General features: G+C 32.7%; 9 protein-coding genes across 9 annotated transcripts; 4 read left to right on the top strand and 5 right to left on the bottom strand.

Annotated features, from left to right (window-relative positions):
* Window positions 1-3504: 3504 nt before the first annotated feature.
* Window positions 3505-5493, bottom strand: LOC105617361 (very-long-chain 3-oxoacyl-CoA reductase). Its single transcript, XM_012198922.1, has 3 exons — window positions 5119-5493; window positions 3905-4248; window positions 3505-3760 (listed from the first exon to the last, which is right to left on the bottom strand). The coding sequence occupies exons 1-3, from the start codon at window positions 5491-5493 to the stop codon at window positions 3505-3507; spliced, it is 975 nt and encodes a 324-aa protein (XP_012054312.1).
* Window positions 5494-12154: 6661 nt separating this feature from the next.
* LOC105617243 (lethal(2)neighbour of Tid protein) lies at window positions 12155-13465 on the bottom strand. Its single transcript, XM_012198809.1, has one exon. It carries the CDS (start codon window positions 13463-13465, stop codon window positions 12155-12157), a length of 1311 nt encoding a protein of 436 aa, XP_012054199.1.
* A 1362-nt stretch (window positions 13466-14827) lies between these two features.
* LOC105617242 (mesencephalic astrocyte-derived neurotrophic factor homolog) lies at window positions 14828-15609 on the top strand. Its single transcript, XM_012198808.1, has 4 exons — window positions 14828-14912; window positions 14998-15122; window positions 15208-15349; window positions 15431-15609. The coding sequence occupies exons 1-4, from the start codon at window positions 14828-14830 to the stop codon at window positions 15607-15609; spliced, it is 531 nt and encodes a 176-aa protein (XP_012054198.1).
* Window positions 15610-16675: 1066 nt separating this feature from the next.
* LOC105617240 (sushi, von Willebrand factor type A, EGF and pentraxin domain-containing protein 1-like) lies at window positions 16676-31052 on the bottom strand. Its single transcript, XM_012198806.1, has 32 exons — window positions 30774-31052; window positions 29707-29994; window positions 29175-29430; window positions 28607-28792; window positions 27895-28059; window positions 27567-27749; window positions 27093-27308; window positions 26814-27014; window positions 26468-26716; window positions 25913-26164; window positions 25533-25742; window positions 25346-25440; window positions 24907-25231; window positions 24631-24843; window positions 24129-24290; window positions 23758-24054; window positions 23427-23569; window positions 23114-23213; window positions 22634-22847; window positions 22403-22560; window positions 22197-22285; window positions 22026-22135; window positions 21523-21695; window positions 21228-21442; window positions 19921-20128; window positions 19630-19803; window positions 19295-19386; window positions 19063-19199; window positions 17916-18804; window positions 17333-17504; window positions 16924-17112; window positions 16676-16854 (listed from the first exon to the last, which is right to left on the bottom strand). The coding sequence occupies exons 1-32, from the start codon at window positions 31050-31052 to the stop codon at window positions 16676-16678; spliced, it is 6819 nt and encodes a 2272-aa protein (XP_012054196.1).
* Window positions 31053-33064: 2012 nt separating this feature from the next.
* LOC105617241 lies at window positions 33065-38167 on the top strand. The gene is given in 9 exon segments (XM_012198807.1): window positions 33065-33119; window positions 33122-33177; window positions 33180-33436; window positions 33567-33845; window positions 35565-35676; window positions 35902-36514; window positions 37129-37316; window positions 37537-37767; window positions 37901-38167. Coding segments are annotated over 9 exon segments (2058 nt in total).
* Window positions 38168-39878: 1711 nt separating this feature from the next.
* On the bottom strand, window positions 39879-43090 carry LOC105617239 (protein SHQ1 homolog). Its single transcript, XM_012198805.1, has 9 exons — window positions 42948-43090; window positions 42393-42580; window positions 42120-42286; window positions 41453-41857; window positions 41252-41375; window positions 41017-41180; window positions 40610-40761; window positions 40492-40536; window positions 39879-39999 (listed from the first exon to the last, which is right to left on the bottom strand). The coding sequence occupies exons 1-9, from the start codon at window positions 43088-43090 to the stop codon at window positions 39879-39881; spliced, it is 1509 nt and encodes a 502-aa protein (XP_012054195.1).
* A 1502-nt stretch (window positions 43091-44592) lies between these two features.
* LOC105617238 (serine/threonine-protein phosphatase PGAM5, mitochondrial) lies at window positions 44593-54811 on the top strand. Its single transcript, XM_012198803.1, has 5 exons — window positions 44593-44759; window positions 53185-53363; window positions 54135-54349; window positions 54437-54567; window positions 54661-54811. Exons 1-5 carry the CDS (start codon window positions 44593-44595, stop codon window positions 54809-54811), a joined length of 843 nt encoding a protein of 280 aa, XP_012054193.1.
* Window positions 54812-55412: 601 nt separating this feature from the next.
* Window positions 55413-56986, bottom strand: LOC105617237 (nuclear speckle splicing regulatory protein 1). The gene is made up of 2 exons (XM_012198802.1): window positions 56973-56986; window positions 55413-56553 (listed from the first exon to the last, which is right to left on the bottom strand). Exons 1-2 carry the CDS (start codon window positions 56984-56986, stop codon window positions 55413-55415), a joined length of 1155 nt encoding a protein of 384 aa, XP_012054192.1.
* A 520-nt stretch (window positions 56987-57506) lies between these two features.
* Window positions 57507-66263, top strand: LOC105617236 (carboxypeptidase D-like). Its single transcript, XM_012198801.1, has 15 exons — window positions 57507-57968; window positions 58034-58278; window positions 58382-58537; window positions 58689-58864; window positions 58942-59089; window positions 59191-59285; window positions 61258-61757; window positions 62221-62697; window positions 62791-63065; window positions 63371-63545; window positions 63615-63994; window positions 64076-64217; window positions 64304-65789; window positions 65871-66044; window positions 66139-66263. Exons 1-15 carry the CDS (start codon window positions 57507-57509, stop codon window positions 66261-66263), a joined length of 5016 nt encoding a protein of 1671 aa, XP_012054191.1.
* Window positions 66264-68256: the final 1993 nt, after the last annotated feature.

Below are 68256 nucleotides of genomic sequence, written 5' to 3'. Positions count from 1 at the left end.
GATTCGTATAACTTCGTATAATGTATGCTATACGAAGTTATTACGATACACTGAGTGCAAATAAACCAAATGGAAAATCGAACGAGTCCTCAGAGGATGCTGGACCACTTTAATTTCACTTGTGATTGGCAGTAATAACTTTCTCTCTTTTTCTTTTGTGGAAAAGTAAATAGAATTGAAAAAAGTAAGTAATAAGATAAGATATCGCGTAACGCGCGTAAAATGGTATCAAGAAAGAGTTGATTAATCATTCGAAAAGAATTTCTTTTCTCTTGAACAGAAGCAAGGATGAATAAACTTTGTTAGTCTAATCGGTGATAATCATAATTAACTTTAATGTATCAAATTAAATTTAATATCTATTATTTTATTGTTAATAGATAAAATTAATTTTTTTGTTGTTTAATTATAGAATTAGAAATTTTGCTGTTAAATTAATAACTGATTAATCGAAATTCGGTTGAATTTTACTCTAATGGCTATTTCTATCAATATAGATTAATTTTAATCTCGATGTAACTTATTTTTATCTTTTTCTAAGTTTTAAAAATTAAAAAAACATAATGGACACATAACACATAACACAATTTATGCCCACAATTTATTTCAGCTCAATAAACGAGATTAAAATGGATTAAAATTTTTTTAATGTGTACTTCAAATCCATGAAAATGGATTAGATCCGAGCTGATACTAATTTAATATTCGAAAAAAAAACATTCATTTATTTAAGGATTGCAAATTTTATTCCTAAGACATTTATAATAATTATCTGATATTAATTACTTCAAATTGGTATTAAAAAACGCACCTTAGGAATTGTAACTTGGAACCTTTGGATTATAATATGAATCTTCTACGTTACTCGTTACATCTTCAATAAACATGTTATTCATTCTCTATTTCAACCAGCTAAACCAGTGCACGAAATTATATAGATATGTATAATAAAAATATCATCATTTAATAGATATAATAAAATATAAACAATTTACATTAGAATGAGACAACATTGGATAAATGTCGAATAAGCTAATCTCGCTCGGCCGATGTCGCGCGCCATGATCAGTAATATTCAGGCTGTATTCGACTTGGTTTGCAAGTGAACACTTACAGTTCACATCGATCATTCATTTTTACTTCTAATTAAAAAGAACATAGCTCAATTATTTTTACAACTTTTTTAAACTTAGTTGGATTAAAACAAAAAATTTTCTACTTATAATTTTATAATAATTTAAGTAGCATTTATGGTTCATTTTTAAATAAAAATGTTTTTTTATTCAATTAAATTGAAAAACTGCATTTCATATTTAGAATATTGAATTGAGCAATATTCACGATGCACACAAAATATATTATTTTTTTATTGAAAAACATAGAAATATACTCCATGTCATTCCTATAAATAAATAAAAATGCATTCAGGATTGAAAATAATTTATTAATTATTTTAACATTCATGTCTGTATTTTTGAAAATCTAAATCCATTTTAATCCATTTCAATTTATTCTCGTTTGCTAGGAGTAGATTAACTTTCTAATCTCGGTTTAATTTACTTACTTTTTTTCTAATGTTTGTTCCTACTAAAATGTAGTTTAATTTCATTCATTTTAATCTCAGTTTAACTGTTCATCTTTTTCTGATTTTTAGGATGAAGGATAAGTTAAACCGAGTTTAGAACCAAACTACATTTTATGATAAAAATGAATATACGAAGAGAGATTCGATAAAAAAAATATTATTACTTGAAACAATTTCGTTAAAACATATAGAGCGATTTATCTACTTTTCGGCGAAAACATCCGTTCAAAAAAACATCCGTTTTACTTACTCGTGTTTCTCTATGCTTGTTGTCTTTTCTGCAACATAAGTTTCGAGTCGAATAAAAGAAAAAATAAAGGAAATAATTAATCAAATGGAATGCAAAGTGCGACCAAAAAAAAAATTACTACCGCGACGCGATGGAGCTAAGTCGTAGATATACTATTATTATACACAGATAATTACATGATGATTACGAGAAAACTTCAAAGAGAATAATATGAGCTTTTAGTGCAAAGTATGGAATCGATAATTCGTTTTATTTGCTATCTGTTACGTGACAATTGAGTTTTCTGAAACAAATTCAAAAAATAGCAGGCCTTTAAACGCTCGATTATTTTTTATCTTAGCCGGTCGATGGTTTATTGTTATAATAAGTTGTATAATAAGTTGTAAGATTTAGGAGAAATTTGGCACAATAGATTTAAAGAAAAATTTTTTAAGAGATTAGAGAAATTTTTAATAGAAAAGATTTAGGAAAGGCATTCGGAATTTATAATTATTGAACGATTTGATCATATTCTTGCCGCAATTTTGTTTGTTGAAAGTTTTTGCATATATCTTTCTATATATCTTTCTCCTGTAATGTTTTTTGCAATATTGCAGCATGCAAGAGCGCAACATTGCTATGAAAGAGTTTTGTGTACTCGAATCATGTTTTCTAAAATTTCACGCATTATTTTAATATAAATTAAAAACCTATTATTAGTTATGTGTAACTATTTTATTCGCAATCACTGAAAATATATAGGTACAAAATATATTGAGGTGTTTTTTTCTAGACTTTAAAAACTAATATAATCTATAAGAAGTTTAAAGCAATGATTTCATTATCATTAATCAATGATAATGAAAGCTTACATAAAAGATGAGTTTTTTATTCCAAAAATTTGTTATTCTCTCGAGCCCTTTTATCTCTGTTATTCCTTTTTTTCCACTTTTAATAGACTCACTCAACATATTATTTTCAACATTTACTTTATTGAGAAAGAATTAGCTATATTATATTTTAATCCAAACAGTGAAAAATATTCCAATATTTTCGGATCGCTATTTTTTATCTTTTTTTCTCTCATCGCCAGAATACATGGTAGCATTTCCCGTTAGGAAGGAAGATGTAATAAAAAATTTTATGTAATAAAAAATTTTATTTAAATGAATTGATATTATAAAAAAAATGGATGTATTAGAAAAAAGAATAGATTTTTCCAATTTAAAATGAGATAACAATCATATTTCTAAATGTACTTGATGCATAGATATGCATATTTCTCTGTCCGATTTATGCCATTCAAAAAAGTCATTTTCATGAATCTTGTTCCCTTCATTATGAATTTGCCTTGTCGTAGACAACAAGAAAAAAGAATTGCAAACCTATCTATTTTGGAGAGAGAAATCTTTGAGAAACAGATACTTATATTATAGATTCGGATGTAAAGAAATAACGATCAAAAGATTTAACTAAATACGAAGTAGTAACAAAAAGCAATTCGAGGACAACTGACGAAATACGCTAAAAAATGGAACATAGAAAAACGTAAGCAAATAAACATTATTATCCTACATCCTTAACCGTGATTGATCGAGCGATTGCTTAATGCTTATTGCAACGTTTTTCTATGTGCCACTAGTGCTCTATTCATTAACGAGAAAACGATATTACAAAACGGGCGAGACAACTAGAAATTGTTTCCCTCCGCGGCTTCCTGCACTATTGTGGATTTCGTTTTCTTATAAAGGGCTCGTCTCCTTAAATTAAGCATTGTTTTCGCCACTAGCCACACCGCGCCCGTCTCACACGTGTAACGCAACGCGTTCATGAAACCGACGATCAAAGAATGTGGTGGATATCCGGTCGTGCGCGATTCGATGCCGACTGTTCTCAATGATGCTTTGACGAACGTCTCTGGACTAGGTGCCATCCACGATGGTTTCCTACAGAAAAGATATGAAGTGACGACAATTGACACAGAAAATTTTAAATTCTGTGATTATTGAAAAATAAAATAGAATTAAAATTATTTCACTTCTCGAGTTTGGAACCGCGCGAGTTCATTATGTCAAGTAAGAGATTCTTACTTGATCTTGGACATCTTCGTGGCAACCGGACCGGGTAGAATACATTGAACGGTGACGCCTCTCGGCGCAGCTTCCGTAGCCAAATCTGCGCTGAGTTTATCGATGTACGCTTTACTAGCGGCATAAACGGATAGATATGGACTGGGTATAGCCGCGGACGTCGAACTCACATTGATGAGTACTCCTTTCCCTCGCTCCAGCATACCGGGTAAAATTGCTCTTGCGACCCCGGTTACTCCAGCCACATTCAATTGCAATATTCTCGCGAGAACTTCCTCTGACACATTCGTGAACATTTCAGGATGATCGTAACTTGCGCCAGCATTGTTCACAAGAACACCGACCTATTGGAAAATATTTCCTAATTATTGGGTTGGCAAGGAAATAATTGCGTTTTTTTAGCTCAAAGTTGTATATACAACTGTATATCTTCGTTAATAATGAATGAAATTTAAATTTTAAAAAAGGATTTTAAAGCTTGAAATCTCTACTTTTAAAAGCTTACATTTTTTAAGTTTATATATTTTAAGTTTGATAATTTTTAAATACCAAAAATTACGATCTGAAAAAGATGGAAAATTTTCTTTTCACTTTGTGGGTTTGTGCCCAAAACAAATTTGAGAAAATTTTCGACTACCTATTATGAAAATGATACTTTCCCTACAAAATCATTTTTTTTAATATTCCTATGATTTTTGGTTACTGTGTTGGTTACTTATTGCGAATTAAATAAAAGGATCATTTTGACTTTAATTGTTAAAGTTTGTCGTAATTTCGCAATTTAAAAAAGAGATTCTTAAAACTGAAACTATCAAAATATATTTATATTGGTTAGTAAGAAAGTAATATTGCGATTTTTACTTGATAAATAGACCTTTAAAACGTACAATTACTTTCTTGCCAACCTAATATTTCGTCTCTCTCTCTCTCTCTCTCTCTCTCTCTCCCCCTCCCCCCTCTCTCACATTAAAAAAAGTATCTCTTAAATTTTTAAGGAAAAGAAATTTAAAAAATTTTTTTATACACATTAATTTGTGCTTTTTATTTATTGATTTATTGATTTTTTGATTTATTTATTAAAATCTAAATTAATTTGTTTTACATTTTTTTGCATATTTTTTTTAAAGAAAAGCGATCTCTTTGTTCATACATCTCTGTGAAATATTCCTAACAATTTGTTCGAGATTTACAATGAATCACATTTGATTTATTACCTCCAAGTCCTGCGTTGCTTTGCCAATTTCCGCGTAAACTATCTGACCTTCGGTTAAATCAGCTTCCACAACACGAGTTTCCACGCAATATTTCTGCTCGATCTCAGTAGCAACATCCTTCAACTTGGACAAGGATCGTGAGACCAAGACGATATCCATACCTTCTTCGGCAAGTGCCTTAGCGAATGCCTTCCCAAGACCATCTGTTGCACCAGTTACCACCGCCCATTTCCCCTGTGTTCGAAAATGTATTCCAAATCCGAAAGTCGGGGCGATCAGTTTCTTCCACGTTAAAATTCCGATCTTAACGAGGATCCTCAAACTGATCAGTGCTATTATTAATAGAAATATCTTCTCCCACCAGATTAGCGCCATTCTAAAATGTAAGCAATACTATATGTATGTTATGTAGATGATTCAATCTTCTTATACAGTACTGAAGCTAGCAGTAATATTATAACGTTTGAAATACATGTTACTGCGATACTGCTTAAATTGCAATGTTGCTGTAATATTGCTAGACTGCTGAAATAATTTATGCTGTATGAGTTGCTTATATTTAATTTATTTCGCGGTTGAGCAATCAAACGCGAATCACGATCTGACAAGGTCTTTGCCTCTCAAGATAAATGATTTTAAAAAATCTTATTAAATTTTAAATTACTTCATCTGAATTATACTAATAATTATATTAATAATATTATATTAATAAACTAAATTTGAATTTAACAAACTATTGTCTGGCGTGACTGTTGTAACAAGAAGTTGATTGTTGTATAGCAAGAAGTCTGTTCTCAGTCATTACCAATTTGGCTTCCATGACCTCGTGTCATATCAGTCAGTCATTGTATTGCTAACTTCATTCGCCACCATTCGCGTTTATATCTTGTTTTATACCTTGAATTTATACCTTGAAAAATGTTATTTATATAATATTCACCTAATTAATCTTCAGACTTGGTTAATTTCCAATATATTTATAATACATTATTTTAAAATCTGAGGGGTATTATTATTATTTTTTTTTTTATTTATATATATATTACACATTATCTTAAATCTGAGGCACATTAATCTTTGATTATATTTTTCTGCTTAGATTTCATTCTTACATAATATATTTCCTGTCAGGCGATAGAGATAAGTTCTTATATAAATGATATTCCAGTCTTAAAAAAATGTGAGTCGTGAAAAAATACATCAATTACGTGATCAATTATTCTTCTATAAATATCGATTATTTATACAAATCGTTTATACAAAACGAGTGTTTAGTGTTTTTTCTTTTTCATTTATTACGTTTCTATTTTTCTAAATGTATGCTTATCTTTCACGTACATATCATACTTATCATATAAACATGTTTTGCGCGCAGATGCTTTTGAAATACAGAATGATAAGTATTTCGTTTTCACATACGCAATGAAAACATTAACATACCATATTTATTCATCGTATAATCATTGATAATTCAATCAGTATTCGTTGCGATCGTCAAAGAAAAAAAAATCAAAGCTTTGCATGCGGAGCAAAGTCCTGTTGTCGTATTATAGATTTCATATCACATGCACAGTGATAATATTTAATATGTTTTGTTAGATAATATGTGTTTTAAAAGAAAAAAATTTGCCTTTTATATTTTCAAGTTTGACAGAGAACTATAAATACATCAGTATATTTTTAACATAAACCTTAGAAAATAGAAATTCAGTACTATCCAATTTAATAATAAAAGATAATGATTAATTATTCATTTTAAATACTAAAAGCACTAAACAACAATACTTTTAATACTCAAAATAAACCGTTGCAACAGATGTAATAAAGTAATACAGCAAAATATCAGAATTTGAAAAATTTAAGTTATTTGATTTGCTCTGTACTGAAAATCTCGTCGACTTTGATCTTGGTCTTTGATCTTGGTCAACTGATTCATATATAAAGGAAAATAAGATTCTTGAGTATTTCAGAAAACAGAATGGAAATAGTTAATATCCATTTCAATATAAATTAACCTCAGTTTAATTTCCTTTTTAACCTTTTCTAATTCTTAGAACTAAAAAAAAAAGAGTAAATTAAACTAAAATTAATCAATGTAAATTAACTTTAATCTCGATTTAATTTAATCTTTATTCTTTCCTAATTTTAGAACTAGAAAAAGATAAATAGTAAATTAAACCAAGATAAATCAATGTAGATTAACTTTAATCTCAATTTCATTTACTTTTTATCTTTTTTCTAATTTTTAGAATTAAAAAAATAAAAAGTAAATTAAATCAAGATTAAACTTAATTAAAAAGAAACGGAAATATAAACTGTTTTCGAGAAATTTATCAAATAGATAATCAGACAGATGAACGAAAAATTGAAATTATAAAGTAGGTATATAGTGTGCTACATTATGCTACTTATTAAATAGTTAATTAACATCTTTCAATATCAATGTTGTACAAAAAAATTCAATACATTAATCAAAAGTCTTTGAATGATATATTTTATCATTTCTATATATAGCTAATTTTATTTCGCCTGACACGACCAAAAAAAAAGTAATTAATTCTGACCGGACAGATCGTAAACTGCATAGAATTTCATCGCGATACATACAGCTTTCTCCGACGTTTCATACTTAAATGCGCGAGGCGATACCACGATACTTTCTCACTTTCTCACCTGAACTTGACCTTTACCAGCAACTGACTCTTCTTCCAGATCTCCCAATCATCCGACGACGAATGACGAACTCCGTTCTTCACGAGGGATGCGACAGCTATATTCTCGTCTCAAGAGAATGAATGTCAACAAATGTGCGCGCGACTGTTTGAAAATGACGATCGTATTTAATCACGTCTTATATGCATGCAGCAATATTTCGAATGAAAGGAACGAAGGACAAGGTTGATTTAGTGAGCACGATGCTGAGAGCGAATCAGATTGATTAAAGACGAAAATCAAGGTTACATTCACTAGAAAGACAACGACCTCAAGTCCTTGTACTACCTTGATAACTGCCGGCGTTATACTGCGTTCTGCCGCTTGCGAAAGCGCGGTCGCGATCAATGCTTTGCTCGGAATTAGGGGACTATCAGCGACGCTTCCGCGCGCGCGCGTACGTACGTACGCATTGATACGCACTACGCATGCAATGTCAGGGCTGAGGAAGAGCTGACCAGTACTTATCACCAGTATTCCCCACTTCAATGAGATGTCTCGTCCCCACGACGAAAAAATAGCGGTATCCTTGTTCATGTGGCCGAACAAAAGGTTCGCCGTCTAAACGAAAACGGCGGTGGGGCGGCCGAGAGAATTGACGATTCTCTCTTTGACACACTTCGCCGCAAAACTCGCGACCTCCTTCTGTAAACCTTCTTCACACGATTTCTTTGATCGTCCGTGCGATATATCGACGACTATGATACACTCCCGTTTTTTAAAAAAAAAGAATATTATATTTAGAAAAACTGCGTGTTGTTTGAATAAGTCATTTCTCGTGCAATGAAATAATTTTATGTACGTATATCAAAAAGCGATACTCACGTTCCTGATGAAATAATTGATTGGAATTTTCTATTGAATTTAATAAATATTAAAAACAAATGTTTGCCCTTGAATTTAAATTTACAATTCTCGGACTTGCAATTTTTTGCAAGTTCCTTTTACCGCACATTTATAATGTTAATTCTAAGTTTGTTTTTTCAGCTGAATTTTTTGTTCATTTTTCCGCCTATTATTTTCATATTTTGAATAAAAAAAAAACAAACTAATTTCCTGATGCATGCTTTCATAATTATACATGATTCGATTGCTATGTACAATATACAGTCACGAAACTAATTGTCCGGAAACAGATATTGCAAGTTTATTTATATATATAGTTACTATCCTCAATCATTTTGGAATCGTGTTCTCTGGATAGATGAATGAAAGATTAAATTTGAATCTGGAAAGAAAAAAGTTTACTATAAAGTCAGAGAAGCTTTTAAAATCCGAAATCTAATTCCTATTATAAAATATGGTGGTGGAAAATCTCTCTTTTGGGGATCTTCTGGAGTAAAAAAATTTGAATTTATCTATGATACAATGAATCAACATACGTAGAAATTTTAAAGCGTAATTTTTAAAAGAGAGTCCGCTCGTATAGCCGGAATCAAATGAAATTTTATCATGCAGCTAGATAACCCCAAGCATGAGTATTTTTTTACATTTTTCCAAACTTATTTTTTTTTCTAAAACAAACAATGAAAAAATTATGCCTTTAATTATATTTTGTGTTTTCACACATTACTATTATTTTTATTACACTAAAAAGTTTTACAAAAAAGAAGGATGCATGAACATGTATGGACATATTTCATATATAATTATACATGTTTATGAATATTTATGCATATTCATGCATGAAAAATTTGTTATCGGTAAGAGTTTTCATTTCTAAAAATATTATTCTTTAAAAATTATATTATTTGGTGATACTGTACCGAAAAATAAACTTGCAATATCTATGTCCGGACAATTAGTTTCGTGTCGACTGTATATTAAATAACAAATTTGCATTAATTATCTCGCATGTGAAAATTTAATTCTTAGTGCATACAATGACTTTCCAGACTTTATTACACACGATGGGTCGTTCGTGTCTCCAGTTAATTTTCATTGCTTTTACAAGTACCTATATTAAAATTATTAAATTATTAAATAATTTTTACATATATTTTAATTTAATCGTCGTATAATAATTTAATCGTCTTTATAAAATATATGTAAGGTTGCGTATTAAAAAAATTGTACATAAATGTTATAATTTATAATTAATTACTTGGTGCTGCTAATTTCAAAGACAAGAAATGCATAGGACACGAATAACCCATATAATCATCATAATAAAGATTTATATCAGTAGAACTTGTTCGTAGATAATAATTGTGTAAGCACTATAAATATTACATATTATCCATTGATCATCGCTCTATTTTCGTTTTTTTTTACATTTCCTGTATAATATACATTGATTTATACAGCATTATTATAGCAATTATCGTTCATTACATTAAAACTCATTACGAAATAAATACTCGCTGCAATTATAAATTAAAATAAACGTAAAGGTTAAATGAAATTTTAGATAGATGTAGAAATATCTAGATATCTAATTAACACGCTTATTAACATAATTTTGTATCAAACTTCAGACTGTCATTTACACAATTACTACAATGCTTTATATTTTACAAATGAATATTGATATTAATCTGCGAAGATTACCTCGGATATAATTATATTTTTTATGTTTGTGAGTAAATAAGTAATTTTTAAGTATTATGCACAAATAAGGAGTTACCTTACAAATATGCAGTTTTTTATTGTGCAAATATAGAAATAAACTATAAATATAGAAATAACAAATTTATTTCGATATAATTCGGTCAAGCTATAATTTATCACGTAAATATGGTCGTCCTTTCAAATTGACCAAAATTGTCTTCACACTCATTTTAAAAAGGAAATGCTTTAGGTATTTCTACGCTGAAAAAAAAAGATTGGCTGCTAGCAATTTAAATGCAGCATAGCATTTTTAATTGATTTTGCAGTAGCAAATTAAAAATGTTATGCCATATTCGGCCAATCTTTTCTTTCAATATATGGATAAGTATAGAAATGTATGGATTTAACATAATTTATTCAAATTCAATATCCGTTCAATATACAAAATGTATATTATATAGACTTCTATAAAGACTGCCAACTTCGCTTCCATCTTTGAAAACAGCGCTAGACAGCGACATATTTGAGTTCTCTCATTCACACATGTATAAATTACGTGAGTAAATTCACATGATACTCACAAACATGCGGAGGCGTTACCGCCTTTGGCGCTCTACACTGGAATTTTGTTTTTGTGTTCTATCACAAGGATTATTAAGTCTCTGAAGCACCAATCTCCCACCAATGGCAACGAACCAATAACTAAAAAAAAAGCAATTTCTACCAATTTGCAGAACACAGGAATATGAATACAATAAATTTCATATTTTCTTTTGTAATAATCTATTTGACGCTTAATGCAACATACTATTATATTTTCTGGCTTTAATAGTTTTTGAAAAATTCTTCAATTGTTATGTAATCAGGACTGATTACGTAATTAAAAAACCTATTCGCCAATTCTTTTTTAATATCATAGCTAAATCGCATCTGTGAATTTCTCAGAAAATTCTTTATTATTTTTAATTTTTAAAAAGATATCTGTGCACAGTTACCACAGATATTGGACAGTTAATAAGATCGCTATTGCTAAATTTGAAGATTTCTAGAAAACCACTTTTAATTAATTCATTTAAAATATCAAGATAGAGTTTTATATTTATAAGAGTAGCGCTGCTTAAAATTTTATGCTCTACGCTGGAGCGTATCTGCTTAATGCCTTGTAACGCTTCCGCAAACAGGATACATACATATGCATGAGAACAAGGACACAATCAGATTCTCTCTATCGAGTCAGCAGTGAGCATTGAGTTAGCAGTATATTTATATAAGTGATTGTATATATACATATATATTCATATTTGTAGATACAGACTAGAATATTATGTACTAGAATATTAAATTATTAAATTACAGATACATAATATTGAAACGATGGACATTGTAATCGGATGGAAAGATACACGAAGAATATTCAACTTTATATATTAAGATGGAATCACATGATGCTCGATTTCTTGAATGATAGCATATAGTCATGCCTGTTTTGATATATGCTAGAATTCGTTCATGCGTTGAACGTTGCATGCGCATATACTTGATTTTTATATTTATTATGGGTTACTAGCTTATTTTTCCTTGCATGCACCAATCAAAAGAAATAATTGCTAATTTCATAGTTATCTGTCAAACGTCAAACTATATGCATCAAAGCAAGCATAGCAACATGCATGTGTGCATGCATGCGTGCATGCTTATCATTCAAGAATCGAACACTGTGTGATTCCATCTTTACATATAATTAAGATAGAAATGCGTCATACATGTGCGGCCTTCATTTCTCTTTTGCGTTATTCGATCTATTTTTTAGGATGCCATATAACAAAATTATATGACATAAATGCAACGCCGCGCTGCTGAACACCGTGCTCGGATACGTGTTCCAGCACAATTCTATTACACCTAAAATGGTCAATTTAAAGATAGTCTTATAGTCAGTGCACCACGCGATGTATGGTAATGTATGATAGTACCATATATAGAATTGATAATGCAACGATCTGCTAAACATAATGCCGATAAAATTCGCAACAAAAAGTGGATAGACAAATAACTGACTTACAGTAGACATATCTACTTTTTCTTTCTTACGAAGTTGAGGCTTCAGTTCCTTTCCAATGTGTTTTAACTTTACATACGACTTCATGTAGCTGATCCAAATGGGCGCGCAATACAGCAGCGTTAATACATGCAGAAGTAACAGAGAAACATGCAAATATGGATGTACAAATACCTCTTCTGGTAAGAACCTCCAATTTACAGTCCATCTGAATTCAAAAACTCTACCCAAATTGAAAGCGCCCTTTATATAAGCAATTGGATTCTCTAGCAAGAACGGAAGACCAAGAATCAGCTGTATCAATGCACAAATAGACAAATGTATCAATGTTTTGAACATTCTTAGTGCGCATAGATAAATAACAAGAAGCGCTGGAGCAAACAGCAATATGTTCATCTTGATGGACACAGCAAGACTATATAACACGCTACCCAAGTACCAGCGATTGTCCAAGAATGAATTGATAGATGCATATAACAGCACCATTGCTACTGGATCATTGAAGAGTCTCAAAACAAATATCGAGTGTATTCTATAGGAAGTACAGCACATCAAGATGAGAACGTAAGGCGGCACTTTCTTGGTCCGTGCGTAAATCCGGAAGACTAGCATCAGCGTGATCACGTACAGTGCCGCAAAGATGTACTGTGCTATCCTTACGTTGGTGCCATGAGAAGTTATATAATAGAGGCTGGAAAAGATGTAGACAAAGCCGGCAGGGTAAACCAGTGATCCAGTATCACCTCGCAGTTTCGAGTAGTCCAACGTGCCGTTCAGGAAACCTTCAACTTCTTGCATATAGGCCTTCCAATCGATTTCAGTGTATGGCACTGTCTGGATGACTATTGCATTCAAGACGATTTCCAGAATAATGAACAGTTTCACCGTCAATGACAATTTTTTCGGATCGGTGAGAAAAGAGACGAGTTGTCGCCATTCCACATAATTCTCTAGCCAGCCCTTGTTGCTCCTCCTCGAAGATCTACCAGCATTGAGGTTAGATCTCGTCTCCCTGCGTGGCGCCATTCCGTCTGCAATGCGTATCTATCGTCATTTATTCTGTTTTTTTTTAATTATACTTATAAACAGACTCGCGCAGATTTCCAATAGTGAATATTACCTCGGTCTCTTTTCCTCAAGAGATTAACCGGATTTACGATATCGGTTCATCCGTGTGACAATAAATAACCAGCTCATCGGAGCGATAATCCATCACTTTTCGTCATCGGATACCCATGGATGCCGCGGAAAAGATACTTCTCTTTCGTTTTTTATGTATCGAGTGACAAATCTGTGTTTTCCTTGGTATAAATGTCCACAGAACTTTATTGGAGTAAACATGGCGATCGCAAGGTAAATAGAACCGGCTGGCTTTTCGAGCTGAACTTTCCAAATTATTCGCCCTTTCTTTCTATCTAACCGATCCGATCAAATAGCTGTTTCAGTCGAGTGCAGAAAATGCGGGAGTGCAGCAATATATAGCAAGAATCATGGTGTATTTACACCATGGCAAAATATAAATCCCCTCTCACTCACATCGCACGGCGCGCGCGAATTGCGATGACGTCACGACCAATCGACACGCGGACGGCAGTGACGTCACGACCAATCGGCATGCGCCAGCTGGGATTCCGGGTTTTTGACAGAATCCAACGTGTCGCGAATAGTCGCGAAGCTCGGAGGTGAACGGCGGCGGTGGACGTATCGCAAGATATTTTGAGGAGTCGAAAGTGTGAATTAAAGTCACCACGCGCGCCCATCTACCGAACGACGGAGGCCTCGCATCGGAAATACGCTAATTTTCAATCCGATCGCAACGGTACGTAGTACGCGCCCGCGCGAAATAACCTTAAATTTAGTCGTCGAAGACACTTACGTGTCAACATTTGACATCTCGCGTTTTTTTCCGTCGATATTCTCGCAACTCTCTTTGTCCTTTTGTCACAAAATCTAGGAATCTCGTGAAATTGAAAGCTTGGAATGTTTCCTTTAGCGTCTTCGAGGACGCTCGAGAATAACAGGGATGTTGTGATTTTGTGAATTAGAATATTTGTAATTAAATTCCGATTAATTTGAGTTAATAATGAAAATTTATAATGTGGCGAGAGATCGCTTTAATCGACTTTCTCTTGTCTTTTTTGTGACAGATAAACATATTTAAAATATGTTATCGAAATTTTAGGTTTTTTTAACTACTTACATGGCTTATCTTGCCTCTTTTTCTTTTCACATTGAAGAAAAAAAGAGAAAAAATAAATAATGCAGGAAATTCATCTAAAAAGACCTTTTGATTTACACGATCATATGATAACACTTGTATAAATATTTATTTACATTTTATTGATTAAAAAAAAATTTTTAATTAACAGAACTCGATAAAACAGAAAGATGAATGCGTCGATGTCGTTAATACTTTCTGTATTCCTCGGAATTGTGTGTACTGTTACAGCATTAAAAGAAGGTGACTGTGAAGGTGAGAATCTCTCTGACATTTGCCTTATATATAAAATTTATACATCCCTTTTTATGACTTTTACATTCTTTATCTGATTTTATAGTATGTGTTGCTGTTGTGGACAAATTTAGTCAGACACTAACGGCAGATATTAAAAGTAACCCTAAGAAGATTGAAGAAAAGTTTCGAGAATTCTGTAAAGGCACTAAATCAAAAGAAAATAGATTTGTGAGTATGAGCCTGTGAACAAAATAAATACAGATTCCCTTAATCAATTGTTTAAAATAATCGCAATTGTTTTATGTGCTTCCAGTGTTATTATTTAGGTGGATTAGAAGAATCTGCCACTGGTATCTTGGGTGAGCTGAGTAAACCACTATCATGGTCTATGCCTGCAGACAAGATATGTGAGAAATTAAAGAAGAGGGATGCTCAAATATGCGATTTGAGATTCGGTATGTATAACATTTGTACACTCTTATCGTTCTTGTTGCAAAGTCGAATATTTTGTTAGTGTTACGCTATTTTTGTTTCAGAGAAACAAATTGACCTCAATACGGTAAATCTGAAAAAATTGAAGGTACGTGATTTAAAGAAGATTTTGAATGATTGGGAAGAGACGTGTGATGGATGTATAGAGAAGACGGACTTTATCAAGCGGATTGAGGAGCTCAAACCCAAGTACTTTAGCAGCAGTTCGAAGACGGAGCTTTGAAGGATTATCCTTAATTTAGACAAGCAATTAAGTTAGGATGGCTAAAAGTTCTGTTTCTTCTATGGAGGAATTGTTTACAGCATTTAGGATATGTATTATCCGTGTCAATATACGATTCGCGTATAGCTATGTTCTGAAAAAGTTTGTCTTTAATGACAGTCTTACGAAGACATTTAATTTCCATTAAATGGAGTAGAGTTTAAATGAGAATTAGCATGAGACAAACGATAATGGGCAAATTTTGTTATGCAACATTTTTATATCTCAATAATTTCGAAGGACATATGTTAGTAATCTGATTTTTCCTTAAAGTTAGCCATGCTAATGGATCTTTTTTTATCGAAGGTGCTCCATTTTTATGACATCATTAGATATAAATTAATATACGTCATTTATATACGAGAAATTATTTTCACACAGTATTTATCTTTATTGCTCTTCCTCAGGTAGTATAGTAATATGCAAATACGTGTTTGTACGAACAATACTTCGTACCAAAACATAAATACGGTGTCGAACGATGTGTAAAAGATACTTTAGCCACAACACCGTTATACATTCTTACAAAATTAGATTTTCTTTTTCGTTATCCGTTATGAAATACGAACAAAATGTACAACTAAACTTATGAAATATTTCTCATGGCCAGTATGAACTGTCTTATTTGAACGTGCAGACTTAACAATGCCAATTTTTGAGATAAGAATTATTTGTATCGATATACACCAACTTTTCCAGTAAAAAGAAATAAAAAAAGAGATAAAAGTATATAATATGTACTCGAAGTACAATATCCTAAAATTAAAGATTACGATAAATCGCGCATAAATAATTATAGATAAGGTATTGTCGCATATCCAAATGTACTACTCCGAAAATTCCAAAACTGAATTATTTATTTCATGATAAGACTGCGTAATTACGTTTTCTATATTACATTCATGAGTCTTGATACAAGAAGTCAAACAAATAAAAAAAAAGCATGTGTGTTGTTACAAAGATGGAGATTCTTCTCTCTTTCTTTCTCTACGAGGCATTGTACTAAATCCTTCTTAGCCATTTTGAATTACACGTTCCTATTTCCGTCACATTTTGGCAACTCGTTCCACTTCCCATTGGCTTGACACGTAATCATCCCTTTTTTCTCACCATCGAGACATATATATGTCAATTGATCTTGAAACAAGTACGAACGACCGTAGAGCGCGATTCCGTGTTGGATCTGTGGTTTGCCACACGATATTTCTGACAAAATAACAATGTGATTTAGATGTCTCCTAATGACAAGTTTGCAATTTTTTTACATATACATACTAGAGCATCTGCCATTCAATCTGGACCATTTCCCGCTTCCTAAACATCTTAGATTTGCCTGCCCGAATACACGATAGCCCGGAACACACTGATAAGAGATCATATTGCCGAAAGTGTAATTCTGAGTTTCGTCTACGTCACTTTTCAGTATAGCGTTAGCGAGAATCGGCGGTTTTCCGCATGCCACAGCTAGAAATGTTCAACATATGAATTTAGAAATGTCTAATCCCTGCTTCCATCAATGTAAATTAAATTTTACTTCGATTCGATTTCTCTTCATTTTTTTCTAATTCTTAGAAGCAGAAAAAAATGAAGAGAGTTAGTTGAACTGAGACTTGAAAGTTGAATTGTTATTGATGAAAATAGACATTAGAGACATTGTAGATGACTTAAAAAGAAAAAAACATACGTTTACAGGAAGGCAAAGCGGACCACCTGGCATCCGATAAACAAATAGATTGCTCGGCACCCTCAAGAATGTATCCATGACGACATTTAAAAATGACGACGCTATTGATCGTCCTGCGATTGTTAACGTTGTCAGTGTTGTTACCATTATCGATGTATCCGTATTCCGGTATCTGAAATTAATTGAAATTTTATCCTGGAAATATGCGAAGCTTGAAAATATTGTACGAAAAGATAGATCGTAATCCCAAATAACATTTATGTTGTATGAAATATCTAAAAGATGTTTTTTAGATGTTTTATGTCTAAAAGATATCTAAACGTTTTTTTAGACATCTTATATAACATAAATGTTATCTGGAATGTATTTCCTTGTATTATTATTTTTAACTTAGAACATTTGTGCCCGTTTCTTCCAATGTAGATTAATTTAAATCTCAGTTTAATTTATTTTTTATCCTTTTCTAAGAGTTAGAAAAAATAAAGAGTAAGTTAATCTACATTCGTAGAAATGGATATTAGTTAATTTTTTATTCTTTCCTGTCGATACTGATGTTATTTATTGATATTTTCAGAAAACTTACTTGCGGAGGTGCACACGATCTATTGCAGATGTCTGTCGAATCATTCAGTAGCTGTTCGAGGATAGATTCTTTCATCAACAAATTTGAAACTTCCCATTTTGCGATCGTATTGCACATCCATGTTATATTTGAAATTGTCTCGTTAGCGATTAATTTGTGGAAGTTCATCTGTGCGCCATTTCGACACGTTAAAACTATTCGTCCTTTATAACTATTTCTTTCGACGAAAATGTCGAAATCTTTGTATTGGTGCGTAACATTTTTTTTGTACCGTTTCTCGTCTAATTCGAATAATATCACATCTGTGTTGCTGTTCTCTAAGGCGGTTTCGTTTCCCAGTTTCTTGAAAAATTTAAAAATTGGATGTTCCTCGATCGAACAATTACGCGGCTTGCAAGAAGTGAAAGTCGAGGACCATCTCTCCTCCTCGGTACACATTCTGACTTGATCCCCGACTAGTTCATATCCTAGATCACAGACAATAAGGATTTCTGCACCGGAAATGAACGTTTCCGGAGAAATCTCGTTCTCACTCTCATTACTTCTTCGATCAGGTTTCCATGTAGCGTCTTCTTCCATCGGAATTTCAACCGTGATATTATCCCGTTTCTTGAGGAACATTCTCGCGTCTGCCACGCGATCTGGCCAGGGACACGTGCGCGGAACACAGTCAGGAATAAAGCCTGTCCAGGTGCCGTTTGCGGAACATTGCAGCTTGAATTCTGTCAGAGTATGATTATTGCGAAACTTGTAGCCGCGATGGCAGGAGAATCCAATGATGTCGTTATAATGATATGTTCTTTCGGAGGAGTTGTCGATGATGTTACGTTCGGGATCGCGAACGGAAGTTTGATCAGAATTCGAAGGGATGATGTAGCCATGCTCTATTCTACATTCAGAATGTGACGATTCTCAAATATTGGTTAAAAGAAACTACCATATTTTTAGGCAAAGTCATAATTTTTTAAATAAAACAATATCTTTAAGCAAAAGGTTATTTTCTAAATTCTTAGAATCTCCCTTTAAATAAAAATTGAGCCAATTTTGAAAAAGAGTGACTCAATTTTCAATTTTTAAGAATGAGATTTTATTCTTTGGAGTGATAATTCATTTAAAATGTTTTAGAGAATATGTTTCAAGGACGCACTGTTTTGGCAAGGGACATCCATAGGGCGTGCAAGACGGTCTCTTGTGATCCCAAATACCAATGTCTAGGCAGGTCAAGTATCTCTCTCCTATTAAACGGTATCCAGGATTACACTTGAACTCTAACTGCTGGCCAGCCTGAAATAATTGAACAATTCAAAATGTAGGATTTCAACGTCGTAATGTTCTTCTTCTTCTTTCTTGATTCTTTTGTGAATGACAAAAACGCATACTTGTAATATCGTGACATCATCTCTTTCATTTTCTTCTAATATATACTCGATGTCACCGTTTTCTGGAGCGAGTAGATTCTTGCACGTCATTCCTGTTGAAAGATGTAAATTTAGTTGTTAAAGTCATTGAACTCATTTTTATTAGCCCTGCTGTTCTGTTCAAATGTTATTCGATCGTCAAAATTAAAGCTCTGAAAATGATTTTCACAGAAAAAAGATCTTACATAACAAAGTTATTAAATACTAAAGAAAAGTTTTGAAATATTAATAAGAAAATTAATTACATTTTAAGTCAAATAGAACAGAACAAGGTTTAATCCAAGTGCGATTGTTACCTATGCAGATCGGAGGCAGTCCAATCCACTTTCCGTCAGAATTGCAAATGCGATGAGGGTTTCCGCGGAGTTCGTAGCCCTCGTTACAAGAATAATATATCTCGTCCTCGAATAAATATGATTTTCCGTAAATGTGTCCGCGCGGAAAGTATCCCGGAAAGCCACATTTTATTTCTTCGAACAAAAAATCATCAAACCAGAATCATTTAGATTTCATGATCAAATCAAATCAGTTCATTTCACACTTTCTTCTTCGTGTTATAACATGATTACAAAGGAATCAGAACTTACTCATGCAGATTGGCGTATTGTATCCTTCCCACTGACCATGCTTGAGACACTTTCTTCTGACGGATCGGTATTCCTTATTGCCAAATCGAACTACGTATCCATTATCGCAGTAATATGTTATCTCAGACAGGTCCTCGCTTACTTTAATGTTACCCTTGAAGGGCATTACGGGCAGAGGACAGCCATGACAAAACGGACTGCTTAAAATCTATATAAAGATATGAGATAATTTAAAAATTTAAAAGAATTAAATTTAAAAAAGAATTTAAAAAAATAAAATAATGTTTCAAAGGTGCATGGTTTGATGTAGAATAGATTGTAAGTATATATTAATAAAATCATTTTGAGGAGAAAACATATAAAAACATATAAAATATTAACTCATGGTAACAAATTAGTACAAGTTCAGTTGTATTAATTTTCCTTGTGTTGTTTTTTTTATAATCTTCCCAGCTTAAGTATTAAATTAGCAGCGTCACACTGTTTTCTTGGAAATGACACATAATATATTGTTTTTGGCAATAATATTCTTAAGCTTTCATGGGTGCTTTCTATATAAAGATTATGCGTTTCGCGGATTTTCTTCGTGTCCAGATTCGTTCTTGGAATGCTAACGTTTCGTGAACCTTGCAGTCCACTTCATCAGGGCGATGAAAATAAAAATCAGAATGTAAGTCGAATGTAATAGGAGAATAACAGGAGCGCAAATGAAACTTCTAGAAGGCGAAAATTGGAACAATGAAATATAAAAGAAGCATTTACGCTTCCTTTACATTTTGATGTTTCAATTTTCGCCTCCTAAAAATTTCATTTACGCTTCTGTTATTCTCCATCACATCTAATTTACGCTCTGATTTTTATTTTCGAGGGAGAAGCAACCTCATACTGTTTTTGGCAATATAAAATAATACAAATTCAATCGTATTGATTTCTGATATTATTCTCTTTTTTTTTCTTTTATTTTGAATTGATCCTGCCAGCTTAATATTAAGCTAACATCATCAAAATTTTTTTCCGAAATAACACACGGAACAAAATTATTATTAATGATACAATTTAGTACAAAATGAGTACTAAAAATTCTGATAAATCTGATTTGATCCTGCTGATTTGGCCTTATTTTATAAAGTTCAAAAGGTGATACAGATATTTTTATTAAAACAATTGTATTGCTTCTTTTGCGTTAATAAAAGAATTTTGATATTTAATGATGGAAAAGTTTCTTTCAGTGACATTTTGGAGTAATTTTATCACGATGATTTATGTTTTGCTTGAATTGTAGTTTGATTTAATTAACGTATAATTACCACGACATCACCGTGAATGTACTGCCGCATCTGCGCCCAGGCTATGAGGTTCCCGTGATACTTCTCGCAGCTGTTCCATAGTTTCGTGACATCACTCTCGTTCAGGACGACGTCCCACATGTCCAACAAGCCGAGTCTGCCCAGGAATGCTTCCGATTCAGAGAAACCGCCACCCAGGCGATCCTGTTCCTGCCCGATGACGAGGGATCCGTTGGCTGGATGGGACGATGTCCGGGATTTTATGATTTGCTTTAGGTGTACGAAGATAATTCTTGATGATTACGCGTGTCATTACCTCGCACCACGGCTCCTTGGGCCAAACCGATGCTGTTGTCTTTGAGGATTCCGTCGACAAACACACGCCAGGAGCCGCTCTCACTTTCCCAAGTAACGCACAGGAAGTGCCAGTTACCATCGTTGACTCTAACATCAGTGACGATTTTCTCCCCGTTAATGTACAAGACCAATCTGCAATGACATTCAACCTGAGAGAGTTCGCTCGTAATCTAACACGTGCCAGTTCATTCAATTTGCATTGAATGGAATTAGCAAATTCTTCATTAAAACACACGCAGAAAAAATAATTTTATTGAGATATCTAAAAATTTAACTAGAGATATAGATTTGAAAATAAATTTTATTAGAAAATAGCTGTGCAGGAAACTCAAACACGATGAGCTATCCTGCAAAAAGTTTTGATATTCTAATAATCAATTTGAACATCCTCTATGTATTTAAATTTTTAGATACTTCTGCCAAATTTTTCTTTCCGTATACTGAATTTCTACAAGTAATTACCCATTATAATCCGTCAGTGTGAAGGCGTTGTCATAAAACGTCGTTGCGTACGATAATATCGTTCCGTAGTTGAAAGTATCCAACGATTGCAACCATAGGCAAACAGACAGCTACCAAATTGGTAAATTCCTAAAACTATCTATTACAATTTTTTCGATTTTCACAACTTACCTGGAGAAAATCTCTCGCGGGTCCTTTGGTGGCCACATAATCCGTCGTGCCGGATTTAGTAAAATGCATCACGTAATCGGATGATAGTTCTGTTAAAACAATTTTTAGTTTAAGATAAATATCTTATATCTTAAATTATTACTTAAGAAACTTAACAAAATTAAAAAATAAAATATTCTAGAAATATTCTTGAAGTTTTAACTTACCAATTTCGCAGTCGCGTCCTGTGAAAGGAATCGGGCATTCGCAGATATAATCGAGAACGAAGTTAATGCAGCGCCCGTTGTTCAAGCAAGGCGAATACTCGCAGTGATTGATCTTGGTCGCACAGTCCTCCCCTGTGTATCCGTCGGGACATTCGCACCTGGACGATCATATTGTATATATATATATTGACTTCACATCTTATAGCATAAAATTATACACAGACTATCTACCTGTAACTTTTCCGTGTTGCGTTTTCTTCTTTGACGTTGACGCAAATCGCATTCGTGTGACATGGCAACCAGTCGCAAGGTAACAAGTTGCAGTGTCGCCCCAGAAAACCGGGTTTGCAGAGGCATTGCCAAGTACCGTTCACAGTACGGCACACAGATCCTTCCTCACAGGGCATGTGCTCACAGTGATCCATCGAAACCTCGCAGAATTGACCTAAATGAGACCCATAGGTAACGAAAAAACTCATCGTGGGCATTATAAAATAAAATAAAAGCTGTAATATTAAAGACAATAATAATTATTATCCTAGAAGCAATTTATATTGGCGATACATTGGTGCATTAATATTGGCTTGCATTAAAGATGGACTAATATTAGACCAATAAAGCCAATAATTTAACAGAGCCAATAAATTTGTGCTCCTAGAGTAATGTTATTATAATGAAATATATAATAATTATTATAATGAAAAACATTACCTTCAAATCCGTCTCTGCACTCGCAAACGAAATCGTTCTCGGTGCTCATGCATCTTCCACCATTCTGACAGGGATTGGTGTAACACTCGTCCACGTAAATCTATAAGAATTATTTTTGCCGAATCTTCTTAGGCCGGATTCGACAAATATAAGATTAACTTTCACTTCAGCTTACTCCAATTTTTTAATTAAAAAAAGATAAGGAGTAAGTTGAACTAAGATTAAAGTTAATCTTGCATTTGTGGAATCGGGAATTTTAATCCAGATTTCATTGTTTCATTGCAAATATTTAATTTGCAAAACATATTCTTACCTCACAGTTATCACCTGTGTAACTGCTTTTACATACACACTCGTACATCACAGAATTATTCAGATACTGCCATGTTGTGCACATTCCTTCGTTTAAACACGGTGAGGAGTCGCACGGATCCTTGAATTCTTCGCACTTCAATCCTGAAAAAAATAGATTCGTATATTCCGCGCATAGCGGAAAAAAATGTTAATTTTATTTTAGAATAAAATAAAGGAAAAATTATTAATAATAATATTTAATAACTTAATTAATTATTAAGATTTAGAAAAAATTTAGAAAAAAAATTGAGAGGTACTATCGCGTCTCAAGATTATGATTATTAACATACCCACATAATATTCGCGACACTCGCAAACGTAGCCGCTTTCATCTCGTAGACATTGACCGCCATTTAAGCACGGATCCGTTCGGCAGTCATCGATTTCTTCATCGCGGATCGGTAGACAATCACTGATATCTATGGAGCCACGCTTTTCTGTCGTTACGTTCGACGGACAAGGCAAGCATTGGCTTTGTCCGTAGTTTGGCTGATAAAAACCAATGTCACACGCGAAACAAGGTTCCATGCCCACACGTGATCCGTGGTATCGTTTGCGTCGAGAATAATATCCTGGTCGACATACAGCTGCAGGGAAAGAAAGGGAAATATATTATAATGCCGACTTTCGCGTTTCCGGTTTACGTTCCAGAGAATCTTACGAATGCAATCTTTCAAGGTTCTCGCATGCATCCTCTTCGTGAAGGTGTATTCAGGACAAGGCACACACGTCAATGAAGCGATCGCATCCTGGTACTCGCCGAATGGACACGGCTGGCAAGTTCTGGTAGAGGAATTGTAGAAAGTGCCTGCGGGACATTTAACTAAAAGAAAATATTACAATTGAGATGTATTTGTATACGAAAAGAATAATTTTGTTAAAATATCCAAAAATTAAACTAGATATAAATCTGAAAATAATTCTGTTAGATCAAAATAATTTTGTTAGATCAAAATAATTATAATATAAAAAATTCAAGCATAATAAGAGCAAAAAAATTTTGATTTTACAATTAGCTTAAGCATTCTACATAATTATTTTGATGTCTAACAATATTATCTGGAGATCTATCCAACTAAATTGTAGATACTTCAACAAAATGATTTTTCCCAAATTTGTACTGGCAGATATTCTTGATGATTTTCATCTTTTTTTATGCTCACCACAACCATGTCTCTTTAGCACACTACCGAGATCACAAAGGTCCTGTGGTTCCTTGAAGACGAAGTACAGATTCAGGGCGAGCTTCGCAATCTCCTGGTTGGTTTTGTTGTCAAGCAAGTTTAATTTTCCCACTTGCGTCATTGCATCGATCCTCTCTCTCAACTTTTGCACTCCTCGTTTTGGATTCTCGTAGTTTTCTTCTATTATCTTACCTGCAAGGAATTTCTTTGCGTGTTATCTGATACATTTCACGGAATCTGAAATTTATTTCTTACCTATAAACTTAAATTTAATTTCTATTCTATTTCTTTTCCGTTTAGATCTGGTGTTATTTTTGTTGGGCTCGGAGCTCAGTCTTATAGCTGCGCGTTTCAACCTTTCGAACAATGTTGTTTCAGTATCTTTAAAGGTATCGGTAGACCGAGCTTGTTTGTTCTTAGGTTCGAATCTTCGTCTTCTTATTAAGTTATCTTCAATATCCTTCGACAACGATAGATCGTCTTCACACTTGGGATCGAAGCTAACCAGATCGCACTCAATGTCATTATCGCATATTTCCAGGAATTTCGATTTCAAGTCATTAGCAATGTTCTTATTCAACTAGAAGGGACATTAGGATATAAAAGTTGTATATTTATTTCTATAAATTTTATCATTCTATTATACAATTTATTTTATAAATCGAATTATTATATATTAAATATAAACACTCACTTCGCCAAGAGCAGGTTGATTGTCGCATATCGCGCTTCCGTTGCTTTGTAATATCACATCTCCCTCCTGAGATATTGTTATAGGTGTTTGCGTTTCTAATCAATAGAAGAAATCATTATTTTATAAAATATAATTAAGTAGTTGAAGATGCCAAATGACTGATAATTTCGAAAATTAACATAAATACCTGAACATTCTGGCAGATAATTACTATCCCACATATGATTGCTTGAGTTACATTTCAATAGCAATTCGTTATTCACGATATTGAAATTCATTGGCTCGATTGCAAAGTCGTAGTCATCCTCACAAGCTACGACGCATTGTGTTTCGCGATCGTCTGACGAAGAACAGTTTAGTCGACCATTCGTTGGTGCTTTCAGACTTTTACACACATCTGGAAAAATTATACAATTCAATTTTAATAAATAATATTTTTTACTTTGGGTATTAAAAGTACTGAACAAAGTGCTTTTATTCGATATAAGTCAATTAATTATTATCTTCCAGTATTAAATTTCTGAAAAATGCATATTTAAATATAGTCATTAATGAAAAGATATGCACCTTCTACAGTAATGTTCAACACGCAACTTGCCCGATTGCCGTATTTGTCGGTCGCATTATAGAAGACCTTCGTATGACCGACTGGAAAGAAGAGGTCTTGGCCGGGTTGATGACTTTGATTGACGCGCACGGCAATTCTCGAATTGTCGTAAAAGACTGGCTCGTCCCACGTCACGTTTGCGAGACCGCTATCGAAATCGGTGTAAAGTGTTGGTGGATCGATACAGTTCTCGATTGTTGGTGGTTCCCTGTCTGCAAAAATTTGCAAAAATACTCATTTTTCACACGATATGTTCTTTTTGATGATTTATCTAATTTTTTGTCAATCCAGAAAGGAATCTAAGAAGAAGAAGAAGAAGGAAAAGAAGAAGAAGAAGAAGAAAAGAAGAAGAAAAATAAGAAAAAAAAGAAAATAAAAGAAAAGGAAGAAAAGGAGGAGAAGAGGAAAAGGAAAAAAAGAAAAAGAGAAAAAGAGAAAGAAGAAGAAAAAGAAGAAAAAACGCATTTTTTAGAGCTCTCTCTTAGATAACATGCGATTGGAACTTTGCAGCTTACCAAGAACTTTAACTTTGAATTTACATCTAGCTTTGTTGCCGCTCGCGTCTTGTGCTACATACACAACATTGCGTGTACCGATTTTTGCCTTCCAGGGTAGAACGATGTGCGGTTTTGTCCATACAATAGGAGGTGCATCTGCATTGTCAGTCACCTTAGGTACTGTCCAGTTCACGTATGCGTAGTTTTGTCCCTTTTCAGTCTCCTCGATAATGTTGGCTGGGCACTCCAAAGAAGGCGGTGTTTTGTCTGTCGCGTTCGAAATACGTATTACGCTCAAAATTAAATTTGGATTAGTAAGCGAGACTTAAATTTATTTTTCTAAGTGCTTGATTTTGATATTAACCCACGCATCGATTAACGCTGTGACGTTGGGACCAAATTCCCGTGCGTCCAATGCACATTCTGTCGGTGGGTCCTTCCAGGATGTAACCCTCGTTGCAGGTGATCGTGCAATTGGTGGCAAAGGGCACCTTCGCTGGCCCGATGCAAATTTCCGGAGTGATGTCGCCGTTCGCGATTTGCGGTAAAGATTTGCATTTCACAGCTATCATAAGACATTGATTCTGTGTTAATATTCTGAAAAGATACTGAAGATACAAGATAATATTGTCCTTTTTTTTACCTTTACACGTAACTTTCAAACCGTCCCAACGAGATAAAGGTAGACAGTTGCGCACTTTGCTGCCACGAAGCTGATAGCCGACGTCGCATCGAAACTGGCAGCGTGTATCGATCGGATACACAGTGGAATTTTCTTGAAATTGTTGCTGATAGTCCTCGTCGTGCTCGCATTTTACGCGGCCATGCGTCGGTGAGCGTAAAGCCGAACACGTCTTCACTAAACAATGTAATTGATTACAATGTAAATTTAATTTGATCCCTCTTTCAATTAAACGTACACAATAATAAACATACGTATTATATTATTGATTGGGAAATTATTATTAACACATACATGTAACTTAGTGTTTGCTAAGAGCTGATAGCAAACTTATGTTATGATGTTATTTGTCGTCATTTTGACGTTATCGTCATTTTCAATGATAAAATGATGACAATAACGTCAGCTTGTAATCTGCGGCAATTCTTTACTTACGCAAGCACTGCGGCTCGTTGCCGGACCAAGCGCCGTCTTTGCCGCAAAGTCGAATGCTGTCCCCCGTAAGATGAAAACCGATCCTACATCTCACGCCACACGCTGCGTGTACCACATTACTGCAAGCGCTCGCTTTCACCAGGTATCCGTTGTCGGGGATTCTCAGTTTCGGACATGTTATAGCTGAAAATAATATCCATCCTATTTCGCGAATAATTTTACGAATAATTTGTATTTGTGAGGTTTGATTGCGCGAGGATTGGCGCTCTTTAAATTAAAATAATCATACAATTATTCTTCATAAATTTATGCACGAGCAATAAATTACCTTCGCATTTGTAACCATCTGTGATAAATCCGGAGGCGCAGACACAGTCAACCACCGAGGTCGCGGGAACCTTGATGGTGATGTGATTCGCGTCTGGACAGGATACGCATGCAGCGGTGGAATCCCCAGAGGTGTTCGTGGAAGCATAGGTTCCGTTCGGACAAGCTGTCGTGGGCACACAAAGAGAGAACTTTCGAATATAGTATAAAATGTATATTGTCTCAATAACAAATACATGATGTAGAAAAAAAATTAAAGACATAAGACATAAATTAAAGACACAACCGTGAATTGTACGAGTGCCATACACAGTACATTTTATTTAAGGGAACGTTCTAGGAATGTTCAATCCTGAATGCATTTTTATTCATTTATAGGAATTGCATGGAGCATATCTCTATGTCTTTCAATCTAAAAATAATATTAACTTTTTCTGTGCACAACACAAATTGTGAATACTATTCAATTCAAAATTTTGAATAGGAAATGCAGTTTTTCAATCCAATTGCATCCAATTGAATCCAATTAAATTAAAAAAAGTATTCTCTATTTAAAATACGCATTAGGATAAAAAAAAATTTCAATCTATTTTAATCCATTCTCGTTTACTAGGAATATTCTTTGGCTATCTTTAGTACGTTCCTTAGAGATTTGTGTTGTATGAGGCATCAGAGATCAATAAATCAAAATTCGTTCGCTTGTTACAACCTACGTTGGCAAAAACCTCTGAGACCGGAACCGAAATAGCCAGGCGGGCAAATGCAGGCATAATGTCCAGTCGCGGTACCGCAGGTGCAGGTCGCCAATTCATCGCAGCAAGTCCGGTTCATGCTGTCCGAGCAGAGACTATTGCAATCAGTCGGCAAAGTCACGGCCACGTACTGCCCAGTTTTCAAATCTGCGAGAAGTGTCGATCATTTAAAACTAGTTCCTTTTGTCCCAATAAAAGCTTCATAATGTTTTTACAAAGTAGTGCTTTGCAATTCTTATGCTTAGCTTTAACATGATCGACTTAAACTCTAATCCTAATAATTTTAACACTTTACGCATTCAGAATACTTAGAAAATATAGAAACGTACTCAGAGAAAAACATAATAATTGCAACTCTCTAAAGGTGACAACTATACAAGTTTTATGTATAAAATTAATATAGTAGCTTATTCAACTATATACATACATTAATTCTATATATTGTATAGTTTTATAATTATATATAGCTACCACTATGTCTTTTGCTCTAAATGCATATATGCGTAGTTTTCGATGGAAAGAAACACACCGCTATGCAGAGCGCGTCGCGCCAAAGCCTCAAACTCCGCGAAGCTATCGAGGAGATAGCTATGTGTGTATTCGGGATGACTGGCGATATCGTGCAGCTCCTCTACATTTCCCGTACGTATTCCAAACGTGAATATAATCGCACCCGTGTTCTTCAGTAGGTGAGCCGCGGGACGCGGATCGCCACCGTTGCTGAAGCCATCGGTTATCAGGAACACCATTTTGCTCGCCGCTTCACGACTCTTCTCAAGGATCGCCTTGCAAACAACGGAAACAGCCATAATTTATCAAAACCGTATTTTATCAAATTTTAGTTGAACTTGCTTTTATCATCACAATTTTGCCGTAAGAAATTATTATCTTGTTACAAATGCAACGTTGGCAACCATTAGAACTTATTATATAGTACTTGGATGTTTTTCAGCAACAAGACACAATACAACACAGTTGAGTCATTTCATTCTTGTTGTTTGTTAATATTAAACAAGGATGAAATGATTCACTGTATTCTTGATTGAAAACTGTGCCCTTACTAGTGCCTCGAGAAGCGCGCCACGCGTATAAGTTCCTCCGCCGCTATAAGTGATATTGCTGAACTGTTTGTTCAGCAAGTAACACTTGTGATCGTTGGGTCCGTGTCTGGAGATCTGATCGATGTTGCGATATACGCTGCCCCGACCACCGAAGGTGATCAGGGCGACCCGTGCAGCCAATGCGTCCACCGTAAAATCCGACAGGAGCTTCGTCACGAAGTTCAGTTCATTGCGGAAGTTCTCTGCACCGACCGAACCGGATGCATCCACCAGGAACACCATTTCCACCTGGTACCGAATCATTCGAATTATAATTGGAAGATTAGAAACATTAGAGCCTAGACTTTTATCGTTCTTTACTTTTCTTAAATCTTGCGTTGAACTTTAAGAGCAAAACAGAGGATAAATACATTAACTTTGAGAATCGATTATGTATCTTGGAACGAAATAAAATGTACAAAAGTGAAAAAATATTTATTAGAATATTTATAGTAAGACTGCATTCCAAAACGTCTTCTTCGAGAAAAATTTTACTTGATGTAAAAAGAAAAATAATAAAAAATAATAATAAAAAATATTAATTTTGAAGATTAGGGGTATATTGTGTGAGAAGATAAAAATTTTTTTATTATTTTTTGATTATTTTTTAATAAGTTAGTTATATTATATCTTTAATTTACAAAATTAATATTTTTATAAACTATAAAATATTTTTTATTTTTTTATTGTAGATATTATAATTTTATATGCAAGTTTTTTTTTATATTTTCCTTAATATTATTAGTTTTAATATATAAACAGATATTAATTATATTAATAATAATTGAGTTATTAGTGATAAATATTTCAATAATTATATATATGTTATGATGCAGGTAAGTATAGAATTTTATTTAATTTATTATATAATTTTTAGAATATTAGGATTTGGATTGTTAGTGATAGTTATTCGATTTAGAGAGAATGATTTATATTATATGTTTAATTTTAGAAAGTTTATAGTATTACGTTTTAAAATGTAGTTCAAAAATGTACAATCGAGTTCTTGCTCTATTATCTTCGTCTACCTGATCAGTCTTATTTCGCAATTGATCTATGTGCATCTTTAATAGACGGGATAGGACGTCCATCTTGCTCAACATCCTATCGGTGTCGTCCAGGTGCTTTCGTTGATCCTCGTTCGTCTTTTGATCGAAATTCAGAAAAGTCGACGAGACATTGTTATCGTTTGTATTGTTCTCCACGCTGTTGATCGAACCTCCATTGTCGTCGTCGACGCACTCGGCAAAATTCGAAAATAGAGAAAGTGCTCCAATTAGCAGCGGTAGAATTCTTGAAAATCCCATTGTTAAGCTTTACAAATCACCAATAACGTTAAATAATATGTCACATTTGAAGATGATCTTTTGTTTTATTATTACAATCTATTTATGGATCGTTTAGAAACAAATAGATCACAAAAGAATGCATTTTCTTCTCGTTTCTTTCCTGCAGATACAAATTTTTCTCAGAATTCATTTTTATATAAATTTCAAGATTTTTTCTGAATTAAAAAAAAATTTTAAGACTTTCTCGAAAATTTCTTAGACAAATTTCAATACAAATTGAAGCATTTTTCAAAATTGCCAAGAAAGTTTATATCTATCTCTTTTAGAATTCTTCATAAACGTAAATCTACTTTAAGTTCTGAAATATTTTCTCATTTTACATATAATTTTTGAAAAAATATTTTAAACTTTTGTAGATTTCATAAGATTCCAAAAATTATATAGAATGAGAACTCTAAGAATTCTTTTTTAGTTATAATATATCAAAAACTTTAAGAAAAGATGTAGACTTTCTCAATATTCTTGAAGAATGTTTCAACTCATATAAAAATTCTGCGAAAATTTTTCACCAGGATTAACTGAGCAAAGAGAAGAAAAGAAAGCACAAAAAATGAGAGATTCTATCGATCGCTTTGAGAATCGGACGTTGTTTTCGCGTTCATTGTAGCAGCCACGAAGGCAAGGATCGCGTCGCGGGGACCAGTCGATTCTCTGGTGCATCCAAGATCTGCGAAAGCACGACGGATCGGATTCGCATGGAGACGAAGACGTAACTGAGAGCAATGGAATCACCGGCTATAAAAGAACATAACGCTCGATGTGAAGACAAGGGGACCTCTGTTCTGTCGAGTTCAGACGAGTTCCTTGACGCGCGCACGTGTCTGTGAGTGATCCACGCGGCTGCTCTCTCGGCCAGTCGAACACGATTCTATTGTATTCGCCGCCAGGCCGCGAATAGATCCAGACATCAATTTCTATTAACGTTAATTCATATTGACCATCAGACGACCGCGACGACTCCGAAATCCACGTTTGCGTTCTCCCATCATCTCGAGCGACGCATCGCGTTCTTTAGTTCTCTTTTTTTAGATTAGTGTAAAAAAATAATATAAGGATTTTTTTACCGCGTTTGTTTTATGGGAAAAAAATGGATTGGATGATTCGGCAAAGCTATAGCTTAATTACTGGACGAGTTCAACATCTAAAACTAAGAAGATTTGATTCATCGAAGAAATTATATCTGTAAGCAATATTATTATGTTAATTCAGCTAATTCTTTGCTATAAATGAAAATGGTTAATGTAACAAGTTTTTTCTCGCTGCACTAAACGTATACGCTATCTTAGCTAACATGTTTTTTTGTTACAAATTTTGATCTATACGTTGAATTGATTTTCATTAAAAGTTATCTTTGCTATATTAATAAATTTGCTGAACAACAAATATGATAACCTATAATCGCTAATTTTTTAGTTGCACAATTTTGCTACTTTTATATAGAAAATTGATTATCCGTATATTACGGTTGTAGATTTGCTAAATTAGTGAACTTTTTAATTATTTTAACAAGTCTTATTTTTTTCGTGCTTGTACTTTTTAAATATTTTGGAGTGAAATCTAAAGAATGAAAATTGAACTAATCTTTTAAAAAAGAGCTCGTATCAATTTCCAATCTTTAAAAGTAAGATTTCGCTCTTCAGAGTAAAGATTCACTTTAAAAGTTTTAGAGAGTATGGGAAAGGGATGTTTCACGATGGAGGATAAAAAAAAACAATTTCCGCGTGACCAGTATAATTCATATCGCGTCGACGCAATTCCGGGTCAATTCCGGGTCAATCTCTCAGCTTGTCGCGCGCGCCGATATACCATACACACGCGATGCACACATTGCACGTGCGTGCGCGTTACATACGTAAATACACGTAATCTACGCGTCTTCCCGTCGAAACACGTATTATCGCGTTACTATCGCGTCCCGTTTGGAGACGCGATATGAAAGTATTTGAATATTTCTCCTTTATCGCGTACGGATGAATCACTTTCGGTTCGGTCGCGGTCCAACCGAATCCCGAATCACCGTGTTCCCGTCTCTCGGGATCTCCGTCTCGAGGAACCGTACGATGATACGTTAAAGTTGTCATCACATTATTGTGGTGTGCCATGTTAGCCGCGAAGGTCGTGTTCCCGGTGCTCTTCCTCGTGAGTCTCGTGTCGGAGGCGAGGTATCATTCCCGTCTCTCACGCGTATTCCGATCGAGCGCGTGGGACCGCCCCACAGAGGAACAGGATTGGTACTTCGAGCAATGTCGTTTCGTGAACGCGTGGAAGGAGCATCTTGGCCATGTAAGCGTGCTGGCCTTCCTGGACCCAGCCTGGCAGTATAGCTTCCGACAGGCGGTCATGTAAGTTGTAAGGATTGTGACTGCGCGCGAGGTGAACGCGCCCGTGACGAAGAAAAATCTCTCCTTTTATCCCTTTTTTCTCTTTTTATTGTTTTTTTTTTTTTTTTTTTTTTAATTAATCGAACCACAGGCTGGAGCTGCTAAGCTCGCGTTTGCGGAAGTCCGATTTCCCGGACATACGATTCTTCGTGATAAGCCCGTCCTCCGATTTAAAAGACGATAAGAGCGAGAACGATCTCGAGATCGAGGCATGGCGGGAGATTGGAGCAAAGTATGAAATGGAGAATTTTGTGAATAGTGATTTTCTCAAAAATAATGGAACGGAGATCATCTTTCTGCAGGACGATCCGCAATCTCGTATATGGGAGAGATTCCGGGCGTCAAGGGAACATGCGGTCATCATCGATCGGTGAGAGAAAAAGAGAGAAAGAGCGATTCAGAAGCTCACGATTTTATTAATATCATTATATTTATATTTTGTTTAACAGCAATTGATTGTTTCGTACGTTTTTTTTTTAAATTCATTTACGGAAAGAAATGAGTGCGAAATCTTATAAAAAAATTTAATAACATTCCTATAAGCACAAAATATTCATAGAATGTTATATAAATATTATTTAAAAAATGAAATAAGTTATTATAATGTTTTGAGAATATTGTATATTTTTTAATGTTATAAGAGTATTCTATAGATATTATATATTCATTTGTATAAATATATTTCCTTGATATATTTTCTTTGATATATTTTCTGAAATATTATTAAAATATTTATTAATATTAATTATTTTTAATATTAATTATTTTTACATTAATGCAATTTTAATTCGCAATCCAGTAACGAAAACATCTTATCAATCTATGCTGCGTCTTATGTTTAAATACATTTCGGTGTGATTTTACGTAGATACATATCCAGTTTACAACTGCACACCAAAATTATTTTCAATCTTTAAACATATATTTAAACTAAACCGATGTAACAGTTTTACAAATTAAAATAAACGTTGTTATGATATCCCAGTAAACGAGAATGGATTAAAATGAATTGAAATTTTTTTCAATCCAAATGCGTATTTTAAATAGCGAATACTTTTTTTTAATTGGATTTCATTGGATTCAATTAGATTCAATTGGCTGCAATTGGATTGAAAAAACTGCATTTTCTATTCAAAATTTTGAATTGAACAGTATTCACAATGCACAGAAAAGCTAATATTATTTTTAGATTGAAAGGCATAGAGATATGCTCCATGCAATTCTTATAAATGAATAAAAATTCATTCAGAATTGAAAAGCATTCATTTTAACATTCGTGAATCAATATTCAATTCTGAAAATCTGAATCCATTTCAATTCATTACAATCCATTCTCGTTTGCTGGGACTTTTTATGTTCATACAAATACTACAATGACATTAAATAATATTACTCTTAATAATCATGTAATATTATGAGGAGTGTGTAATAATCATCCATTAGGATATATAATTATCCATTAATATTTTAGGAATATTATTTAATATTATGTAATTTCAGTAAAATATTCTTCAAATGTTACGTTTAATATTCTGGTAATATGTCTAAAATATTATTTTATATTAAATAATATTAAATAATATTATGTATTTATATAAGGAGAGAATTTTTTTTAATTTATTCTGAAAATATAATAATGGAACGGCATTGTATTTCGAAGAATTTAATGTAAATTTCTCTCATTCATTAATAAAACTACAATAAAGTATGAAATAAGTTTGATTAATTTTACTGAAATGCATGATAAAAATCTTTAAAATATTGTATTGTATCACAACTATCATATTTCCAGGGTAAATTTTGAAAAAAAATTTTCTCCGTGTAGGGATACTGCAGTAATATTGTAAGAGCATGATATTTAATTATTTCATTAATAGAGAGATCATTAATAATGTTGAATTAAAATTATTTTTATATATATTCAAAATAATATTGATTGGTTTTTTTATCAATGTAGATATAATTTAAATAGATGAATTTTCAACTGATTATTTTAGATAGAGTTAGTATTAAAACGTCCAGATTCACGCCGTGCTTAGCGCCGAGACACTACCAGTGTCTCCAGATTATCGCTAAAAACTGATTTTAGATGCGGAAAGTTGACATATCACGTGATAGTGCCATGGAGTATCCTGTTCTTTCCTTACGTAAAAGCGGCTATATTATCCACATATATGGATGACCCATGCGGCGGATGTAATGTGAGTGCATTTCTTCTTTAAATACAACACGTTTATTTCTCACTCAGCAGTGATGATGAAATGTTGAGTGCTTTCCATTTAATGATACAAGTCGATACAAATATGTTGATACAAATTATCTTTCTTGGCATTCCATGAGTAACAGAACAATATTTGTGTCACAAAATAGAAAACATTGACATTACTGTAATCACTCGTAACATGATTACTTTGGAATAATTTCAGCCAGCCGTCTATCAAGCGTCGAATCACGAAAACCATGTCGTGGAATTAACAAAGAGCACCAAGAAAGACTTGAGCACCAAGAAAGACTCGTCGTATCGCGAGATCGACACTAAATTTGAAATAATTTGGACCACCGAAAGTCTTCCGGAAAATCTCACACATCTACATCACGAATCATCGTCAGAAGAGGAACGCGAGACGAGCACCGCATCTTCTATTCTCTTAGAGAATATCACAAATGATTTCGATCGTGCAAATTTTTCAATGGAATCCACAACTTATCAGTATGATAGCGACGCAACCGAGTCCAGATTTGACGAGGATCATCTTAATGCGAAAATTATACCTGGTCAAGAAGATTCGACGAATTCAGGGAGCGACGCTACCGTCTCCACCGGAACTGTTGCGATCTTTGAACCGCAGTCGGATATGCTTCCTCCGGAACAAAAGGAATCTCATCCAACGAATAATAATTCGCTCACCGCAAATCATGAGGACACGACTGCAGATAGTACTTTATTGCTTGACGAACCGGCGACTGAAGTAACCGAAAGTGATTCAACTTTCGCAGACCAAGAAATGATGACATCAAATTTCGCGAACGAGATTCGAGGTAGTAATGGAAGCGCAAAACTGTTGGATTTGCGAGAAAAGAATTTCTGTTCAGTAGAATGATGATAGTTGCTTTCCATTTTCATACAAGTGATATAATATTAAAGTGAGTATAAAGTTATATGAGTATATTTATTATCCATATAGCATGAAATATTTCCAAAATATTTCATTGCAAGATTTCCGAAATTTTTTATGAAATATTTTTGAAATATATTCAGGAATACAGAAAGGTCCAATAAATTCTTATAGTTTATGCAGGAAATCAAAGTCTTACAAAGCTGTAGATTATAAGTATAAAGACTCAGTTGAATCTCACTTGTCAGAAAGAAAATAGGAATGTGCATTCAACTAAATTATGACTTACGACATCATGAATGAGAATTATCTGAGTTTTAATATAAATGGAAAGCAACTAAATATCAACAATATTACGTTAATTATCTTAAAATTTCTGACAAAAATAAATTGGAGCGTAAAACGCGATTTGACATTTCACTGTTTCAATTTTCGCTTTTTTTTATAAATTTTGTTTACTTCTATTATTTTTAGCTTATATTTCATTTACGCTGATTTTTATTTTAAGGATTATTCTAACGAATTATTATTTTGCAGATAACACGACACCAGACGCTGAGCATTTTGGGGAGGACGCGTTTTTACCGTTACGCATAATTATGTATGCACCGCATCTACATAAAAACGGCAAAAAGATGAAAAAGTACACGCATATGATTCTGAAGGTCGGCGATCCCGATTTTCATAAGCACCCCGATTCAGGAACTGACGTTGCATCACTACCGGTACATGTAAAGTAAAACCTATAACGTTTCCGTTAAATTATAACGCTCTATCTTATGTATATCTTAATTAATTTCTCATATTTTATTTGAGATATTTCTCTATCGAGTTTATTATTTTTTACATAAAAATATTATTAGGTCTGTCTTGATCGAATATAACCCTCTTCACTCTGTATTTATTATTATTATTATTATTTTATTATTCTTTGATCCTTGATAGTTAAGATTAAAATTCATGAATTTTAAGGATGTCAATGCTCACATAACAAGCTTCGAAGAATATGATTGGCAAACAACGGAAGCAGATGAAGAAAATATTAATCAGACATATACATTCGATGAAAATGAAAGCCCGGGATTGTACGGCGAAGTAGCGGACTATTGGAAGAGTTATGAAGATAATGACATCGCTGACCAAAATGAAACGTTTAATGATACTTACAACTCTACGGTAATTACCAGCACGCATTGTGCATACATTCAGCATTCAGTATATAAAGTACATTTTAATAGTATAATTTAAATTTAATTAAATACTTAAATCGATATTTTGTATTTAACGTCGAAACAAATTTAATTTTTAGACTAATTACAATGAGGAACATCGTTCTGATGTCAACGCGACGAGTCTTTTGAAGTCGGAAGAGAGCTATTTAATTACAAATGTCACAGAAAATCCCAATGTTGAAAGTTCTATTGATCTACAAAATATCGACGATTCAAGCACGATTGAATCTTCCAGACCGATTAATGAGAACGAGCAGATCGATAAGAAAGAGGAGATACGATATAAATTAATTGAACATTACAATAAACTTTTATCTTGGATCGATTATAGATTAAATAAATAAACATGTTTTATATTATATATAATTTTTTATTCAAATATCATCAGATTCCGAAGTTATTTTTGTCCGATTATGAATTACAAGTATTTGGATATTAAATAAATGACACATTTTTATCGTTACAATATAGATTTGACTAAACTTTATTTAAAAGTAAATGTTTATAATTTATATAATATATGAAAAATAAATGTTTAACATTTCGAATTAATCATAGATTAAATAAATAAAAATCTCAAAATCTCTTAAAAAATATTTTACTAATTAAAACATATTCACATTACATTTATCACAGGTCATATAATATTGAGAGCTTAAGTTTTCAGATATATATGTTAAATATACATATACACATTTATTAATACTTTTGTTAGCATAGTATAGTATATATATATTTGGAAGATTATTTTTAAACATCATAATGATTCTCTTGTACGTATACATCACAAAAATCACATAAAATAATGAATATATATACGAGTATAATATATGCACATATACAAAAATTCAATTAATTTTATATATATATATATATGTATATAATATATATGTATATAATATATACGAAAAATAATCTCATGCTATATTTTAAGTAATTAGTTGAAAAGTTATATGGTTTATGCCGTTTATGAAGAAGCCGATATTTAATTCATCACATTGCTGCACGTCATGTAACAAGTAAATGATTATTCATTAAAACTATCAGTTTTTTTCGGATAGACTTCCGAAAAGGTGAACCTTCTGATTTTCTTATCGATTGATAATATTACTGTATTTTGATACCCTGATTACGAATGTGATAACAAAAACTGCTGACAAGGTCATTTTCAAATATTTAAAAGACGATTTTTTTCACTTTTTTTCGCGCGTTTCGCATGGGAAGTCGTGCGTCTCTTGGCAGGGGGAACAGGTGGGGTGGGAGTCGCTTCGCATGGAAGTCTTGCGCCTCTAAGTAGGGGGGAGGTGAGGTAGGAGTAGCTTTGCATAGAAGTCGTGCGCCTCTAAGCAGAGGGGGAGGTGGAGTAGGAGTAGCTTCGCATGGAAGTCGTACATTCTTAAGCAGGGAGGAAGGTGAGGTGGGAGCAGTTTCGCGTGGAAGTCGTGCGCCCCTAAGCAGGGACGAAGATAGGGTAGAAGTAGCTTCGCATGGAAGTCGTGTGCTCTTAAGCAGAGGGATAGATGGAGTGGGAGTCGCTTCGCGTGGAAGTCGTGCGCTCCTAAGCAGAGGGGTAGACGGGGTGGGAGTCGCTTCGCGTGAAAGTCGTGCGCCTTTAAGCAAGGAGGAAGGTGGGGTAGGAGTAGCTTCGCTTGGAAGTCGTTTGCCTCTAAGCAGGGGGGTAGATGAAGTGGGAGTCGCTTCGCGTGGAAGTCGTGCGCTCCTAAGCAGAGAAGAAGGTGGGGTGGGAGTCACTTTGCGTGAAAGTTGTGCGCTCCTAAGCAAGGGAAGAGGTGGGGTGGAAGTCGGTTCGCGTGGAAGTCGTGCGCCCCTAAGCAGAAGGGAAGATGGGGAGGGAGTCATTATGCGTGGAAAACGTGCGCCCCAAAACACGGGAGCGCTTAGCCAGATTGCGCGGCAAATGAGCGTCAAAATAACTTTGTCAGTAATTTTCATGATCATATTTGTAATCGGCACATCAAAGTACAGTAGTATACCAATCAATAATAGAATCGACAATAAAATCACCCTTCTGCAAGTCCACCCGTTTCTTCTTAATTATTTAGGCCCGTCATCTATATCATCAGAATCGAAACTGCTGCTGCTGCTACTACTACTTGATGTGTTGCTATCAGAGTCCGTGTCGCTGCTATCCGTTGAACTTGAACTGCTCGATAATCTGCATTTGTATACAATGATTAAGAAGTAGAAAATGCTTTAGACTTCAAAGTTTGGAATAATCAGTAAGTATTATAAAATTCTTCAATCATGCACATTATTAGATTATTAAAACTCTCATTCCTATTCTTATTATTCGGATATCTGAGAACTCGAGTATTCAGGATCAAATACTATTTGGATCTAAAAATTTTTGGCCAATTACTTAATACGAGAGTTTTGGTAAATTTTTAGTTGCAATATTTTTAATTTAAATTAGATTTTGATATAATGAAAGTTCGTTTTCAAAAATCCAAACAGTAGTTATATAGAATATTATATATGTACACGAAGTAATTATTTTTTATACAATATATGATAAAAGAAGTTAGGCATTATGTTACATTAAACCAAATAAGTTAAAATATATAAAAACAATAATATATAAATGCTCATTAAATACAGGTGTGTTAAACGACTGTTAACAATCAAGCTAGAATATGAAAATACTTACAAACACTTAAAAAATTTTTGGTTAACATGGTATACATTCTTTGGCCTTCAAAATAAAATTACACAGAATATGTAGAATATTACTATAGAAGAAAATAATAAAACAGTTTTCTACTCACATTTTCTGTTTGTCACCGTTCATAGACAATGCTTCAATATTGTTGGTCATTTTGTGAATGGCGTTTTCTATAACAAAATCTTCTTGGACAGAATAAGCTGCCATTTCCAGTTCCACTAATTCTAATTCCATATTTTCTTTGTTTGGATGAACCTGTATAAAATAGTAAATTGATATAAGTAAGCATTGCGGCCGTATAAGTCGATCGATATATAATCGGTAAATCTCAAATTTTAATTTAATTTCATCTTATATGTGTCGTATTTATAAAAAATTAATTTTGAAAAATGAAGATTGTAAATAAGGAATATTAGGTGAATGAGGCAATTCATTCTAGAAATCTATATTTAGATAGATAAGAGAAGCGTTAAATATGTGAATGTTTAAAGAATTTTGAAGAGTACTTACATTACTTAATGCAGAATAAAGCGATTCTATTACGGAATCAGATAATGTTTGTAACCAAATTAGAAAATCCTTTATATAGAGTTGATTCAGTATGTATCTTGGTTCAAATGAATTATTGAAAAGACTGTGTATTTCGCAGAAGCGTTTAATGACATATTTCCTTCCTATGCATGAAATCATTTGAAATAATAAATGGCAAATATATAAATATTTTGACATCCCAATTTATACTGACCTAATGACAGAACCTTTTTAACATCTTCTAATAATTTAATAGAAAGTTCCCAATTTCTGTGAAGTGGATAACAAAGCGCTCTTCGAATACACGCTGTTATAACTTCATCTAGAGAAGTAAAATTCTGAAAATATTTGATAGAAATAATTCGTTTGCACTCTCCTGGTAGAAAACGCTTCGCTAGCTAATTCATAAACGTACTTGGAACCAACATAACGTAGAACTTAGTTTATTAATAGTCCAGCCACTCTCTGAATTATTTTCTCCAAATGTTGTTCGATGATTATAACAATTGGCATACAAGATATCGACAAGATTAAAACATAATTTTTCAACATCTTCAACATTTAATAAATATTCTTTATTTGGAAGTTCCTTTAACAGGTCGATTTCAGCTTTGTTAAATGCTATTTGATCTTTTTGTAATGTGTCCCATTCTGCTTGATATATTAAGCATGGCTTAATGACATCTGATTCCATGAGATCTGCCATATAATGTTCCTCGGAGAAATCATTTAATTCACGTTGTTCCCGCAAACTTTTTCTTTCTACTTCAGGAGTTACATCAGGAGTAGGAAGATCTATTATTTCTTTGATCCATACATCCTAGAAGGAACAAACACATAATATTGGGTTGTCCGGAAAATTCGTGCCGACTAACCTATATAATTTAATAAATGTATACTAAAATTTAAATTTTCTGCGTTTCAATTTTCCTTTAACATCGGCACGAACTTTCTGGATAACCAATATTATTGATATAATTAATTCGACTATCAAAACTAAGTATGGAAGACTGTTTGTAAAATTAATTGTAATTACACTACAGTAAAATTTAAAAATGTTAAAATGGATTATAAAAACGTACCTCAAAAGCAGCTAAAGCTCCTGATATTTTATTAGCAAAACCATATTTTGGAGAATTTATAAGATTTGTCCCACTTCCTACAAAATTATCCTGAGGTGAAAAACAATTATTTCCAGAATTATCTACACTGTTTTCACTCATATCTGCTAAAGCCACAGATGGATTACCTAAAATTGGAAGAGACATTGTATGCTGTGCAATATATATAATAATGCTATGCAATATATAATTGTATATGTATATAACACTTAAATTATATTCCTTATAACTTACCGATGACTTCAATGTTAGGTATGATAGTGCTTTTCTTTTTTGGTGCCAGAAGACTTGTTATCATTTCCAAATTCTCAAAATGTTCCCCCTTATTTACCTTGGAGAAACTTAAGGTAAAATCACCCTTGTCGCAGTCGTAGGTCCCAGCGAATGAATCGTTATCTTTTATCTTACCTGGAAGCTGTAATCTGTAAAAACCATTTAATTTAACTCTTAGTATACATTCATTGGACCACTGTGGTACATTCTTTTTTTCGAAAAAATAGAAGCATGAAATAATAATCAATTAAAAACATTTATACACAAATATTACATAATATTTATATATAATTTTTTTTAATACAATCTTACAAATATTTTCTAAAAATTTTAGAAAGTATATGTAAGAAACACTTAATAATTTTTATATATCTGTTAAATAATGTAAATTAATTCAAGACTCAGAACACGAATGACCTATCATATAGGATTGGAAAATTATCGTGTATTAAGGATAAATATATTTATATATTCGTCAGGAAGACGAATCCATCTAACAGATTCGCAAATACTCACTTGAGAAAATACGGGGTGGAGTAAAATAGGAAGTCTATTCCGTCAGCGTACATTTCTGCATCCTTTATATTTGCATATGGCGCATGGATAATTATCGTCACTACCTCGTCTGTCTGCGTGATTCCAAAGCGTGGAGTCAACATTTCGCTGCAGTTTGTTCTCTCAGAATGTTGCGAAACTACTTATACTTGGATATATCTATCTTGCACAACGTGCGAGCAAATATAGCTAGACAAGTGATGATTGCAAATCGATGCGCAATGATGTGCAACAGGAAGAACGCAAGGCTTTATAAAAGAATCAATTTTGTGGCACGATTCATTCCACCAACGTTTCTATTTGCTCAATTCCGATTCTTTCGAACACACGTACTTGAAGTTGTCTGAAGTCGAAACCAATACTAGCAACACGACGGACACGGAACCAGCCGAACCGACTAGACAGATCAAATCGACGTCAAACCGATGGAGAGCAACAGGAAGCAATGGATAATGGGCGCGTTCAAGTTGACAAAGTGACTACCCTGCTCACCCAATTCAGCCTGCTTGCTGAGTAAACGAATATAATTGGTTGTTTAATGCGGGATGTACAATAGAAGTCATAGCAGTCGTAAGTCTTAAGTCGTAGAAAATTAACCAATCACAGTCGAATATGAGAAGAATACTCGACTATGATTGGTCAATTCTCTACGACTTAAGACCCTATCGACCGCAACGACTTCTATTGTAGACTCCATATTACTTATAGATCCAACCAATCACATTCACTCGCTCAATAAGCATGCCTAGCCGCTTTGCCAACTTGAACTCGCCCAATAAATACAAGGAACGCCCGGGATGTTTCACGCCTCGTCCTGTGCCCCGAGTGGGTGTAAAGAGAATGACGTCAATAAGCCGGAAGTTGCCATTTTCCGTCCTATATCTATGACGCAATTCCTCGTTTTATCCTTTTCTTTCTTTAACATTAAACTCAATTCCGGCCGGTATTCATAGTCAGATCTTATATATATATATATATATATAAGACTGTCTTAAGTACAGTCTTAAGAATACTGTCAAGAACCAATCAGAGGGCCGCATTAATGACTTAAGACATTACTTAAAATAAAAACCGATTATGAATACCGGCCGTTGATTTCTTTCTAGCTAAGGACACTTAATGGCGGAGCCAATCAGCATTAGAGTGATATTTTATTTGTGCGTTTTTTTTGTCGTACGACAAAAACACATAGTAATACTCAACAAAATTGTGTCTCGCCGATTTTGATGAAATTAGGAAAATATCTCACAGGGCAGAGCGACTTTTTTTTGCCAGATTCTTTCGTTTCGTGTAAAATTGTGTCAAATAAGTCTAATTTCATCAGTTCATTCCTCTCGGCGAACAAGATATAATTCTTGAGTATTATCAAACACACAAATGAAATAGCATTCTTTATTAGACACATGCATTGGCGCCACGCTCTTCATATCCATTCTAGTGCTCCGGAAGTGGCGAACTGGTTGTAGCGGAAGATTGAAGTTAGGTTAGGTTAGGTCGCCGCTCGAGCGAGAGTTGGTTGGAACTTGTGAGTTGGCGAGGGTGACATATTTTCTCCAATCCGGCGTTTTTTTTAAAGTTCTCGGTTCACCTTTCGTGTGTACACGAAATGCCGACTGTCTCACAGTTGCATAAATGGGCTCTTGGACTCGGCGCAGTGAGCGGCACGATACTTTATTATTACAATGCATACAGCAAAACGGAACCGTTGCGCGTTCACAACTCGTGGACGACGAATTATACGCCTTCAGTGAAGTGGGATCACAACTGGGACAGGTGATTTATATTCTCGCTATCTATTTGATTTCCTCTGTCTCTATGTGAAAGATTTTAAAGAAAAATTAACTTTGTTAATTCAATCGATAAAAAATTGGAAATGAAAATTCGCTAAACTAATGTTTTTTTTTGCTATTATTAACTAAGTAAAACATTAATTCCATACATAATGAAATTGTATTTAATTTTAATCCTTTGTTAATAAATATAATTTTCTGATTTTTTACTATGATGGGTTATTCGTATCGCAGATTAATTTTTATTACTTTAACAAATATACAAAAATTATTAAGTGATTTTTACATTTACTTTAACATCTTTAAAAAGTTTTTGTAAAATTGTGTATTCAAAAAACTATATGTAGATGTTACAATTCTCCTGGCGAAAATTTTTCTCAGACTTTTTAAAATAATTTTTCAGAGTATAATTTTTATAATTTTTTAAAAAAGTTTCTTAGATTTTTTTGTACAAATTGGAACACTTTTCAGATTTTTTTTCAGAATTTTTATATGATTTTAAAATTTTTATATAAATGTAACTTTTTAAAAAAATTTCTTAGATTTTTTGTATGAATTGGACACTTTTCAAAAATACTGAGAAAATAATTCGAAAAATTCTGAATATTTTACAGATTTTTTTAGATGAACGATAGAATTTATCTAAAAAAATAAGTATGCTTTCATCTTGTCCTTAAATTCATTTCAAAAAATATTTCATTGAAACACAATTAGAGAATCTTTTAATGCTGTGTCTTTTATTCTCTCTCTTTCTCTCTCTCTCTCTCTCTCTCTCTAATTTTTGAAAAAAGCTTAAAAAAATTTGAAAAATTCTGAAGTATTTATGAAAAAATTTTCATAAATTTTAAATAGGAAAAATTCTGAGAAAAATTTTTGTCAGAGTAATTATTTGATGCTCCTAATTCTTCAAAGAAAAGTAATATGCAGAACACAAATGATCCAATTATTTGTGTAAAGATTAATAATTGTTAACGAAATAATTATTAGATATTACTTAAATTATTAATTATCAATTAGATATTACTTAATTAGTTAACCCTTTGCACTCCGCAGGCGGCACTATTGCGACATTTAATATAAATCGTAACTCCGTATGACGCCGTTCAGACATAGGTTGTGTCCCAAAATTGACTGCTATTACTAAAAATCTATAGTTCATATAACGTAGATTTTCAGCGTTGATAGTAAATTTGACATAGAGTCACAAGCGTTTGTTTTATTTTATATTTATAAAAAAACAGAACAACTTCAAGCGTAACATACGCAATACACAATATAATATATTATAGGACCGTATATATGATAACACAAACTATAGAAATCAAAATCTTAAATGATCTAGCTGGATTTTAAATGCTTATATGATTCTTGTGTGAATTTATATTCTACGTATATAGTTCCCAGAATCATGCGTCGAAATAATTTTTCGTTCTTGAAAACGCTTTACTAAACTACCGCAGTAATATCACGAGTTAAATTGACTAGCAACTTAACAATTTGTTATACTTATTCGCATTTTCGAAATCGATCTTAATAATATTGAATGACATATTAAAATCTGTAAACAATTAATACATACGTAGTATATAAATTTACACAAGAATAATACGCAATACATATTAGTCTATTATTGATGTATTTTATGTATATAGTACTACACAGTATTCAGTACTACAGTATTCTTCTATTAATGTATTCTTATAAATCTAAAATCTGATTGGATGATCTAAAAGAATACACCAATAACGCTCATTCAACTGTTGAGTCTGCTAAACATAGCCAATAGACACGTTCAAGTCGATAAAGTAACTAATCTACTTGCCGAGGAAATGAATATGATTAATTGTTACTTATAAATCCAACCAATCACATTCAATTGCTTAGCGAATAAGCTAGCATTTTTTAAGACTCATAGAAAGATTACATGTGAGTGCTCAGTTTATAAGCGTCTTTCTCTAATTCTTTGCTCTCTCGGTTGTTCATTAACCGTTCAAATCAAAGTTTGATCACTGAAATTATTGTCTTCGTTGCATGCACATCATTTAGATTCTGACTCTTTTTATCATGTACTACCCATTCCTACTAACGTTTTTTTGTGTGTTCCTACCATCATTCCTACTCACTTTACACACTCGTTTAAGTGAATAGGAATTATAATAGGAAACACATTTTAGAAATATATATATTCAAAATATCTATATTTTTTTTTTTAGAATTTTTTGCATAAATTTGAAATATTGTAAGATTTTTGTATAAAAAAATTTGAGACATTTTCTAAACAGGTATAAAATGATACAGAAGTTCTAAAAATTCAGAATTTTTCGTATATGGGAATTTTAAAATATTGTAAGATTCTTATCAAAGAATCTGACAAATTTTCTAAAAAATTATAAAATACAGAAATTCTAAAAATTTTGAAAAATTATACGAAAGATGTGGGAAAAATTTTCATCAAGTTTATAAAATTTTTCTCATAATTTTTCACGTAATTTTTCAGAATTTATAAATTTTAGAATTTTTAGAATTTCTATTTTATAACTGAATTTTATAATTTTTTAGAAAATTTTTCCGAGTTTTCTGTACAAATCTTACAATATTTTAGAATTAACATATATGAAAAATTCTGAAAAAATGTATAGATATTATATTTCTGAAATGTGTTCAGTTAGTACACAAATTCTAAGAAAAATTTTTGCCAGTGAAAGGATAATAATAACAATAACAATAATAATAATAATAATAATATAAGAAAAAATATTAAGAATCTATTCAGATTAATTTGCATAACCACCCATAAAGAGAATTATTCAAACCGCATTTCTATTATGAAGACCATAAAATGCGATTGGCATTTTCTTTATACGTTTATACGGCTATGCAAATTTATCTGGATAGATTTTAAAATAATGAATGATTTTTGTGTGCTTATATAAAAGAAACTCTTTAATAAATGAAAAATGAGCTTACAATTGAAATTATAATTGAATAATGTAATCCAGAGGGAAAATAAATATATCAATCACTCATACTGTATACTTTAGAAATTACAAGATTTGTGAATAAAATTATATAATTATTTAAACGATACACAACACATTTTAATATTTAGTAGTTGGAGTCAGTACATCGAACAATACGCAAGTCTGCATCTTTGTAAAAATGCCATTCCTAACGATTGATCTTATCCGACAATCCGCAAATCTCAAAGAAAAATTGTCAAAGACAAAAGAACTCTATAAAAAATATAAAATATAATATTGGCGATTTGTTAATAATTACAATAAATTAAACATAAGGATTACCTACACAGTGACTATTCACAGTGACTATTCCTTTGCTACTTCCTTGATAAAAAAATTCGCTCCTATTGTCGCTTCGTTTTAATTATTAAACTTCCCATTGATATACTGACTCAAAAGTTTTTCCGACTTTTGAATTCCCAAGGATAATATGACTTGCGAGATGCCATCTTGCTGAAAAAATATAAAACCATATTAGAAATTAATTATTGCAAAAATAAGTGCTTGGAGCAAAAGTCATTATAATTAAAAAATAAAATATGACTAATACATGACTTGCGTTCTTGTATAGTGCAATTCTAGTCATTTATTAAAACTCAAGCAATCCAGCAGGAAAACAAGTATCGTGTGCCGCAATCTTTATTCTAACTTATTATTGATACTTATGATAGTATTTTAATTTATATATAGTATTTTATTTAATATCAATTTTATTTAATATCAATTTTGATATGTAATTCATTAAGCCCTCTTTCCAAGACCTCTGCCTTTAAAATTATTAGATAAACTAGTTTAAATAGTATTTACATTATAATAGTATTAATAGTATTAATAGTATTTGCATGTTTATTAAATTATATGAAACTATTTAAAATTAAATTATTTTGAAGATTTGATTATTATTTTCTCACTCACTGCTCTTGATTCAAAATTCATTTTGTTCCCAAGCATAAAAGTTGTCTGGATCTCGAGGCGAGATTGCATTAAAAATTGAATTAAAAATTCATTTTATTCCTTCATGAATTTAGAGATTTGAAGCTAGTTGGAGCCAATATATTAATAGCAGTACGCAAGTACTACTTCGATAAAATATCCTCTATGATTCTTGTATAACAGTTTTCCAAATCTAAGACTAATAAAAGAACTCTCTGTAAAAAAGCGATTTGTTAAAATAATTAAATTAAATATAAGATTACAGTAACTATATTCTTTTATCATCATTTCTTTGGTTAAAAAATTCGCTCCTATTGTCGCTTCGTGTATATTAAATACTATATAATTATTTATTAATGCTTTTTGGCGTTTCACAAATTGTTTTATTCTCTCATTCCCTACAAAAACATGAAAGCACATTACTATCTGTCGTTCATATTAATTTAATATTATTTTCTCTCAAGCATTGATATCATGTTATGATTTTTACCTTCGAACATGACTTTTATTTCGATATTTACAACTTTGATGTACTGGATGGATCAGGACTAGCATTTTCAGAACTATATAATGACTCTTCAACGATCTTTCCACCTTGTACTGTCTGTTCTACTTCGATTGATCTTGCATCATCATTGCTGTTGATGAGCTTTCATTTGTACTTTTATGAACATTGATAGGAAACAGAAATTCTCTATAAATAATTTTGAAGTTCATACTAGCAGTATCCATTCTGAAAAATAAAAGAATCATTAACTTTTGTTTTAAAAATGTGACAACAAATACAAGCAATGAAACAAGTATTTACTATCATTTATTAATATACTTATTTATTTTCCGTTGAAGATAACATAGTAGGAAATGCAGTTGACAAAAGGAATCGTTTTATATGAGTACACTTTTCGGATTCCTTTGTATGAAGAATGATTCGTCGGTAAAGTGGTCAGAACATATTTTTGCTGAAAATGATTTAAATGACATTAATATACAGTTGACGTCAAAATTAAAACAGTGAGACCTGTTGCCCACAGGACACATCATTGCATTATGCGTGTCAAAAAACGATGCAAATTAGTAAGATTAGTAAGATTGGCAATTAGCCAATTAATAAGAACACACTTACACTTTCTTATTCTTTTAATTTAAAATACTTTAGACATTAATTCAGTTATAACAAATAATATATTTTAATTGTAAAGTATTACATATACAATATTTATAATCTTTATAAGGCTACTTACCACTTACTTACTTTATATTTGAAGGTAAGATAACTTCTCCGATTTTCTGTAACCAGACTTTCGAATTTTTTCATTTTAAAATTGAAGAAATTCACTGATTTAATGCCTTTACTACTGTCTTTGATGCACTGGATGGATCAAGATTGGCATTTTCAGAACGTAATGACTCTTCAACGATCTTTCCTTGTTTTATTTGTCTGTCTACTTCGATGATCTTGAATCATTACTGGTTTATTTGGGCAACTTTTAACAATACATCGTGTTACCATCTTCACTGATTTAACTGTGATACTCTAGATTTAGATTCTCTAAATGGATTTTCAACAAATTTAAATTTAAATTTAACCAAAGATTTTATTTAAATTTACAGGGAGAGGACACAGTGAGGACAGACTTGTTTATATTATAATATGACACAATAGTCAAGATAGATAATCTAGCAGATAAATAAACTATATATTATATAAACGCTATAAACAGTAATAAATATGAAGTTACAATCCATATCCTGGGAAAAAATATTTTATATATAATTTTATATAATTGTACATATATAATGGACATATTTTATATAATTATATATAAAACATGATGTCCACATATAAACAATTATAAAATTATTTTTCCTGGGTAAATGAATAAATTAATAGATAAATAAATAAATAAATAAACAAGTATAATTTGTATCAACAATACATACTTATACCAACGTATAGTTCGGTCAACTCCTCGGACGGAATCCTCCTCGAGGTACTTAGAACATTTGTTATTTGTTATTTGTTTTAGATCATAATTATGTTTGTTTCCTTTATTTATACATTTACATTGTTTTTTGATTCATAGTCTTTTTAAACACTTATTTTTAATTTTCACTGATTAATCTTTGGACTGCATCTTTTCATTAAACTAGTGATTCCTTTTTCTCAAAAATGTGTCTATATAAGTAACATACACATAGCGCAAAATTGTGAGATTGTGGAGAATCACAAAAGTGGCTTTCTCGGCAAGAAATATATGATTAACTATACAAAATGTTTATTTTCTCAAAAATGATGCATTTTGGGAGTTTTTGGTATCGCTGATTCTGAACATAGATTTATAAAATTTCAAGTCCTAAGCACAATATTGATGACAACATAAATGAATATAAGTATAGATCTCGACTTATGCAGAAAACTTTCCTGTAGCATGACCCAGAGTTAACGACATGGACGTAGAAAATTTGTAGCTCCTTTTTGACTTTTCTTTTTTGTTTGGTTTTTCAAATTTATTTTTTTGTATTTTTTTTTACTTTTTTATTTTATATTTTTTTTATTTTTTATATATTTTAATTTTTTTGTATACTTTTCAATACTTATATGTTTTTATATATTTTAGGCATGTATACAATTATGTTTAATACAATATTAGTATTGAAAATACCACAAAAAATGATAGTATTTTAAACCACATTCAAAAACCACAAAAGTGACTTTGCCAACTGTTTAAAGATTAACGCTAAGACTTCTGACTACCGGCTTATTATAGAATCAGAATAACAATTATGTAAAAACTGTTGAAACAAAAAAAATCGACGAAAGTTGAAACTGCATGGTACGATGTGCATAAAGATGAATTTTGTCTTTTATTAGTGTCATACTAAATATGTCATACTAAATATGTAATACTATTGACAAATATGCAGAAGAATGGCAAATATTGGTCAACTAAACTTAATAGTATAATCTCTTTTTTTTCGAAAATATTTATAATATTTCATTTGAACCAAATATTTTGGATGTCACAATTAAAAGCAATTGATTCTAATAAAAGGCCTCAAAACTCGTATACAGTATGTAAGCAGTTTTTTAGAATATATAAATTCAAAATTTACTGAATATTTTATACCAGGGAAAAATATTCGTATAGATGAATCAATAATAAAGAGAAAATTTGTTTCATAATTTATAATCTTAATAAGTCAACGAAGTGGAGCATAAGAATCTATGTATTGATGAATTCAGAAACAGGATATGCTTATACTATTCTCTCGGGATATTATGAGAGTATTACTTCTGAAAATCTAATTAGATTAGATTTACCAGTTAGCAGCCTTATCGAACAAAATCACATCACAAAGTTACACGTTAACGAAATCATGTAATTAAAACAAGTAAATCACATAACTGATTGTTTCAAATCAGTATGTGATTTTTTAAAAATCACGTAATTAGAAAAATTACATAATATTAAAAATAATTTTTTATGTAATTTTATAAAATTACGTACTGATTTGGAACAATCCGTTATTTATGATTTTTATGATTTATTTGTTTTAATTATATGATTTGGTTATGTAACTTTATGACATGATTTTTTTCAGTAGGGAGAATTTCACTGCAGTTATAAAAATTTGAATAAAATTTCTGTTGCAAATGGATATCATATGTATACTGATAGATATTAGATACACCAGTCTGTCTTTAGCTGAAGAACTAATGGAAATAAAATCCCACTTGACTGGTAATAAAAACTATCAGGTATTCTGCTATAAAGAAATCAGAATTTAAAGGCAAATCTACTGTTGCGTACGAAAAAGGAAAAATGCTCTTAGCCTGGAAGGACAAAAGAATCATAACTTTACTGAGTACAGTGGACCATGTCCACTGTAATGATAATTGCAAGAAGAATTGGTCAAGGTGCCGAATTCATGATCAAAAAATTTTGTATATGTTGGTAAAAAGCGATACATCAGTCATGAGCGATATAGATCGAATCAAGTACCCATCGAGTTTAGTATTTTATGAAAAAATCTTTCAAATGGTGGAGAAAAAACTTTCTTTTGGAGTATGAAGATGTGCTATAAATTAATATATTTTATATAAAACTGTAAAAAAAAAACAAAACACTTGTCTCGGACAACATGCATATAAGAAAATGCTTCTTAAAGTATCATACAGAAAAGAATTTCAATTTTTATTAAAATAATGTTTATATTTATTAAAATACAAAATATGTTATTGGAAATTTTAATAAAAATTTATATTACAAACATTTACAGACCTTTTATCTTGTAAAATAATATTTTATATTTTTCTCCACAAAAGACCTAGAGTTGCTGGGCGACCATTAAAAGAAATACCTAGAGTGTAAAGGATTAATTATTGTTTAATCAAACTCATTTCGTCTCGAGAGTAATAAAAAGAAAAATTAATAATGGTTATGATGTTTATAGACGAGATCCACAGAGCTTAGTAAAGCCGATGAAGGTGAACGATGAGAACGATGAGAACAAGTACAACGAAAAATTCGAGGCGAAGAAAGCAAAGGCTGTACGGCACATACTCTTGATTCGCCATGGGCAATATCACACGGATGGAAAGACGGACATTGAAAGAATGTTGACTGAACTTGGTAGGATGACTTTCTGTTCAGCATTAAAATAGTATATGATTGTTCCATTCGTTGTTTTTATATTGATTTTTTTTTTAATTAATATTCTCTGAGATTTTCCTCTTTACATAATCTGAAGCACGTCAAGTTTCTTTTCTAATATTTAGTGTTGCTTACTTAATAGATCGCATTTATTTCGTACTGATGGAATTTTGTATTTGCATTTAGGTCTCGGGTTAAAGTTCCTGGAAGTTCACAATAATTTGTCATCATAACCAGCAAACCACACAATTTCCGAAGAGAATGTTATACGAATTCTTCTACTATAGCATATTCCATAGGTGTTGTTACTAGGATAATACGCTTTCTATCTACTTACATCTTCCATAACATCATTGGAAGATAGCTAATAAGTTATCTTGCGAAAAGTATGTAATATTCGTGATACAGCATGTTCTCTCATCGCATATGTACGTTGATAATTAACATGTTATGCTCTATTGAAACTAACGATATTTCTGAAAATGTGACATCGATATTCTTTTAATGCTTGCTATTATTTCTTCAAACGGGCTTACAGTTTATGACGCAAATTATTGTGGGCAACTGGGCTTTTTGTTTAATTTCTTTTTTTTCACGTTTCCTAATTTCATGCTTACTTCATTTAACATTTATATCATACAAATATATACAAATATATACGTTATTTGTAAAACTATTTTATAAAACATAGAAGTATATACATTTTTTGTAAAACTATTTTATAAAACTATTTATTTTGTTGTCATAAAGGCAGGAAGCAGGCTGAAGCAACAGGAAAGAGGCTAGCGGAATTAAACTTGCCTTACTCATTGATAGTAAGGTCCACAATGACACGTGCTCTGGAAACTTCTCAAATTATAGAAAAAAATCTTATAGATGTGCCAGTTGAAACCGACAGCTTGTTAGTTGAAGGTGCACCTATACCTCCAGAGCCGCCTATTGGTCAGTGGAAATCTGAGAGACACGTGAGTGAAATATAATTAATTATTTGTGTTATAGAATTCTCGTACAATGCATAATAATTCTATATCTCTATTTGATCTATATTCTAGTTCTTTCAAGATGGGCCCAGAATAGAGGCAGCATTTAGAAAATATTTTCATCGCGCGGAACCTAATCAAGATCGCGATTCTTATACCGTTCTTGTATGCCACGCAAACGTAATCAGATATTTTGTTTGTCGGTAAGATTTTCTCTTTTTACCATTCAAAAAGAGTGATTAAATTTTATAATATTCTCTCTATTGTATGTATATATTTTTCGATTTTCGTTTAAGGGCATTACAGTTTCCACCAGAAGCATGGTTACGGATATGCTTGAAACATGGAAGTATTACTTGGCTCTGTATTCTTCCCAGTGGTAGAGTTACTCTTTATTGTCTAGGGGATACAGGACATATGTTACCACAAAATGTAACATCTAGTTAAAAATGTACGGCTTTTTATATAATATTACATATTTATAAATAATATATTATTGATAAGCACGTGTACATCGATATGTATACATCGAGACTGCATTCCACAAGATTGTACAAATCGATCTCATATCATCTTTTTATCACAGAGATAATTTGCTTTTCACATGGCTTTCACATTGGATGGAAGTATACAATTGTACAAATGTGCGAAAGGGAAACTGAATTTCCTAAAAATAATATTTTCAAGTAATAAGTATACGAAGAAATGGATATACAACGACTAAATGGTATTTAAGAAAGTATCATCTCGTGCATCTGAATGTATATATTTTCCTTCTAGAGCTCAGCTGTAATGTCTATTTAAATTATAAAAATCATTAAGTATTTGGATTATGGTGTATGTGTATTTTTAAATATACTTGTAGTTTTTTAATGTCATAAAATAAGTTTTATCTTTAATTTTGTACACATTTTTACAATCGGAGATCACACCTTTTTTGTACAATTCATCATTAAAATAAGGTATCAATATTTACATATTATATTACGTAATGCAAGAGTGAACGGACGTTATATAAAAAATTAACATAGTTCTAAATTAATTACATCTAATTTGCTTCAGCTAGTCTCTTTGCCTTCCTTGCATAATACCTTTGTAATGCTGCTTCAAATACTGGACCTACTGTTCTCTTTTCCCAGATAGAAGATCTATCTTTCTTTTCAACAATCTTTTTTTTATTTTCAATTTCTTCGCTTTCTGAAGTAACATTGTTATTTTGAGGTATTTCAGCGTCTTTTACATTTTCATCTTTATTCTTAATGTTTATGACATTTTCAATCGTATTCACATCCTTTTTATCTAATCTTTGTTTCTTTTCTTTCGGTTCTTGCACTTCTACTCTATCGGCCTCTTTGTTCACTGGTGGAACGACAGTCTCACCTTTCTTCAACTCCTTTTTATTTGTCTCTGTTTCAGAATCGGATTCATATGTTTCTATGGCTCTTTGCCGGTACTGTCTCAATTTTTTAGTCTTTGTAATTGATTTCTGTTTTTCCTCTGTTTCATTTGCCCTCTTATTTGTCGTTGCATTTTCTCCATTTGTGCTGCTTGTTGACATTTTCCCTTCCCTCTTCTCAGTACTTTCTTTCGCTTTACTGCTTTCATCTTCATTAGTCTCACCCTTGTAGTCAACAGTCTGTTCATACAAATGACGATAAAATCCTGACATGTCTTGCTGCTTTGTCACATCACCGATAGCTTCCAATCTATTCATTTTGGCCTCCTCTTCCTCCATCTTCTTAAATTCCTCCAGCTTCGCTCTATACGCCGACGTGACGAAACTCTCTTTGTCCGCGTATATCTCACCCTCGGCTTCGCGTTCCTTCTGCACCATTCTCTCTATCCTATGCTCCTGCTCCTTTTTTCTTCTTTCAGCTGTTTTCAGGAGCTTCTGTATGTACTTGGATTTTTTCTCCTTCTGCTTGTTTGCGCCATCTAACTGGCCTTTGCTGTGCTCCAGATCATCATACACCTCGTCATACTGATAGATTGTTGGATCTTCATCCAAAGCCTTCTGTATGTTGAGCTTTGTTTGTTTTTTCATCCGGTTCTTCTCGCCTTCTGCCTTGAGGGCCTTCCTGACCCAGTCGGTTCCATCCTCCTCGTCGGAGGCATTGTCGTCTCCGAAAATATTGCCGAGTCTTGGCGTTGTACTCTGCTGTTGCTTCTTCGGCAAGATCAAACCGTACCTTTAACATTGAGAAAAATCAGAGAAAGTAATCAAATTTTGATGCGAGCAAACGAGAATTAAAATGGATTGAAATTTTTTTCTATTCGAATGCGTATTTTAAATAGCGAATACTTTTTTTTGGATTTAATTGGATTTAATTAGATTCAATTGGATACAATTAGATTGAAAAACTGCATTTTTTATTCAAAATTTTGAATTGAATAATACAATGCACAGAAAAAGTTAATATTATTTTTAGATTGAAAGGCATAGAGATATGTTCCGTGCAATTCCTATAAATTAAAAAAAATGCATTCAGGATTGGAAAGCATTTCATTCATTTTAACATTCGTGAATCAATATTTTTGAAAATCTGAATCCATTCATTTCAATCCATTCTCGTTTGTTGGGCGATACAAGAAATGCCTTGTTACTCACTGTTTATTAGCCATTGCTAATTACCGTTGTTGCATCACAATGAAATCTAACCTAATCTTCTAACCTAATCCGTGCAAATTTGTACGAGTCACTTCACACGATCACAGTCTTTTCACGAATTCATAACGTGCTCCGAAATATCGTAAAGGCTATATACTTTCAATCTTAGTCGAGATAAACAGAGATAAGCTGAGAAATGATAACTTTACGAATGCGATATCGCGTTTATTGCAATACATAGCCGTTTATTCCATTTATCGCGCATGCACCAATGAGAAGTAAGAGAGAAGGACGCTCGTTTGGCGAATGGTGACGTTGCTTTCCATCCCCCTCCTCATCGAGATTTCGCCCACTCATCTGACGTGCGGACGTCAGCACTGTGTATAAATGCGGAAGGATAAAAGGGAAAATCCATGATATGAACCTTTGACACTTTGACAGTCTTCCTCGAGGTAGTACAGCCGGGTGTGCGCGAGGTAGAAGCGAGAATTCATCCGAAAGCATACGCGAAGGTAAAGAAAACAGGCCTCGCAAATGGAAGGCCTACGTCGCGGTGTCGTTATCCTCGTGCTCGTCTGCGCTGTGATTGCTCTAGCGAACGGCTATGCGTTGAACGTCGCCGAGCAGCCACGGGACGGCGACTACGTCACCACGTCTTATACGCATTATGAAGATTTGCGGCAATTGTTCGATTCCCTGGCGGACCGATACCCGAATTTAGCACGGGTGCTGTCCATCGGAAAATCGGTGGAAGGTCGGGATCTCCTCGTCCTGGAGATCTCAGAGAATGTCGGGCAGCGCAGCCCCGGTGAACCTATGGTCAAATATGTCGCTAACATGCATGGTGACGAAGTTGTGGGCAGACAGTTGCTCATCATTCTTGGCCAGTATCTTCTGGATCGCTATGGCAAAGATGATCGCATCACCCGGTTAATAAATCAGACGGATATTTACTTGATGCCCTCCATGAATCCGGATGGTTTTGAAAAATCAGTGGTAAGATTCTCATTCGTGCTGCAATGGCACCGAGATTATGAATTTAAAACATTCTTGTGTTTCAGGAAGGTAAATGCGAGTCCAATGATGATTTCTCTGGCAGAGAAAATGCCAATCACATTGACTTAAATCGAGACTTCCCCGATCAGTTTGAGGGAAAAAATAATCATCGCAGTAAGGATAGTTCTATTCTCAATGGTCGTCAGAGTGAAACTGTGGCTATGATGACTTGGATCTCCAGTGAGCCTTTTGTGCTCTCCGGGAATCTTCATGGTGGTGCAGTAGTTGCCAGCTATCCATATGATTCTGGGTATATTATACAATTGTCATCGTGATAGCTGTTATATACTGTTAAATTGATTCTTACATCATTGAAAGTTCTGTCTGTCATTTGACAAGATGTATCCTTTTAGTATCTCAAGATCATGCTGTATAGAGAGTAAAAGTCCAGACGATAATTTATTCAAACATCTCGCTCATGTTTATGCGGACAATCATTCATTAATGCGTAGAGGTGACGCTTGTCCACCAGAAATATTCCGAGGTGGCGTTACAAATGGAGCATACTGGTAAGAATAAACATTATGCCGTTTTTAAAATAACATTGAGCTAAATGGTTGGAAATATTAATCAGATGAAGATCAATTTTTTAAATAATTTTTACAAAATGATTAGCTTGTTATTGATAAAAACTTCAGAAAGTTTTGAATTTGTCGATAGGTACGAAGTAGTTGGTGGAATGCAGGACTATAATTATGCTCGATCTAATGCATTTGACATAACGTTTGAATTGAGTTGCTGTAAATATCCACCAGGTTCAATCATACCAGAGCAATGGCTGTTAAATAAAGAATCTCTGATTAAATATTTGGAGCAAGTGCATATTGGAATAAAGGGTAATATTAATATCATACTCGTTTTTATGTTATACTTTAGAAAGAAATTTTACGCTATATTTATTTTTCATTTGCAGGTTTTGTATTCAGTAAGGATGGTAGACCAATTGAAAGAGCAAACGTTGTTATAGAAGGAGTAAATCATAATGTAACAACCACGGTCAACGGTGAATATTGGCGTTTACTACTTCCAGGAATTTATTCAGTTTATTGTGTTGCGTGGGGGTATGTAATCGCACGCTTCGTAAACGTTATTCAATATCGTCATACCAGCTGAAGACTATTTTTAGTATATCTGTTACTATTGTATTTTGTTTTCTATTCAGATACGAACCCAGCGAACCAGTAAGTGTAACTGTATTAGAAAGTTCACCGACGATTCTTAACTTTACATTGAGCAACAAAGAAGTACACGAACAAGGTAAAAATGACATAAATTATCCACAAATAATACCAATCTTTAATAACAGATTATCTGAATTCTATAAGCTGATACTAGATGATTACAATGACCAGGACTACTAATTTTTGAATACCTAAATTACTTAACAACTGTCATGACTATGTTGTTTATCTAACATCTATGTTTTTGTCTAAAAAATGGCACAAGCTATTACTAACATAATTACAAACATTAATTTATGTTTTAACATTTATTTTTATACATTTTTTTCATATTATGACATTATAGCTTCTTTATTAACAAATTATTTTGAGTATCTTATAAAAAAAACATTATTTTTTAAATAATATTAGAGTTTTTTTTATTTGTTTTAGTAAGATTTTTATTTTGTTTTAGCGAATTAATGTTGCAAAATTCGGATGTACGCATCTTTAATAATTTGTGACTGCAGAATCTCTTATTTGTTTCCTGACATATTTTGACAGCGCTTATTCTTAATTATTTTATTAGATTATTATTAAGTACAAGCAAATAAATATAAACAGAGTTATACATATATAGACACAAGGTATGGAGAAATGAATTGCTTATAGCAGAGAAAAGGAATAAGAATTTTGAATATATTTTTGTCATAGTTATTTATACGTGAATAAATAAGGAAAATATTTTAACTATATTCCAGTTTGTGACAGAAGGCACATATTTATTCTATCATATATTTTTTATCTTAATATTATCTTATTCAAACTTATTTCATTATAATATATGTTACATGTGAACGAACATTCCGTGATCGCATTTAAATTTAATATAAACAATATGAAATTATATATGTTCTAATAAAGATAAATAATGCCCTGTTTGCAAATTGGAAAGTAGTATATTACAATATATATCAATACATGAATGGATAAATTAACTGATTAAACATATCGAACAACTTTGCAGAGATTATGGCTATATGGATATAAACTTTATATTTTGAATCAGACTGAAATTTTTATATAGATATAAACCGTTATATTTAATATAGTTTATTTTCTTTATACACATGTACTTACAAGTACAAGAACAATGAACTGCTGTATATTTTTCTTCAATGGAAAACAAGCAATGCGTTAAACTATTAATAGGCAATTATTTGTTATTGTTAATTTTATTAGAAACAAATTGCAAAACAAATATCGAAAAAATGTGTTGCCTATATTATATGTATATATACATACATATATATAATAGATATATATATGTATATAAAATATATGTATATAAAAAGTATATTGATATATATACACAAATGTAAATGAAGTTTTTTTCAAATATTTTAATTTTTCCTGACAATATCTACTTATTCGACTTTTTATTTTCGACAAGATTAGCTGAAAAGATTTTAACTAGAATTTTGTAAATGATTTGGAAGAAAGTAAATATGCATGACAACATGAAACGTTTTATCTTCTTTCGTACAAAGCAAATATACAAAATGTGAAAGAAAAAAAAACAGATGTACTGTGTTTTACCATAGGAGATACATAGTACTGCCAATACCCATTCTATTATATTAGGAACTGTACTGATAAATGTAGATCTTTGTGTGAAGGAGCACGTCAGTGACCGATATATCATATAATCTGTATAACAATGTATGTTCTAATATTTTCCTTGCAAGTATGTATTAATCAAAACTAGAAATAAAAACATTGTTTTCGTCTTGAGCAATGAATATCTTACTCAATACTTATCCTTTTCCTCTTAAGTGTCGAGAGATTACGCATATTATTTTTGAACACATCTTATTATTTATCTCATCCTTTTCGTTTTCTCTGTACCTTGTGTTTTATGACATACTCATCTCTTGTTTTGTGTTATTTGTAATTTTAAATCTGTGCGATTATATATCAACGTATTTTATCGTAAACAATGATTGTTTCACTAAAAACTCTACGTTTGATTTTGACAACAATAATGATTGTATATTCATACGATGCAGGAGAAAGTACAGTTGACGAAACGATAAGATCCATCGACAAATATGGCTTTTACCATACCGTGGAGTTCAAGCATCATAATTACATTGCAATGGAGAAATATCTAAAGGATTTGAGCGCGAATTATCCCAATATTACGAGGCTATACAGCATAGGATCTTCTGTGCAAGGTCGCGAGCTGTATGTTATGGAGGTCACGAAGGATCCCGGTGTTCACAATCCCGATAAACCGGAGGTCAAGTACGTCGGGAATATGCACGGGAACGAGGTAGTTGGTAGGGAAATGCTGCTGCTACTGCTGAGATATCTCTGCGAAAACTATGGTACTGACGTGAGAGTTACACGAATAGTAGAGACCATTAGACTTCACGTGCTACCGAGTATGAATCCTGATGGATATGAAATCTCCAAAGAAGGTGACATTTACGGGACGAAAGGCAGAGCGAACGCAATGGATGTAGATCTTAATAGAAACTTTCCCGATTATTACGTAACCAATGATGTACGTTATCTCAACATATTTTTTACATTTACATTAAATACATTTATCGATTTATTTATCATCTCGTTATTTTTACAGTTTACTATTAGTCATCTCATTTTTGAACGATATTTAAAAAAGAAGACAAAGCTTCGCATAATACAACTCTCATTTAATTTTTTATAAGATCTTGGATAAAGAGATGAATTTACATGAATATAGATATTTTGTTACTTCAAAATGCCTTTTTTGGAAAAATAATGTAATAAGTTGTTTAAGCATTATATCTATCGAATTACAAAAAAAAATTAAATATATGCTCGGGACTCGCTTTTTACTATAAAGTACGCTATGATAAAATTCATATTTTCTTTTTGTTTAGATTCTAAATTCATATTAACTATCAATATATAATTACGCATCATCTTGCATTAACAATTTATACAATTAAAATAAGTCACACTCACTTGGTTACATTTTCCAGGTCAATCGGCATCAGCAACCTGAGACTAAGGCAATAATGGATTGGATAGCGAAAATTCCGTTCGTACTTTCTGCTAATCTTCACGGGGGAGCGTTAGTCGCGAATTATCCTTATGACGAGGAACCGGAGGACCTGGGGTCCACTGTCGCGAATCCAAGCCCGGACAACGATGTCTTCCGAATGCTGGCGTTGATATATTCCAATGCACATCCCCGTATGCATCTCGGCCAGCCGTGTCCGCCTATAGTGGAAAATCCGTACGGTACGAAGACAGTCCTCGAGGAGCGTTTTCCGGAAGGTATAACGAACGGCGCCGCCTGGTACTCCTTATCCGGTGGCATGCAAGATTACAATTATTTCCATAGCAATGACTTTGAGATCACCTTGGAGCTCGGATGCACAAAATTTCCTAACGCCAGCGACTTACCAAATTACTGGCTGGAGAACAGAGAGCCTCTTCTGCGTTTCATTGAAATGGTTTGTTTAAGAGAAGCTAATAGTAGAAGAAATATATGTGTGTTCATAGTGGTCATTTTCAACGATAATAATCTTCGTATTTCTTTTTCCCAGTCGCGCAAAGGTGTACACGGCATAGTAAGTTCATCCATCGGCACTCCTATATCTCATGCAAAGATTTCGGTTGGAGATATTAAACACGATATTTACACTGCTGAAAAAGGCGATTATTGGCGATTACTGGTACCAGGGCGATATAACATAACTGTTAGTGCAGTGGGATATGAAACACTTATTCAGAATATTGAGGTACCATCATATGACAAAAATCCTGGGGATGGAGAAGTGACTCTGGACTTTACGTTAATGCGTGATGACCCTCTGCATTGGTATGATTATTTATTTATTTAAAGTACAATTCAATATACATTTTGTGATCTAATCGCATAATATGAAATTGATATGCACTAAGGTAGAAAGTTGAGCACATAATAGTTTCATAAATAAGACTTCTTAAATTACATTTCAAACTATGTTTCATGTTCGAATCTTTCTCACGAAGATAATTCAAGCCAATTTTAATGACACTGCGTATTTCTTCAAGTAGTTATATCGTTTAATATTGTATATATGTATTCTTTCTGAAATGTAAAAAATATTAAGAAAATTAATTATTTGTACGAATATTTATCAGGTCATCCGCATATGATTTTGGATTAAGAGTAAACTTGCAAAATGGTTATTTAAAAAATTCTGACTTGAACGCTAGATTCAGCCAGTTGGAAAATCATCAGTCTGAAATCGCCGAATTTCTAGCCGGTGATTCAATGATCAGCATAGCCATTCATTCACTGAAAGTCACGCATGATGTGAGTTTGAACGACATTATATTTATCCATTATAATGTTCTGTATTTAATTTAAAATCGTCTTTTCCAGATGGGATCACCTGATGAGAATAAATTTCGCATCGCATTGGTGGGAGGATTGTTTGCTTCCCAGCCGGCAGGCAGAGAAATTCTATTACGTTTGGCGACACATGTCCTCAAAGGAAATCAAATTGGTAATCCGCCTATTCAGAGGATGTTGAATGATGCTATGCTGCATTTTATTCCTAGTGTCGATCCAGGATTCGATAATTTAGAGGAGAGTGAAGATTGCAATCCTGTAGTCAATACTGAAGTAGGAAACAAGTTATTAGAAGAGAATACTGATATGTCTAAACAAATAGATAGAGTTGCGAATGCATTTAAGACTATGTTACGGACTGAAAATTATGATGCTGTTGTGATACTAGGAGGTGGTGCCTCAAAAATCAGGTAATGCAATGTATGACAATTTATAAGCATAAATCGCAAAGAAATTTAGCATAAAATCCCTAATCAATTTTTCTTCTTCAGTTATTCAGACGACAATCTGAACACGTTTAGAAAGTTCGCACATGCCTACGAGTATTCAAAAGACAGTGAGACATGCAACCATCCGGATAATAGTACACAACATTTGACGAATTTTATACAACATGTTTACGGCTCGCCAGTAGTAAGCATAATTTTTTTTATATTTTTCTCTTTATATTTTTATAATAAAATTCATTGTTAAACTTCATTCTAAATATCTGTGTGTAGATGAGCATAAGTCTATCATGTTGTAAGTATCCGCCCGCAGACTCGATTTCCGTCATTTGGCGTGAGAATCTGCAATCGCTTATGGAACTTATGCAGAGTCTCACGACCGGAATCCGCGTGATGATAACGGACAAATATAATACTCCGCTTCGAAAAGCCAATGTCGAGATTGGAAGAAGAACTTACGGCGTGTCGCACAACATGGCTTACTTCAAAATGATTCTGATGCCTGGTGAATATACCTTAATGATTTCCTGCGAAGGGTACGTTACACAGATGCTGAAAGTTTCTGTACAACAACAAAGCATAACAGTTATTGACGTTAAATTAGAACGAAAGAAAACGCCATCGTTTGATGGTCATCATAAGAAACCACTTGAGAAACTTAGTTTCGTCAACCGTGCTTTGACCGATTTGAATGCGAAGTATCCGCGACAGACTACCTTGCATAGTATCGGCAAAACCACGAAGGATAACGAGATAATGTGTTTGGAGATCGGTTCTAATAATGATCAGAAACAAATAGGGCGACCTGCCATTGTTTTCTCGGCTGGCATTCTACGGGCGGAACCAGTGACTGCCGGGATGCTCTTACATTTTGCCTCATATCTCTTGGACAATTATAAGCAAGACAATACGATTATGCATTACATCGATGATTTCTCCATATATATAGTTCCAGAATTCTCATCTGATCCTAATGAGAATACCATCTGCTCGCCGCAGCTGAAAGGCTTGCAGTTTCCGATTCATGAAAAGCTGAATGAAGAAGCGAAATGGATCACAAACTGGTTTAAAGATGTAAACGCCGTGTTAGCTGTAAATCTCAATAGTGGATCGCGGCATATCGAAATTCCGTTTGGTCGTGATTATGGAAAGGTACGCGAGCAAAAATACGAGAGCGATGATGAGGATTTACTGCAACACTTGGCTTCAGTGTATGCCAATGCGAGGACGAACAAGGTATCTGCGAGTACAAGATGCGAACAGGATTCTAACATCGGTGATAACAGCGTGATACACGCAGCGAAGGGAATTGGTGGAAAAAGAGGTCATCCCTTAATAGATTATGCCTATTTCAACACAAGTACCTTAATGATAGACGTGTATGTCACCTGCTGCACCACCGATTACTCGATCATCGTGTGGCAGGAGAACAAAGATAGTTTATTAGCTTGCATACAAGAAATGAAGAAAGGTGTGAGAGGATATGTCACCAATGAGGAGGATGAACCGATTGAGAACGTTGTCTTGTCTTACGACATGTCACCGCATTTAATTAAAAACAGCAAGTCAGGCTTCTATTCAATTTTACTGCCTCCTGGAAGTCACAATATAACGGCCACGGTGTCCGGCTATCACGCGGAAACCAAACTTATCTCTACACCCACATTCGAGATGAAGAAACACTTAAGATTAATATTCAAGCTCGTTCGCGATGACAGTATCATAGGAATACCTAGACTAGTATTCATTATAATAACAAGTAAGTCAGTTGCGAGAGAGATGTTTAATAAAACTCACAAGATTAATGAAGATTTGTAATCACACAATCATCCAATTGCAGGTATGATATGTTTCGGCGTTGTTTTGTGCTGCATGTGTATTTGCGCGAGGTGTCGAGCTTCGGAAGATGAAGAGAAGAGCAGAAAGGGATATGCGTTTAGTTTACTGCAGGATGGTGGCAGTTTCTTCGATGACGATGAGAAAGAAATTGAGATATTTCGAAGACCGATAGATGGTAATTATATCAATATGTCATAACATTTAGTAGAAAATGTGGAGAACATTTTTCAAATAATCTTGTCATTCTAATCCTAACTTTTGTTATGAAGGATATCCATCAAATGATAATAAAGTTACCATGCCATATTTCGATGATGACAACAGTTCCGAGGATGGTAGCGATTTGGAGTTTATTCGGCCTGAATGGAGTGATACAATACCAAAACAAACGTGACAGAACGTTTTTGTATGCTAAACAATATAAAATTACACAATGCACGCGGTAAATTTACTGGATTTTGTATAGTTTAAACAAATTTTCGGTGAAAGAAAATAAGATGAAAGCAATTTTAAAATGCTGAAATTTACGAAAGTAAGAATCAGGGTCCAAGTATGGAATATGTACTTATATTTTTATATTAGAGAGAAACATGTTACTTTCTGATGATAATTATATTATTTTACAAATGTATCATATAAATATTTAAGAAACAGAATGCAATTTTTTAGAATCGTATAAGAAATGTTATAAATACGTAAACACATAAGAAAATTATATCAGGGTTTTAAATGAAGTAAGAAAGCGTAGAAAGAAACTTTTTGAATTGTTAACTTTCACAAGAATGAATGTATTATAAAAGGAAAATATCAGTGTTCAAAACTACTGTATATATTATATTTAGATATATATTATCACGTTAAGAACAAACACATGAACATTGAAGTAACGAAAGATATTTTAGCGGTTTGTTCTTATTTAATGCTAGGATTTACTTGTATATGATGAATTTTTTTTTATTTGTATTGCATAGTATAGTTATGCAAATGCTGAAATCTAAGAAAAAGAAGTATTTTCTTCTCCTTTTCTATTTTCAGTCAAAATAAAAATTACACGAAGTAATGTCTCCCGAGAAAAAAAGACATCGAACTTTTTTTCTTAAACTATTTAGATTTCAACAATACCTTATTACATTTGTAGCAAAAAGCGAATAATTTTTGCGCATTAATCATAATTTACGCAAAAATACTTCCCTATACAATCATTCCAATATACTAAATAAATATAAGAAATAGTATTTGGTACTTACAATTAGCAATTTTTTTGGTACTTACAAAATTTAGAAAATTAGAACAGTAAATTATAACAGTAAAGAATTAAGTCTAGATTATCACAGGTGGTTTTAAAATAAGCAAATTTTCTGTTAAATTAAATGTCTGTAAATGTAAATATAGCACAAAATTTTATATCAGAATTTTTCATAAGATAGAAAGATGCCGAAAAGACCCTTCTTTTACTTGATTCATTAGCTTTATACATCATATACAAAATGTAAGTCAATTATGTATATATAGATCTCTATATTTATGTATATATAGATCTCTATTATTTATATAGAATTGATAAACGTTTATTCCTATGACAGCAATGCACGCCGTAATTTTTCAGATCGTTAAATAGTTTTGTTCAAGAATTTTACAATTGTATAACATGCGCACCGAAATGATTTTGTATTCTCTTTCATCCTGCACAAAATTATGCAAATCAGAATTCCGTCTACAGAATTATGTGTAACATTCATGTTACTCATGTAGTCTACGAATCATAAATTTCGTCCATAAGATAGTTAAAAAAATATGAAAATATTAATGTTATGATCTAATTATTTTTCAGGATTTCCAGTTTTTTAATATTTCTTACATATTTTGAGTCTCTTAATTTTAATAGCGGTGTAGTAATAGTAATAGTAGTAGTAGTAGTAGTAGTAGTAATAATAGTAGTAATGGTAATAGAGTAGCAGCAGTAAGAGAAAAGAGAGAAAAGAGAGAAAAAAGAGGAAAAGAAAAAGAACATGCGATTATTTTTACCATTAATTTAATTAATTTTATCCGTTTGCTTCACTTTTTATTTTAATAGTCTTAATTATTAGTCTTTAAGACTGATTTTGACCAAACTTCAATTATTTTATCGGTAATTAACTTATCAAGCAATTGTACTATTTCATTAATATAATAGAATTATTGTTTAGTATATATAAATATATATTTTAATTGATTATCCCATTTATATATCGATCTCAAAAATGCAACGTCTCAGCAAAATTTAAAGCTGAGACTAGCTGATAACTGATCCAGTAGAATCGCGATGGCCGCCACCGAGTGATGAATTCAATAGTGTGACAGGGAAGTTCGCTAATTGGAGTAAATAAATGTCTAGCAAAACGAGCTAA

The sequence above is a fragment of the Atta cephalotes genome (assembly GCF_000143395.1).
Source record: "Atta cephalotes unplaced genomic scaffold scaffold00012, whole genome shotgun sequence".
NCBI classification, from domain to species: domain Eukaryota; kingdom Metazoa; phylum Arthropoda; class Insecta; order Hymenoptera; family Formicidae; genus Atta; species Atta cephalotes.
This window is presented reverse-complemented; position numbering and strand designations above follow the sequence as displayed.

Bases quoted from the DNA above. Each gene is read 5' to 3' on its own strand.
- LOC105617361 (XM_012198922.1), bottom strand. From the start codon at position 5,493: ATGGCGCTAATCTGGTGGGAGAAGATATTTCTATTAATAATAGCACTG. The intron at 4,249-5,118 runs GTAATAAATCAA...ATTTTCCAATAG, and splicing joins AAGCAACGCAGGACTTGGAG to GTCGGTGTTCTTGTGAACAA. The intron at 3,761-3,904 runs GTAAGAATCTCT...TCTTTTCTGTAG, and splicing joins ACGAAGATGTCCAAGATCAA to GAAACCATCGTGGATGGCAC.
- LOC105617243 (XM_012198809.1), bottom strand. From the start codon at position 13,465: ATGGCGCCACGCAGGGAGACGAGATCTAACCTCAATGCTGGTAGATCT.
- LOC105617242 (XM_012198808.1), top strand. From the start codon at position 14,828: ATGAATGCGTCGATGTCGTTAATACTTTCTGTATTCCTCGGAATTGTG. The intron at 14,913-14,997 runs GTGAGAATCTCT...CTGATTTTATAG, and splicing joins AAAAGAAGGTGACTGTGAAG to TATGTGTTGCTGTTGTGGAC. The intron at 15,350-15,430 runs GTATGTATAACA...TTTTTGTTTCAG, and splicing joins AATATGCGATTTGAGATTCG to AGAAACAAATTGACCTCAAT.
- LOC105617240 (XM_012198806.1), bottom strand. From the start codon at position 31,052: ATGGGATTTTCAAGAATTCTACCGCTGCTAATTGGAGCACTTTCTCTA. The intron at 23,214-23,426 runs GTAAGAATATGT...TAATTCTTATAG, and splicing joins ACACAGGTGATAACTGTGAG to ATTTACGTGGACGAGTGTTA. The intron at 20,129-21,227 runs GTAATTATACGT...ATCTTTATATAG, and splicing joins ACATTCACGGTGATGTCGTG to ATTTTAAGCAGTCCGTTTTG.
- LOC105617239 (XM_012198805.1), bottom strand. From the start codon at position 43,090: ATGTTGACTCCACGCTTTGGAATCACGCAGACAGACGAGGTAGTGACG. The intron at 42,581-42,947 runs GTGAGTATTTGC...TGGTTTTTACAG, and splicing joins TCCACCCCGTATTTTCTCAA to ATTACAGCTTCCAGGTAAGA. The intron at 40,762-41,016 runs GTAAGTACTCTT...TATTTTATACAG, and splicing joins TTTATTCTGCATTAAGTAAT to GTTCATCCAAACAAAGAAAA.
- LOC105617238 (XM_012198803.1), top strand. From the start codon at position 44,593: ATGCCGACTGTCTCACAGTTGCATAAATGGGCTCTTGGACTCGGCGCA. The intron at 44,760-53,184 runs GTGATTTATATT...TGATGTTTATAG, and splicing joins TGGGATCACAACTGGGACAG to ACGAGATCCACAGAGCTTAG. The intron at 54,350-54,436 runs GTGAGTGAAATA...TCTATATTCTAG, and splicing joins AGTGGAAATCTGAGAGACAC to TTCTTTCAAGATGGGCCCAG.
- LOC105617236 (XM_012198801.1), top strand. From the start codon at position 57,507: ATGGAAGGCCTACGTCGCGGTGTCGTTATCCTCGTGCTCGTCTGCGCT. The intron at 62,698-62,790 runs GTTTGTTTAAGA...TCTTTTTCCCAG, and splicing joins TTCTGCGTTTCATTGAAATG to TCGCGCAAAGGTGTACACGG. The intron at 64,218-64,303 runs GTAAGCATAATT...ATCTGTGTGTAG, and splicing joins ATGTTTACGGCTCGCCAGTA to ATGAGCATAAGTCTATCATG.